The 72,089-nt window shown below is 43.6% G+C and overlaps 1 protein-coding gene across 1 annotated transcript; it reads left to right on the top strand.

Annotated features, from left to right (window-relative positions):
• Window positions 1-31,225: 31,225 nt before the first annotated feature.
• On the top strand, window positions 31,226-57,601 carry LOC311114395 (cryptic protein-like; the record flags this gene model as incomplete). The annotated part of the gene is made up of 2 exons (XM_084189652.1): window positions 31,226-31,529; window positions 56,906-57,601. 2 exons carry the CDS (start codon window positions 31,226-31,228, stop codon window positions 57,469-57,471), a joined length of 870 nt encoding a protein of 289 aa, XP_084045778.1. The 3' UTR covers window positions 57,472-57,601.
• Between the last annotated feature and the right edge of the window lie 14,488 nt (window positions 57,602-72,089).

Raw genomic sequence — 72,089 nt, 5'->3', positions numbered from 1 at the left:
CTATACAGACATCATGGGAACATTAAAAACGTTCCTTGGTAGTCCATGAAAGGTTCTGAATATCATGTTATTTTGGAGATATCTTAGGAACATTTCATAATGTTACATTTAGAGCTATGGTTTGTCTTCATATGACCGGATAATAGAAATACATTTTTAAACATCGTCTGTAAGTTTCACAATAACGTTATCATGGCTTATGTGGGGACTAAAATAACTTTGTAGTCACGTCCTGGAACGTAATTTTGTTAGCAGGGTAGTCACTTTAATAATGCCACTTTAACAATGTTTACATATCTTGCATCACTTAAATTGCAATCTCATATGTATATACTGTATTTGATACTATCTATTGCATCTTAGCCTATGCTGCTCTGACAATGACATTGCTTATCCATATATTTATATATTCCTATTCCATTCCTTTGCTTAGATTTGTGTGTATTAGATATTTGTTGTGGAACTGTTAGATATTACTTGTTAGATATTGCTGCACTGTCGGAACTAGAAGCACAAGCATTTCGCTACACCCGCAATAACATCTGCTAACCATGTGTATGTGACCAATACATTTGATTTGATTTGATACACCAGCCAGCCACACTCCAAAGCTACAATACACCAGCCAGCCACACTCCAAATCTACAATACACCAGCCAGCCACACTCCAGCCAGCCACACTCCAGCCAGCCACACTCCAGCCAGCCACACTCCAAAGCTACAACACACCAGCCAGCCACACTCCAAAGCTACAACACACCAGCCAGCCACACTCCAGCCAGCCACACTCCAGCCAGCCACACTCCAGCCAGCCACACTCCAAAGCTACAACACACCAGCCAGCCACACTCCAAAGCTACAACACACCAGCCAGCCACACTCCAGCCAGCCACACTCCAGCCAGCCACACTCCAGCCAGCCACACTCCAGCCAGCCACACTCCAGCCAGCCACACTCCAGCCAGCCACACTCCAAAGCTACAACACACCAGCCGGCCACAGAGGTTATATAGGACAACCCCTATCTGCTGTTGCATAGTGATGGGGGGAAAATGGATACAGTTACATATTGTGATATTAATAGTGGCATGCCTGATTACCAACAATGACTTGACAGCCTACAGGGAGGAGGTCATGCCACCCATCAAATCAAATCACATGTAATTGGTCACATACACATATTTAGCAGATGTTATTGCGGGTGTAGCGAAATGCTTATGATCCTAGCTCCAACAGTGCAGCAGTATCTAACAATTCACAACAATACACACAAATCTAATAGTAAAAGAATGGAATTAAGAAATATATAAATATTAGGACAAGTCCGGAGTTTTATTGGTACATACAGTATGCACGTATGTGTATGTATGTATGTACAGTACCAGTCAATAGTTTGGACACACCTACTCATTCCAGGGTTTTTCTTTATTTTTACTATTTTCTACATTGTAGAAAAATAGTGAAGACATCAAAAACTATGAAATAAAACATATGGAATCATGTAGTAACCAAAAAAAGTGTTATCTCAGGTGTTATCTTAAGCTTCTATCTCAAGGCCATCAGTTAAATAGCCATCACTAGCACATTAGAGGCTGCTGCCTATAGACATAGACTAGAAATCACTGGCCACTTTAAAGAAATGGAACACTAGACACTTTAATAATGTTTACACATCTTGCATTACACATCTCTCTCTTTGTCCATGCCGCTCTGACATCGCTCGTCCATATACACTACCAGTCAAATGTTTGGACACACCTACCAATTCAAAGGTTTTTCTTTATTTTTACTATTTTTTACATTGTAGAATAATAGCGAAGACATCAAAACTATGAAATAACACACAGTGAGGGAAAAAAGTATTTGATCCCCTGCTGATTTTGTACATTTGCCCACTGACAAAGAAATGATCAGTCTATAATTTTAATGGTAGGTTTATTTGAACAGTGAGAGACAGAACAACAACAAAAAAATCCAGAAAGACGCATTTCAAAAATGTTATAAATAGATTTGCATTTTAATGAGGGAAATAAGTATTTGACCCCCTCTCAATCAGAAAGGTTTTTGGCACCCAGTGTCACGGTTTCGGCCGAGGCTGCTCCTCCTCCTTGTTCGGGCAGGCTTCGGCGGTCGTCGTCTCCGGAGTACTAGCTGCCACCGTTCTATGTTTCGATGTTCGTTTGGTTTGGTCTGTTTGTACACCTGTTCTTTGTTAGTGTTGATTATGTGCCCTATAAGTTCTCTTAGGTTTTGTCATGTGTTGTGTGTAATTGTTTCGTGTCAGCTAGGCGTCAGTTTGTTCTCTCTCGTTCTGTTTTGTTTGGGTTACGCACTGTTCCCTGTGTGCGTAATTGTTTCGCTTGCCCTCCGGCTGGGATTTTGCTGTGAGTCTTTTGTATTTGTTTGATCCTCACTAAAGACTGTTGAAGAGCCTCTGTAGTCCTGCGCTTGATTTCTGCACCACATCTACGCTCAGCCCTTGACAGAATTACACACCATTATGGAATCAGCAGGAGCCGCCTCATCTGTCGAGGCAATCGAGGAGCGCCTTCGCGAACAGGATCAAAAGATCAGCTGGATTGGGAACTCTCTCGAGGGGGTGGTGGAGACCCTCCGTAGATGGGAGATTGGCGGGGCTCCCACGCTTCCACCATCACCATCAACCAGTCCGCCTGTTCAACTTCCGGAACCCAGTGGGATTCGGCTCTCGCTCCCGAGGGCGTATGATGGCACCGCTGCCGGGTGTCAGGGTTTCCTTCTACAAGTCGAACTTTACCTAGCCACTGTACACCCGGTGCCCTCGGGATACGAGAGCGTTTCCGCCCTCATCTCCTGTCTCACTGGCAAGGCATTGGAATGGGCCAGCGCCGAATGGAGGAGGATAGACGCCGCTACTATCACAAATGCGGAATTCTCCCGCCGCTTCCGGACTGTGTTCGACCATCCACCAGAGGGGAAAGCGGCGGGGGAGCGTCTGTTCTACCTCCGGCAGGGGATGAGGAGTGCCCAAGATTTTGCACTGGAGTTCCGGACTCTAGCGGCTGATGCAGTAGAGAGTTGGCCTGCAGGGACACCACTCTCACCTTTGACCAACTGGTGGACATGGCAATTCGCCTAGACACCCTGCTGGCCACCCGCGGACGCCCTGGGGGGGGTCGCCCATTCCACCCTCCAGCACCTCCGAGTCGAGTCCCATGGAGCTCGGGGGGGCTGGCGCTAGAGAACGGAGGAGAGGGAGTTCGAGGGGGGCTGTCCCCTGCACCAACTGTGGCCGTGGAGGACACACTGTGGCCAGGTGCTGGGGAGGGTCTCCTGAGGGACGAGACGGCAGGCCATGCGCTGGGGAGTCCTTCCTGGTGAGTAGACGCCCCACTTACCCAGAGCTCTCTGTCGTGCACATAACCATACCTGTTTGTTTTTTACAGGTTGCACCTCGTTCCCAGCATAAGGCGCTAGTAGATTCAGGCGCGGCTGGGAATTTTGTAGATCGTACGTTTTGTAAAGAGTTAGGGATTCCTCTTCTTCCTGTTAAAGATCCCTTCCCTGTACATGCCTTAGATAGCTGTCCGTTAGGATCGGGGTTGATTAGGGAGGTCACAGCGCCACTTAGGATGGAGACGCAGGGGGGTCAAGAGGAGACGATTCAGCTATATCTGATTGACTCTCCTGCGTATCCGGTGGTGCTGGGGCTTCCCTGGTTGATTACTCATGATCCCACTATTTCGTGGCGAGAGAGGGCTCTTAAGGGGTGGTCTGCCCAGTGTGGGGGGCGATGTCTGAGTGTTTCCGTGGGGGCGACCTCGGTGGAGAGTCCAAACCAAGTGCCCGCATTGCACATTCCCCCCGAGTATGAGGATCTGGCGGTCGTGTTTAGCAAGGCGAGGGCGGCGCGATTGCCACCTCATAGAAAGGGGGATTGTGCGATAGATCTCCAGGCAGGAGCTGCGCTCCCGCGGAGCCATGTGTATCCGTTGTCGCAAGAGGAGAAGAGAGCTATGGAGACATACATAGCTGAGTCTCTGAGACAGGGATACATACGGCCCTCCACTTCCCCTGCATTCTCAAGCTTCTTTTTTGTGAAGAAGAAAGATGGAGGTTTGCGCGCGTGTATTGATTACTGTGGTCTCAATCAGATTACTGTAAAATACAGTTATCCACTCCCTCTGATTGCGACTATGACGGAGTCATTACACGGGGCAAGGTTCTTCACAAAATTGGACCTCAGGAGCGCCTACAACTTGGTGCGCATTAGGGAGGGCGATGAATGGAAGACAGCATTTAGTACCACCTCGGGTCATTACGAGTATCTCGTCATGCCGTACGGTTTAATGAATGCTCCGTCAGTCTTCCAATCCTTTGTAGATGAGATTTTCCGGGACATGCAGGGACAGGGGGTGGTCGTGTAAATAGACGATATTCTGGTGTACAGTTCTACCCGAGCCGAGCATGTAGCCCTGGTGCGCAGAGTATTGAGGAGACTGTTGGAGCATGACCTATATGTCAAGGCAGAGAAATGTCTGTTTTTCCAGGAGTCGGTCTCCTTTTTGGGTTATCAGTTGTCTGCGTCAGGGGTGAAGATGTAGGTTGACCGTGTGTCAGCCGTGCGTAATTGGCAAACCCCAACCACAGTTAAAGAGGTGCAGCAGTTCTTGGGCTTTGCGAATTACTACCGGAGGTTTATCCGGGGTTTTGGACAGGTGGTAGCTCCCATCATGTCCCTTCTGAAGGGGGGTCCGGTGCGCTTGCGGTGGTCAGTTGAAGCGGACAGGGCTTTTGGGAGACTGAAGGACCTGTTTACTTCGGCGCCGGTGCTGGCGCACCCGGATCCCGCTTTACCATTCCAAGTGGAGGTGGACGCGTCAGAAGCCGGTATCGGAGCCGTTCTCTTGCAACGGTCCGGCACGCCACCTAAACTCCGCCCCTGTGCCTTTTACTCGAAAAAGCTCAGTCCGGCGGAGAGAAATTATGACGTAGGGGACAGGGAGCTGTTAGCCGTGGTACAGGCCCTAAAGATGTTGAGGCATTGGCTTGAGGGGGCTCAACACCCTTTTCTCATTTTGACTGACCACCGTAATCTGGAATACATTCGGGCAGCTAGGAGACTAAATCCTCGGCAGGCGCGGTGGACTATGTTTCTAGCCAGGTTCGTGTTTAAGATCACTTACATTCTTGGGTCCCAGAACGGAAAGGCAGACGCCCTGTCTCGGCGGTATGACACAGAGGAGAGGTCTGTTGAGCCCACTCCCATACTACCGAAGTCTTGTTTGGTGGCACCGGTGGTGTGGGAGGTCGATGCTGAAATCGAGCGGGCGTTACGTACCGACCCTAGTCCTCCCCAGTGTCCGCTGGGTCGGACGTACGTTCCGCTCGAGGTTCGGGATCGACTCATTTATTGGGCTCACACGTCACCCTCCTCTGGCCATCCAGGTATTGGTCGGACAGTACACTGCCTTAGCACGAAGTACTGGTGGCCAACGTTAGCCAGGGATGTGAGGGTTTATGTTTCCTCCTGCTCGGTGTGTGCCCAGTGTAAGGCGCCTAGACATTTGCCCAGGGGTAAGTTACAACCCCTGCCCGTTCCACAACGATCCTGGTCGCACCTCTCGGTGGATTTTGTTACAGACCTTCCCCCCTCACAGGGGAATACCACCATTCTGGTCGTTGTGGATTGGTTCTCGAAGGCCTGTCGTCTCCTCCCCATGCCGGGTCTCCCTACTGCCCTACAGACCGCTGAGGCACTATTCACCCACGTCTTCCGGCATTACGGGGTACCCAAGGATATAGTGTCTGATCGAGGCCCCCAATTTACCTCCAGAGTCTGGAGAGCTTTTATGGAGCGCTTGGGGGTTTCGGTTAGCCTAACCTCGGGGTACCACCCGGAGAGCAATGGGCAGGTCGAACGTGTGAACCAGGATGTGGGTAGGTTTCTGAGGTCATATTGCCAGTGCCGGCCGGAGGAGTGGGCGAGGTATGTTCCCTGGGCCGAGATGGCACAGAACTCTCTCCGCCACTCATCCACCAAACTAACTCCGTTCCAGTGTGTTTTAGGATACCAGCCGGCTCTGGCACCTTGGCATCAGAGCCAGATCGATGCCCCTGCGGTGGATGAGTGGATGCGGCGCTCGGAGGAGACGTGGAACGCTGCTCACATCCATCTGCAGCGGGCCATCCGTCAACAGAAGACGAGCGCCGATCTCCACCGCAGTGAGGGACCGGTGTACGCACCGGGAGATCGGGTCTGGCTCTCGACCAGAAACCTGCCCCTCCGCCTGCCCTGCCGGAAGCTGGGTCGGCGGTTTGTGGGGCCTTTTAAAGTCCTGAGGAGGTTGAACGAGGTGTGTTACAGGTTACAATTGCCTATTGATTACAAGAATATTAACCCCTCTTTCCATGTGTCTCTCCTCAGGCCGGTGGTAGCTGGTCCACTCCAGGACTTTGAGATAGAGGAGACTCCTCCGCCCCCGCTGGACATCGAGGGGGCTCCGGCGTACACTGTTCGGTCCATCCTGGGTTTCGAGACGCCGGATGGGGGGACTCCAATATCTCGTGGAGTGGGAGGGGTACGGCCCGGAGGAGTGGTGCTGGGTGCTGAGGAGGGACATCTTAGACCCGTCTCTTCTGACCGAGTTCCATCGTGGTCATCCTACGCGCCCTGCTCCGCGTCCGCCTGGTCGTCCTCGAGGCCGGGGTCGGCGCACGGCTGGAGCCGCGCGTCAAGTGGGGGGTACTGTCACGGTTTCGGCCGAGGCTGCTCCTCCTCCTTGTTCGGGCAGGCTTCGGCGGTCGTCGTCTCCGGAGTACTAGCTGCCACCGTTCTATGTTTCGATGTTTGTTTGGTTTGGTCTGTTTGTACACCTGTTCTTTGTTAGTGTTGATTATGTGCCCTATAAGTTCTCTTAGGTTTTGTCAGGTGTTGTGTGTAATTGTTTCATGTCAGCTAGGCGTCAGTTTGTTCTCTCTCGTTCTGTTTTTGTTTTGAGAGAGTGTCCGCACTGTGTGCGCAGTTTGGGTTACGCACTGTTCCCTGTGTGCGTAATTGTTTCGCGCTTGCCCTCCGGCTGGGATTTTGCCGTGAGTCTTTTATATTTGTTTGATCCTCACTAAAGACTGTTGAAGAGCCTCTGTAGTCCTGCGCTTGATTTCTGCACCACATCTACGCTCAGCCCTTGACACCCAGGTGTCTTTTATACAGGTAATGAGATGAGATTAGGAGCACACTCTTAGAGGGAGTGCTCCTAATCTCAGTTTTTTACCTGTATAAAAGACACCTGTCCACAGAAGCAATCAATCTATCAGATTCCAAACTCTCCACCATGGCCAAGACCAAAGAGCTCTCCAAGGATGTTAGGGACAAGATTGCAGACCTACACAGGGCTAGATTGGGCTACAAGACCATCGCCAAGCATCTTGGTGAGAAGGTGACAACAGTTGGTGCGATTATTCGCAAATGGAAAAAACATAAAAGAACTGTCAATCTCCCTCGGCCTGGGGCTCCATGCAAGATCTCACCTCGTGGAGTTGCAATGATCATGAGAACGGTGAGGAATCAGCCCAGAACTACACGGGAGGATCTTGTCAATGATCTCAAGGCAGCTGGGACCATAGTCACCAAGAAAACAATTGGTAACACACTACGCCGTGAAGGACTGAAATCCTGCAGCGCCAGCAAAGTCCCCCTGCTCAAGAAAGCACATATACACGGCCGTCTGAAGTTTGCCAACGAACATCTGCTCTTTGGCATCAACTCAACTCGCCGTGTTTGGAGGAGGAGGAATGCTGCCTATGACCCCAAGAACACCATCCCCACCGTCAAACATGGAGGTGGAAACATTATGCTTTGGGGGTGTTTTTCTGCTAAGGGGACAGGACAACTTCACCGCATCAAAGGGACGATGGACGGGGCCATGTACCGTCAAATCTTGGGTGAGAACCTCCTTCCCTCAACAAGGGCATTGAAAATGGGTCGTGGATGGGTATTCCAGCATGACAATGACCCAAAACACATGGCCAAGGCAACAAAGGAGTGGCTCAAGAAGAAGCACATTAAGGTCCTGGAGTGGCCTAGCCAGTCTCCAGACCTTAATCCCATAGAAAATCTGTGGAGGGAGCTGAAGGTTCGAGTTGCCAAACGTCAGCCTCGAAACCTTAATGACTTGGAGAAGATCTGCAAAGAGGAGTGGAACAAAATCCCTCCTGAGATGTGTGCAAACCTGGTAGCCAACTACAAGAAACGTCTGACCTCTGTGATTGCCAACAAGGGTTTTGCCACCAAGTACTAAGTCATGTTTTGCAGAGGGATCAAATACTTACTTCCCTCATTAAAATGCAAATCAATTTATAACATTTTTGACATGCGTTTTTCTGAAAATCTTTTGTTGTTATTCTGTCTCTCACTGTTCAAATAAACCTACCATTAAAATTATAGACTGATCCTGTCTTTGTCAGTGGGCAAACGTACAAAATCAGCAGGGGATCAAATACTTTTTTCCCTCACTGTATGTGGAATCATGTAGTAACCAAAACAGTGTTAAACACATTTATTTATTTTTTAAAAATTTATTTTATATTTGAGATTCTTCAAATAGCCACCCTTTGCCTTGATGACAGCTTTGCACACTCTTGGCATTCTCTCAACCATCTTCACCTGGAATGCTTTTCCAACAGTCTTGGAAAGCGGTTGACCAGTCTCATGGGCCCTGTGAGTAGGGGACAGCAGAACTCTGCCCTGTCTGTGAATGGATTACAGTGCTGCCACTGAGCTTGCATCAACATAATCCATCCCTCTGGCCTGTTACTTGTGATAAAGGATGTGAATGAGGCCGGTGTAGCTCAACAAGCTAACAGCAGCAGCAGTTGACAGTCAACCAGCAGCTAGAGGAATATTAGCATGGTTCTCACAATACATCATTTATAAACACAAATACAACCATTACATTAAACAGCATTACTGTAATGTATCTGAAATCTGCTTGTGTTGATTACAGTTAATCATTCTTAATCTGTCTGTGTTGATTACAGTTAATCTGTCACAGATTCTGCCGTTGCTGCTCCTCCTCCTTGCTCGGACAGGCTTCGGCGTTCGTCGTCCCCAGAGTACTAGCTGCTGCCGATCGATGTTTCGGTGTTTGTCTTGTTTAGTCTTGAGTGTTTACACCTATTCGCTATTATGTTTGATTGTAGTCCCTATATTTACCCCTGTCTCTCGTTTGGTAAATTGTGTGTTATTGTTTTGTTTCCCGTAAGGTCGGCATTGCTGTTTCGTATGCGTGTATTTGTTTCCTCCCTGTTAGGAGGTTTTGTTTTGTATGTTCTTTTACTGGTTAGTAAAGTACGTCTGCCAGTAGCTCTGTGTCCTGCGGTTGACTTCGCTCACCGCATACACGTCGCCCTGACAGAATAACACACCACACATGGAGTCAGCAGGATCGGCGGTGCCAACGGGATCACTGGAGGAGCGCGTTATCCAACAAGCGGCCATGATCCAGGATCTTGGCACCGCCATGGAAGGGGTGATGAACACCTTGAGGCGATGGGAAAGAGGAGGTTTGCCCACACCTCCTCCAACGATACCACCACCATCAGCCATACCCATCGTTTCACCTCCGGAGTCCAGTGGGATTCGGCTCTCGCTCCCGAGGGCTTATGATGGCACCGCGGCCGGGTGTCAGGATTTCCTGCTCCAAGTGGAACTCTACCTGTCAACCATCCACCCGGCGCCCTCGGGATACGAGAGCGTTTCCACCCTCATCTCCTGTCTGTCCGGCAAGGCACTGGAGTGGGCCAACGCCGAGTGGAGGGGAATAGACGCCGCTAGAGTCAGCTATGCAGAGTTCTCCCGCCGCTTCAGGGCGGTTTTCGATCATCCCCCAGAGGGGAAAGCGGCGGGTGAGCGTCTGTTCCACCTCATACAGGGGAAGAGGAGCGCGCAGGAGTTCGCACTGGACTTCCGGACTCTGGCTGCCAATGCGGGATGGAATGAGAAGGCCATCATCGACCACTACAGGTGCAGCCTAAGGGAGGACGTTCGCCGAGAGTTGGCCTGAAGGGACACCAACCTAAGTTTCGATCAGCTGGTGGACATGTCGATTCGCCTAGATACCCTGTTGACTACCCGCGGACGTCCGGAGTTGGGGCCGTCCATTCCATCCCCCAGCACCTCCGAGCCGAGCCCTATGGAGCTCGGGGGTGCTGGTGCTATAGAGAAGAGGAGAGAGACCAGGAGAGAGGACGTCCCCTGCACCAACTGTGGCCGCAGAGGACACACTGTGGTTCGGTGCTGGGGAGGGTCTCCTAGGGATCGAGGCAGTAGGCAGCGCACTGATGAGTCATTCCAGGTGAGAAGGCACCCAACTCACCCAGAGCTCTCTGTTGTACATATTTGTATTAAAGTTGTGTTTCCCAAGGTTTCTTCTCACTCCCAGCATAAGGCGCTAGTCAATTCAGGCGCAGCTGGGAATTTTATCGATCGCTGTTTCTCGTATAAGTTTGGGATTCCTCTTATACCAGTTGATGTGCCCTTCCCCATCCATGCCCTAGATAGCCACCCTTTGGGGTCGGGATTGGAAGTTACAACCCCTACCCATTCCACAACGGCCGTGGTCTCACCTATCGGTGGATATTGTCACGGACCTTCCCCACTCCCAGGGGAACACTACGATCTTGGTCGTTGTGGATTCGTTTTTCTAAGGCCTGCCGTCTCATTCCTATGCCAGGTCTCCCTACAGCCCTACAAACTGCCGACGCCCTGTTTACTCACGTCTTCTGGCACTACGGGGTGCCTGAGGATATTGTGTCTGATCGGGGTCCCCAGTTCACCTCTAGAGTCTGGAGGGCGTTTATGGAACGTTTGGGGGTCTCGATTAGCCTTACCTCGGGTTTTCACCCTGAGAGTAATGGGCAGGTGGAGAGAGTAGACAGCCGTCCTTTGGGGTCGGGATTGATTAGGGAGGTCACGGCGCCACTTAAGATGAAGACGCAGGGGGGTCATGAGGAGACTATACAGTTGTATTTGATTGACTCTCCTGCGTTTCCCGTGGTGTTGGGGCTTCCCTGGTTAACATCTCATGACCTCAACATTTCATGGCAACAGAGGGCTCTCAAGGAATGGTCTGATCAGTGTGTCGGGCGGTCTATAGGTGTTTCCGTAGGGGCAACGACGTTGGAAAGTCCGAACCAAATGCCCGCAATGCACATTCCTCCTGAGTATGCCGATTTGGCACTCGCCTTCTGTAAGAAGAAAGCGACTCAATTACCACCTCATCGACAGGGGGATTGTGCGATAGACCTCCAGGTAGGCGCTGCACTTCCTCGTAGTCATGTGTATCCTCTGTCTCAGGAGGAGACGGCAGCTATGGAGACATACGTCACCGAATCTCTGAGACAGGGATACATACGGCCGTCCACTTCCCCGGCGGCCTCGAGTTTCTTTTTTGTGAAGAAGAAGGATGGGGGTTTACACCCGTGTATTGATTACCGTTGTCTCAATCAGATTACTATTAAATACAGCTATCCTCTCCCTCTGATTGCTAGTATGACGGAGTCATTACACGGGGCGCGATTCTTCACAAAATTGGATCTCAGGAGCGCTTACAACCTGGTGCGCATTAGGGAAGGAGATGAATGGAAGACAGCATTCAGTACCACCTCGGGTCACTATGAGTATCTCGTCATGCCATACGGTTTAATGAATGCTCCTTCAGTCTTCCAATCATTTGTGGAAGAGATTTTCCGGGATTTGCATGGACAGGGTGTAGTGGTATATACAGTGGGGAAAAAAAGTATTTAGTCAGCCACCAATTGTGCAAGTTCTCCCACTTAAAAAGATGAGAGAGGCCTGTAATTTTCATCATAGGTACACGTCAACTATGACAGACAAATTGAGAATTTTTTTTCCAGAAAATCACATTGAAGGATTTGTTATGAATTTATTTGCAAATTATGGTGGAAAATAAGTATTTGGTCACCTACAAACAAGCAAGATTTCTGGCTCTCACAGACCTGTAACTTCTTCTTTAAGAGACTCCTCTGTCCTCCACTCGTTACCTGTATTAATGGCACCTGTTTGAACTTGTTATCAGTATAAAAGACACCTGTCCACAACCTCAAACAGTCACACTCCAAACTCCACTATGGCCAAGACCAAAGAGATGTCAAAGGACACCAGAAACAAAATTGTAGACCTGCACCAGGCTGGGAAGACTGAATCTGCAATAGGTAAGCAGCTTGGTTTGAAGAAATCAACTGTGGGAGCAATTATTAGGAAATGGAAGACATACAAGACCACTGATAATCTCCCTCGATCTGGGGCTCCACGCAAGATCTCACCCCGTGGGGTCAAAATGATCACAAGAACGGTGAGCAAAAATCCCAGAACCACACGGGGGGACCTAGTGAATGACCTGCAGAGAGCTGGGACCAAAGTAACAAAGCCTACCATCAGTAACACACTACGCCGCCAGGGACTCAAATCCTGTAGTGCCAGACGTGTCCCCCTGCTTAAGCCAGTACATGTCCAGGCCCGTCTGAAGTTTGCTAGAGTGCATTTGGATGATCCAGAAGAGGATTGGGAGAATGTCATATGGTCAGATGAAACCAAAATATAACTTTTTGGTAAAAACTCAACTCGTCGTGTTTGGAGGACAAAGAATGCTGAGTTGCATCCAAAGAACACCATACCTACTGTGAAGCATGGGGGTGGAAACATCATGCTATGGGGCTGTTTTTCTGCAAAGGGACCAGGACGACTGATCCGTGTAAAGGAAAGAATGAATGGGGCCATGTATCGTGAGATTTTGAGTGAAAACCTCCTTCCATCAGCAAGGGCATTGAAGATGAAACGTGGCTGGGTCTTTCAGCATGACAATGATCCCAAACACACCGCCCGGGCAACGAAGGAGTGGCTTCGTAAGAAGCATTTCAAGGTCCTGGAGTGGCCTAGCCAGTCTCCAGATCTCAACCCCATAGAAAATCTTTGGAGGGAGTTGAAAGTCCGTGTTGCCCAGCGACAGCCCCAAAACATCATTGCTCTAGAGGAGATCTGCATGGAGGAATGGGCCAAAATACCAGCAACAGTGTGTGAAAACCTTGTGAAGACTTACAGAAAACGTTTGACCTGTGTCATTGCCAACAAAGGGTATATAACAAAGTATTGAGAAACTTTTGTTATTGACCAAATACTTATTTTCCACCATAATTTGCAAATAAATTCATTAAAAATCCTACAATGTGATTTTCTGGATTTTCTTTCCTCAATTTGTCTGTCATAGTTGACGTGTATCTATGATGAAACTTACAGGCCTCTCTCATCTTTTTAAGTGGGAGAACTTGCACAATTGGTGGCTAACTAAATACTTTTTTCCCCCACTGTATTGATGACATTCTAATATACTCCGCTACACAAGCCGAGCATGTGTCCCTGGTGCGTTGAGTGCTTGGTAGACTGTTGGAGCATGACCTGTATGCAAAGGCGGAGAAATGTCTGTTCTTCCAGGAGTCCATCTCCTTCCTGGGACATCGGTTGTCCGCGTCAGGGGTGGAGATGGAGATTGACCGCGTTTCTGCAGTGCGTAATTGGCAGACTCCCACCACGGTGAAGGAGGTGCAGCGGTTTTTGGGTTTTGCCAATTACTACCGGAGGTTTATCCGGGGTTTTGGACAGGTAGCAGCTCCCATCACCTCCCTGCTAAAGGGGGGCCCGGTGCGTTTGCAGTGGTCAGCTGAGGCGGACAGGGCGTTTAGACATCTGAAGGACCTGTTCACCTCGGTTCCGGTGCTGGCACATCCGGACCCCTCCTCCTTGCTCGGGGAGGCTTCGGCGTTCGTCGTCCCCGGAGTACTAGCTGCTGCCGATCGATGTTTCGGTGTTTGTCTTGTTTAGTCTTGAGTGTTTACACCTGTTCGCTAATATGTTTGATTTTAGTCCCTATATTTACCCCTGTCTCTCGTTTGGTAAATTGTGTGTTATTGTTTTGTTTCCCGTAAGGTCGGCATTGCTGTTTGGTATGCGTGTATTTGTTTCCTCCCTGTTAGGAGGTTTTGTTTTGTATGTTCTTTTACTGGTGAGTAAAGTACGTCTGCCAGTAGCTCTGTGTCCTGCGCTTGACTTCGCTCACCGCATACACGTCGCCCTGACATAATCATTCTTAATCATGCAGGTATGGAACACTTCATTCTGTAACAACAGGGTTGCTCTGTGAATACCACAGGGTTGCTCTGTGAATACAACAGGGTTGCTCTGTGAATACAACAGGGTTGCTCTGTGAATACAACAGGGTTGCTCTGTGAATACAACAGGGTTGCTCTGTGAATACCACAGGGTTGCTCTGTGAATACCACAGGGTTGCTCTGTGAATACAACAGGGTTGCTCTGTGAATACCTAGTGTCTTAACTGTAATGTGGGAGAAAAGGTCTGTCATAAGAGTGAAATGTCACAGTCTGCAGTGAGGGGTTAAACTAAATACAACCCACCGGTTGTGTCCCAAACAGCACCCTATTCCCTATATAGTGCACTGCTTTTGACCAGGACCCGTAGTGCACCATAATGGGTATAGGGTGCATTTGGGAGCAGTAACCATATGGAGCAGTAACCGTGATATGGAGCAGTAACAGTGATATGGAGCAGTAACAGTGATATGGAGCAGTAACCGTGATACGGAGCAGTAACCGTGATATGGAGCAGTAACAGTGATATGGAGCAGTAACCGTGATATGGAGCAGTAACCGTGATATGGAGCAGTAACCGTGATATGGAGCAGTAACAGTGATATGGAGCAGTAACCGTGATATGGAGCAGTAACAGTGATATGGAGCAGTAACCGTGATATGGAGCAGTAACAGTGATATGGAGCAGTAACCGTGATATGGAGCAGTAACAGTGATATGGAGCAGTAACCGTGATATGGAGCAGTAACAGTGATATGGAGCAGTAACAGTGATATGGAGCAGTAACCGTGATATGGAGCAGTAACAGTGATATGGAGCAGTAACCGTGATATGGAGCAGTAACAGTGATATTGAGCAGTAACCGTGATATGGAGCAGTAACAGTGATATGGAGCAGTAACAGTGATATGGAGCAGTAACCGTGATATGGAGCAGTAACAGTGATATTGAGCAGTAACCGTGATATGGAGCAGTAACAGTGATATGGAGCAGTAACCGGGATATGGAGCAGTAACCGTGATATGGAGCAGTAACAGTGATATGGAGCAGTAACCGTGATATGGAGCAGTAACCGTGATATGGAGCAGTAACCGTGAAATGGAGCAGTAACCGTGATATGGAGCAGTAACCGTGATATGGAGCAGTAACAGTGATATGGAGCAGTAACCGTGATATGGAGCAGTAACAGTGATATGGAGCAGTAACCGTGATATGGAGCAGTAACAGTGATATGGAGCAGTAACCGGGATATGGAGCAGTAACCGTGATATGGAGCAGTAACAGTGATATGGAGCAGTAACCGTGATATGGAGCAGTAACAGTGATATGGACTCCCCTAAATAATGATGTTCTTTAAGATTCAGGGACATGTGACTTCCTGACTCCACTAATACCCATCCAGACAACCAACCCAGCACCACTGGCTGGACTACCCATCCAGACAACCAACCCAGCACCCCTTTTTTTTTTTTTTTTTTTTTTTTTTTTTATAACCTTTATTTAACCAGGTAAGCCAGTTGAGAACAGGTTCTCATTTACAACTGCGACCTGGCCAAGATAAAGCATAGTAGTGCAATAACAAACAAAAAAAACAACACAGAGTTACATATGGGGTAAAAAACATAAAGTCAGAAATACAACAGAAAGTATATATACAGTGTGTACAAATGTAGCAAGTTATGGAGGTAAGGCAGTAAATAGGCTATAGTGCAGAATAATTACAATAGTATTAACACTGGAATGCTAGATGTGCAAGAGATTATGTGCAAATAGAGATACTGGGGTGCAAAAGAGCAAAATAAATAACAATATAGGGATGAGGTAGTTGGGTGGGCTAATTTCAGATGGGCTGTGTACAGGTGCAGTGATCGGTAAGGTGCTCTGACAACTGATGCTTGAAGTTATTGAGGGAGATAAGAGTCTCCAGCTTCAGAGATTTTAGCAATTCGTTCCAGTCATTGGCAGCAGAGAACTGGAAGGAATGGCGGCCAAAGGAGGTGTTGGCTTTGGGAATGACCAGTGAGATATACCTGCTGGAGCACAGACTACGGGTGGGTGCTGCTATGGTGACCAATGAGCTAAGATAAGGCGGGGATTTGCCTAGCAGTGATTTATAGATGGCCTGGAGCCAGTGGGTTTGACGACGAACATGTAGTGAGGACCAGCCAACAAGAGCGTACAGGTCACAGTGGTGGGTAGTGTATGGGGCTTTGGAGACAAAACGGATGGCACTGTGATAGACTACATCCAATTTGCTGAGTAGAGTGTTGGAGGCTATTTTGTAAATGACATCGCCGAAGTCAAGGATCGGTAGGATAGTCAGTTTTACGAGGGCATGTTTGGCAGCATGAGTGAAGGAGGCTTTGTTGCGAAATAGGAAGCCGATTCTAGATTTAACTTTGGATTGGAGATTCTTTATGTAAGTCTGGAAGTTGAGTTTACAGTCTAACCAGACACCTAGGTATTTGTAGTTGTCCACATACTCTAGGCAGACCCGTCGAGAGTGGTGATTCTAGTCGGGTGGGCGGGTGCCAGCAGCGTTCGATTGAAAAGCATGCATTTAGTTTTACTAGTGTTTAAGAGCAGTTGGAGGCTACTGAAGGATTGTTGTATGGCATTGAAGCTCGTTTGGAGGTTTGTTAACACAGTGTCCAATGAAGGGCCAGATGTATACAAAATGGTGTCGTCTGCGTAGAGGTGGATCTGAGAGTCACCAGCAGCAAGAGCGACATCATTGATATACACGGAGAAAAGTGTCGGCCCAAGAATTGAACCCTGTGGCACCCCCATAGAGACTGCCATAGGTCCAGACAACAGGCCCTCCGATTTGACACACTGAACTCTATCTGAGAAGTAGTTGGTGAACCAGGCGAGGCAGTCATTTGAGAAACCAAGGCTATTTAGTCTGCCAATAAGAATGCGGTGGTTGACAGAGTCGAAAGCCTTGGCCAGGTCGATGAAGACGGCTGCACAGTACTGTCTATTATCAATCGCGGTTATAATATCGTTTAGGACCTTGAGCGTGGCTGAAGTGCACCCGTGACCAGCTCGGAAACCGGATTGCATAGCGGAGAAGGTACGGTGGGATTCGAAATGGTCGATTATCTGTTTGTTAACTTGGCTTTCGAATACTTTCGAAAGGCATGTCAGGATGGATATAGGTCTGTAGCAATTTGGATCTAGAGTGTCACCCCCTTTGAAGAGGAGGATGACCGCGGCAGCTTTCCAATCTCTGGGGATCTCAGACGTTATGAAAGAGAGGTTGAACAGACTAGTAATAGGGGTAGCAACAATTTCGGCGGCTAGTTTTAGAAAGAAAGGGTCCAGATTGTCTAGCCCAGCTGATTTGTAGGGGTCCAGATTTTTCAGCGCTTTCAAAACATCAGCTGTCTGAATTTGTGTGAAGGAGAAGCGGGGGGGGCATGGGCAAGTTGCAGCAGAGGGTGCAGAGTTGGTGGCCGGGTTAGTGGTAGCCAGATGGAAAGCATGGCCAGCTGTAGCAAAATGCTTGTTGAAATTCTCGATTATTGTAGATTTATCGGTGGTGATAGTGTTTCCTAGCCTCAGTGCAGTGGGCAGCTGGGAGGAAGTGCTCTTATTCTCCATGGACTTTACAGTGTCCCAAAACTTTTTGGAGTTAGTGCTACAGGATGCAAATTTCTGTTTGAAAAAGTTAGCCTTTGCTTTCCTGACTGCTTGTGTATATTGGTTCCTAACTTCCCTGAAAAGTTGCATATCGCGGGGGCTATTTGATGCTAATGCTGTACGCCACAGGATGTTTTTGTGCTGGTCAAGGGCAGTCAAGTCTGAGGAGAACCAGGGGCTATATCGGTTCTTAGTTCTGTATTTTTTGAATGGGGCATGTTTATTTAAGATTGAGAGGAAATTACTTTTAAGGAACAACCAGGCATCCTCTACTGACGGAATGAGATCTATATCCATCCAGGATACCTGGGCCAGGTCAATTAGGAAGGCCTCCTCGCTAAAGTGTTTTAGGGAGCGTTTGACAGTGATGAGGGGTGGTCGTTTGACCGCGGACCCGTTACGGACGCAGGCAATAAGGCAGTGATCGCTGAGATCCTGGTTGAAGACAGCTGAGGTGTATTTAGAGGGTATGTTAGTCAGGATGATATCTATGAGGGTACAGCCCCCACCCCTGGCTGGACTACCCATCTAGACAACCAACCCAGCATCCCTGGCTGGACTACCCATCCAGACAACCAACCCAGCATCCCTGGCTGGACTACCCATCCAGACAACCAACCCAGCCTCCCTGGCTGGACTACCCATCCAGACAACCAACCCAGCATCCCTGGCTGGACTACCCATCCAGCCAACCAACCAACCCAGCATCCCTGGCTGGACTACCCATCTAGACAACCAACCCAGCATCCCTGGCTGGACTACCCATCCAGACAACCAACCCAGCATCCCTGGCTGGACTACCCATCCAGACAACCAACCCAGCATCCCTGGCTGGACTACCCATCCAGACCACCAACCCAGCATCCCTGGCTGGACTACCCATCCAGACAACCAACCCAGCATCCCTGGCTGGACTACCCATCCAGACAACCAACCCAGCATCCCTGGCTGGACTACCCATCCAGACAACCAACCCAGCATCCCTGGCTGGACTACCCATCTAGACAACCAACCCAGCATCTCTGGCTGGACTACCCATCTAGACAACCAACCCAGCATCCCTGGCTGGACTACCCATCCAGACAACCAACCCAGCATCCCTGGCTGGACTACCCATCCAGACAACCAACCCAGCATCCCTGGCTGTGACAATGATAAGTGTTTCTTGGAAAGTATTTCGCCTTGTGGGAGCCTTGATGAGTACAATCTCTATATTCTACATAATCATTTAAAGAAATAGGGAATTCCTATTAATGTTAGTATTATGAAAAAAGTATGAATCCTATGAATATGTATAATTGGAACTGCAACATTTATGTAGAACTACAGGTGGCTATTAGTTGTCTGGTGGGAAAGAGGATAGAGGTGATTTGATTGGTGGGAAAGAGGAAATAGGTGATTTGATTGGTGGGAAAGAGGAAAGAGGTGATTTGATTGGTGGGAAAGAGGAAAGAGGTGATTTGATTGGTGGGAAAGAGGTGATTTGATTGGCGGGAAAGAGGAAAGGTGATTTGATTGCAGCAGCTATCATTCATGGGAACATCAACATGATGCATCTCAACAGCTTAATGGAGGAACGTGATACTGAAAAAACAGCCCTCTTTGGATTGACCGGAGAAACATGCAAGAATGCAATGAGGTAATATCACCATGTAGAAAAGAGTGTTTCAATCTGAATCAACACTATGTCTTCACAATGGAACTCTAGGTAGGAGGGTTGTTTATCGCATGGATGTATCCCAAATGCCACCCTATTCCCTATGTAGTGCACTACTTTAGACCAGGGCCCATACAAAAGTAGTGCACTAAATAGGGAATAGGGTGCCGTTTGGGACACAGACAAGGATATTGGGCCTAGTGTTTGTGTAGGAGACTGGCCTGTACTTTACAGCAGTTCATGTTACAAATATTATGTTTTCCAAACTAATTGACAATTCTAATGATGTGTTCAGAAGGTTTCTCTGTTCCTGGAATTATTCCACTCTGCTTCCTGTGAGACACAGAAAAACATACAACTCCATGCCTGCTCCCAAATGACACAGCTTGAATCTATGTATAACAGAGATCTTCTGTGTATAAAGTGATGCAGGAGGACAAAAAACCATCTAATGAAGCACTTAGCTGTTCTATGAGTGGTATGAGGCATTAGGTAAATAACAAGCTTTTGAGTGCAACTTTACTAACCATGATTTTTGGAAACAGCTCAGAGATTTAAAGATGCTCCTACAAAAGTTCTAACGATGAACATAGCCTTAAGATGCTTTTGGGAAACTGGGCCCTGGTGAGTTTACACTTTGAACAACGGCTTCCCTCCATCCAACCATTTCATCTCTGGACCAGAATGCTGGGGAAAAAACATAGTATCTAAGGAACTGGAAAACAGCTCATTCTTTATTGAAACTGAGTTATTGAGCGAGTTCAGTGCCAACAGAAATTGTATTTAATTTGTGTTAGGATATTGAATTTGAAATTAATATTTTTAAATTCGTAATGCACAAATTGAATAATTCAATTCTAAATTGAACTTGCATTCAGTTTTAAAATTATATTCAAATTAAATATGTATATATTCAGTTACAATACGGTAGATATTGCATTCCTTTTCTGTGTATCAAGTTTACAAACTATTATTTCAAGTTTACCAAAGTTTCATATATTTCATTTCTCAAATGGATTCAGATTCAGTTTTCAAATTCAGATTCAAAACTGCTCTCAACAACATCCTGGTACTTTGCCAGCCAGGATAAGTAGAAGAACAATGATAAATCTAACTCCGATCCAGCCAATCACAAAGTAAAACAGGCTACCAACTGACCTCATTAATGGCCGTTGCGTTAACTGTCTTTGCTGGCAGAAGAAGCAAGCGACAGTAGTGATCACTGAGCAGTCATGTTAACTAACTCTTCTAAGAAAAGAGTCGTCTTTGATATTACACCTGATCAAGTACAATGTGGCACGATGCCACTGTACCACCTCTGTTATGAGGGATTTATATGTTTTAATAATACTATTAATAATACGCTGTTATAATATGATAGATTAATATGTTTTAATAATACTTACTATGCTTCTATGTGTAACACGTTATTCATACAGTAATGATACAGTAATGATACAGTCAGTGAATACCCAGTATTCATACAGTAATGATACAGTAATGATACAGTCAGTGAATACCCAGTATTCATACAGTAATGATACAGTCAGTGAATACCCAGTATTCATACAGTAATGATACAGTCAGTGATGACTCCATACTGTATACAAAGTACCTCATCATAGAACTTTGGGTTCTGCTTGTGATGTAAGATGGCAGCGAAGGCCTGCTTGGTGAAAATGTCCATCTGGTCGCCCATAGATGGATTGCAACTAAGACAGGGTTAATATAGAGACACTGGAACAGAGACAGAGAGGAGACGGGGTTAATATAGAGACACTGGAACAGAGACAGAGAGGAGACGGGGTTAATATAGAGACACTGGAACAGAGACAGAGAGGAGACGGGGTTAATATAGAGACACTGGAACAGAGACAGAGAGGAGACGGGGTTAATATAGAGACACTGGAACAGAGACAGAGAGGAGACGGGGTTAATATAGAGACACTGGAACAGAGACAGAGAGGAGACGGGGTTAATATAGAGACACTGGAACAGAGACAGAGAGGAGACGGGGTTAATATAGAGACACTGGAACAGAGACAGAGAGGAGACGGGGTTAATATAGAGACACTGGAACAGAGACAGAGAGGAGACAGGGTTAATATAGAGACACTGGAACAGAGACAGAGAGGAGACAGGGTTAATATAGAGACACTGGAACAGAGACAGAGAGGAGTCAGGGTTAATATAGAGACACTGGAACAGAGACAGAGAGGAGACAGGGTTAGAGGGGGATTGTAGAGAGAGAGCAGCCACAGCCTCATCTGACCAGTCTCACCTGGGGCTTGTTCCACTGGGGTTGGTTCCCCTTCCCCTGGGGCTGGTTCCCCTGGGGCTGGTTCCCCTGGGGCTGGTTCCCCTTCCCCTGGGGCTGGTTCTCCTGGGGCTGGTTCCCATTCCCCTTGGGCTGGTTCCCCTGGGGCTTGTTCCCCTGGGGCTGGTTCCCCTTCCCCTGGGGTTGGTTCCCCTTCCCCTGGGGCTGGTTCCCCTGGGGCTGGTTCCCCTTCCCCTGGGGCTGGTTCTCCTGGGGCTGGTTCCCATTCCCCTTGGGCTGGTTCCCCTGGGGCTTGTTCCCCTGGGGCTGGTTCCCCTTCCCCTGGGGCTGGTTCCCCTGGGGCTGGTTCCCCTGGGGCTGGTTCTCCTGGGGCTGGTTCCCCTGGGGCTGGTTCCCATTCCCCTTGGGCTGGTTCTCCTGGGGCTGGTTCCCATTCCCCTTGGGCTGGTTCCCCTGGGGCTTGTTCCCCTGGGGCTGGTTCCCCTTCCCCTGGGGTTGGTTCCCCTTCCCCTGGGGCTTGTTCCCCTGGGGCTGGTTCCCCTTCACCTGGGGCTGGTTCCCCTTCCCCTGGGAATGGTTCCCCTGGGGCTGGTTCCCCTGGGGCTGGTTCCCCTTCCCCTGGGGCTGGTTCCCCTGGGGCTTGTTCCCCTGGGGCTTGTACCCCTGGTGCTGGTTCCCCCCTCATTTCATACTTCAAAACATTTTCTTCATAACAATGCCGTACCCAAGATAGTCTACAGTGCCTTTCAAAAGTATTCATCCCCCTTGGTGTTTTTCCTATTTTGTTGCATTACAACCTGTAATTTAAATTGATTTTTATTTGGATTTCATATAGTCCAAATTGGTGAAGTGGAATGAAAAAAAAAACTTGTTTCAACAAATTATACAAAATAAATAACGGAAAAGTGGTGCGTGCATATGCATTCTCCCCCTTTGCTATGAAGCCCTTAAATAAGATCTGTTGCAACCAATCACCTTCAGAAGTCACATAATTAGTTAAATAAAGTCCACCTGTGTGCAATCTAAGTGTCACATGATCTGTCACATGATCTCAGTATTAATACACCTGTTCTGAAAGGCCCCAGAGTCTGCAACACCACTAAGCAAGGGAAACCACCAAGCAAGCGGCACCATGAAGACCAAGGAGCTCTCCAAACAGGTCAGGGACAAAGTTGTGGAGAAGTACAGATCAGGGTTGGGTTATAAAAAAATATCAGAAACTTTGAACATCCCACGGAGCACCTTTAAATCAGTTATTAAAAAATGGAAAGAATATGGCACCACAACAAACCTGCCAAGAGAGGGCCACCCACCAAAGCTCACGGACCAGGCAAGGAGAGCATTAATCAGAGAGGCAACAAAGAGACCAAAGATAACCCTGAAGGAGCTGCAAAGCTCCACAGCGAAGATTGGAGTATCTGTCCATAGGACCACTTTAAGCCGTACACTCCACAGAGCTGGGCTTTATGGATTAGTGGCCAGAAAAAAGCCATTGCTTAAAGAAATAAATAAGCAAACACATTTGGTGTTCGCCAAAAGGCATCTGGGAGACTCCCCAAACATATGGAAGAAGGTACTCTGGTCAGATGAGACTAAAATGGACCTTTTTGGCCATCTAGGAAAATGTCTGGCGCAAACCCAACACCTCTCATCACCCCGAGAACACCATCCCCACAGTGAAGCATGGTGGTGGCAGCATCATGCTGTGGGGATGTTTTTCATTGGCAGGGACTGGGAAACTGATCAGAATTGAAGGACTGATGGATGGCGCTAAATACAGGGAAATTCTTGAGGGAAACCTGTTTCAGTCTTCCAGAAATTTGAGACTGGGACCGAGGTTCACCTTCCAGCAGGACAATGGTGTTCTTCGGCTTGCAAGCATCCCCCTTTTTCCTCCAAACATAACGAAAGTCATTAGGCCAAACAGTTCTATTTTTGTTTCATCAGACCAGAGGACATTTCTCCCAAAAGTACGATCTTTGTCCCATGTGCAATTGCAAACTGTAGTCTGTCTTTTTTATGGCGGTTTTGGAGCAGTGGCTTCTTCCTTGCTGACCGGCCTTTCAGGTTATGTCGATATAGGACTCATTTTACTGTGGATATAGATACTTTTGTACCTGTTTCCTCCAGCATCTTCACAAGGTCCTTTGCTGTTGTTCTGGGATTGATTTGCAATTTTCGCACCAAAGTACGTTCATCTCTAGGAGACAGAACGCGTCTCCTTCCTGCGTGGAATGACGGCTGCGTGGTCCCATGGAGTATATACTTGCGTACTACTGTTTGTACAGATGAACGAGGTACCTTCAGGCGTTTGGAAATTGCTCCCAAGGATGAACCAGACTTGTGGAGGTCTACAATTCTTTTTCTGAGGTCTTGGCTGATTTCTTTTGATTTTCCCATGATGTCATTTACATTTATGTCATTTAGCAGATGCTGTTATCAAGAGCGACTTACAGTTAGTGAGTGCATACGTTATTATTTGTATTTCTTTTTCATACTGGCCCCCCGTGGGAATCAAACCCAGAACCCTGAAAAGATTTTGCATGGGTGTCCAGATCCTCAAACAGTTCTACAGCTGCACCATCGAGAGCATCCTGACCGGTTGCATCACCACCTGGTATGGCAACTGCTCGGCATCCGACCATAAGGCGCTACAGAGGGTAGTACGTACGGCCCAGTACATCACTGGTGCCAAGCTTCCTGCTATCCAGGACCTCTATACCAGGCGGTGTCAGAGGAAGGCCCAAAAAATTGTCAAAGACTCTTGTCACCCAAGTCATAGACTGTTCTCTCTGCTACCGCATGACATGCGTTACCAGAGCGCCAAGTCTAGGACCAAAAGGCTCCTTAACAGCTTCTACGCCCAAAACATAAGAGTGCTGAACAGTTAATCCAATGGCCACCCAGACTATTTTCCCCTTTGTTTTTACACTGCTGCTACTCGCAGTTTATTATCTATGAATAGTCACTTTACAAATTACCTAATCACTTTACCCCTACGTACATGTACAAATTACCCAATCACTTTACCTAATCACAAATTACCTCGACTAACCTGTACCCCATACATTGACTCGGTACCGGTACCCCCTCTACATAGAGCCTCGTTATTGTTATTTTATTGTGTCACTTTTTTTACTTTACATCTTTTACTTTAGTTTATTTAGTAAATATTTTCTTAACTCAGAGCAGATAACTGTCCACCCACTATGCAGCCAATAGTACGTGTTGGAGACAAATTCTCATTTTCTTTCTTTATTGTTTTGTTCCATTTAGAAATGATTATTGAATAGAAGTACAAATATTTCATTATAAATTATGGAGTGTGGTTGAACTCATGTTTTTGGTTTTCTATTATGGTTATCATGGGTATTAAAAAGCATTGTGGAGCCTTTCCTAGACACACCCCTTTGTTCCCATGTTCCTCTTCCCTTTACCTACTAGGCCTCAGGCATGGTGGTACCTTACAGTTGTTTTACCACTATGCTATGCTAATACTTGGTACTAAGCAAGCTGCTACTAATCTATACCTTTTGTTTGCAGTTTAAATCTGATCGCTTTGACTTTGTTCATCGATGGAATATAGCCTATGAAATTATATTTTGATTGGAAAATAAATGTTCGTTTTTTTACACTGTTGGAGCTTTGGATTCTGTGGTTTCTTCGGAAGCGCGTCTGACCTCAAGGCAAGTTTGAAATTGGATTACGAATTGCCTTTATAGTATGAAAGAAAAAGCCATATCTCAGACTGCCCATCTTAATCTTTTATTTTTATTGGCCAGTCTGAGATATGTCTTTTTCTTTGCAACTCTGCCTAGAAGGTCAGCATCCCAGTGTTGCCTCTTCACTGTTGACGTTGAGACTGATGTTTTGGGGGTACTATTTAATGAAGCTGCCAGTTGAGGACCTGTGAGGCGTCTGTTTCTCAAACTAGACACTCTAATGTATTTATCCTCTTGCTCAGTTGTGCACCGGGGCCTCCCACTCCTCTTTCTATTGTGGTTAGAGCCAGTTTGCACTGTTCTGTGAAGGGAGTAGTACACAGCGTTGTATGAGATATTCAGTTTATTGGCAATTTCTCACATGAAATAGCCTTCATTTCTCAGAACAAGAATAGACTGACGAGTTTCAGAAGAAAGTTATTTGTTTCTGGCCATTTTGCATTTTGAGCCTGTAATCGATGCTCCAAATACTCAACTAGTCTCAAGAAGGCCAGTTTTATTGCTTCTTTAATCAGCACAACAGTTTTCAGCTGTGCTAACATAATTGCAAAATGATTTTCTAATGATCAATTAGGCTTTTAAAATGATAAACTTGGATTAGCAAACACAACGTGCTATTGGAACACAGGACTGATGGTTGCTGATAATGGGTCTCTGTACACCTATATAGATATTCTATTAAAAATCAGCCATTTCCAGCTACAATAGCCATTTACAACATTAACAATGTCTACACTATATTTCTGATTAATTTGAAATTATTTTAATGGACAAATAATTGCTTTTCTTTCGAAAACAAGGACATTTCTAAGTGACCCAAACTTTTGAACGGTAGTGTATACAGTGGGGGGAAAAAGTATTTAGTCAGCCACCAAATGTGCAAGTTCTCCCACTTAAAAAGATGAGAGAGGCCTGTAATTTTCATCATAGGTACATGTCAACTATGACAGACAAATTGAGAAAAAAAATCCAGAAAATCACATTGTAGGATTTTTTATTAATTTATTTGCAAATTATGGTGGAAAATAAGTATTTGGTCACCTACAAACAAGCAAGATTTCTGGCTCTCACAGACCTGTAACTTTTTCTTTAAGAGGCTCCTCTGTCCTCCACTCGTTACCTGTATTAATGGCACCTGTTTGAACTTGTTATCAGTATAAAAGACACCTGTCCACAACCTCAAACAGTCACACTCCAAACTCCACTATGGCCAAGACCAAAGAGCTGTCAAAGGACACCAGAAACAAAATTGTAGACCTGCACCAGGCTGGGAAGACTGAATCTGCAATAGGTAAGCAGCTTGGTTTGAAGAAATCAACTGTGGGAGCAATTATTAGGAAATGGAAGACATACAAGACCACTGATAATCTCCCTCGATCTGGGGCTCCACGCAAGATCTCACCCCATGGGGTCAAAATGATCACAAGAATGGTGAGCAAAAATCCCAGAACCACACGGGGGGACCTAGTGAATGACCTGCAGACAGCTGGGACCAAAGTAACAAAGCCTACCATCAGTAACACACTACGCCGCCAGGGACTCAAATCCTGCAGTGGCAGACGTGTCCCCCTGCTTAAGCCAGTACATGTCCAGGCCCATCTGAAGTTTGCTAAAATGCATTTGGATGATCCAGAAGAGGATTGGGAGAATGTCAGATGAAACCAAAATATAACTTTTTGGTAAAAACTCAACTCGTTGTGTTTGGAGGACAAAGAATGCTGAGTTGCATCCAAAGAACACCATACCTACTGTGAAGCATGAGGGTGGAAACATCATGCTTTGGAGCTGTTTTTCTGCAAAGGGACCAGGATGACTGATCCGTGTAAAGGAAAGAATGAATGGGGCCATGTATCATGAGATTTTGAGTGAAAACCTCCTTCCATCAGCAAGGGCATTGAAGATGAAACGTGGCTGGGTCTTTCAGCATGACAATGATCCCAAACACACCGCCCGGGCAACGAAGGAGTGGCTTCGTAAGAAGCATTTCAAGGTCCTGGAGTGGCCTAGCCAGTCTCCAGATCTCAACCCCATAGAAAATCTTTGGAGGGAGTTGAAAGTCTGTGTTGCCCAGCGACAGCCCCAAAACATCACTGCTCTAGAGGAGATCTGCATGGAGGAATGGGCCAAAATACCAGCAACAGTGTGTGAAAACCTTGTGAAGACTTAAAGAAAACGTTTGACCTGTGTCATTGCCAACAAAGTGTATATAACAAAGTATTGAGAAACGTTTGTTATTGACCAAATACTTATTTTCCACCATAAATTGCAAATAAATTCATTAAAAATCCTACAATGTGATTTTTCTGGATTTTTTTTCTCATTTTGTCTGTCATAGTTGACGTGTACCTATGATGAAAATTACAGGCCTCTCTCATCTTTTTAAGTGGGAGAACTTGCACAATTGGTGGCTGACTAAATACTTTTTTTCCCCACTGTATATATATCAATGTAATTGTCTGCATCAGTTCCAATCCCCCATATTTTATTTTTTTGCAAATACAGTGGGGAGAACAAGTATTTGATCCACTGCCGATTTTGCAGGTTTTACTACTTACAAAGCATGTAGAGGTCTGTAATTTTTATCATAGGTACACTTCAACTGTGAGAGACGGAATCTAAAACAAAAATCCAGAAAATCACATTGTATGATTTTTAAGTAATTAATTTGCATTTTATTGCATGACATAAGTATTTGATACATCAGAAAAGCAGAACTTAATATTTGGTACAGAAACCTTTGTTTGCAATTACAGAGATCATACGTTTCCTGTAGGTCTTGACCAGGTTTGCACACACTGCAGCAGGGACTTTGGCCCACTACTCCATATAGACCTTCTCCAGATCCTTTAGGTTTCGGGGGCTGTCGCTGGGCAATACGGACTTTCAGCTCCCTCCAAAGATTTTCTATTGGGTTCAGGTCTGGAGACTGGCTAGGCCACTCCAGGACCTTGAGATGCTTCTTACGGAGCCACTCCTTAGTTGCCCTGGCTGTGTGTTTCGGGTCGTTGTCATGCTGGAAGACCCAGCCACGACCCATCTTCAATGCCCTTACTGAGGGAAGGAGGTTGTAGGCTAAGATCTCGTGATACATGGCCCCATCCATCCTCCCCTCAATACGGTGCAGTCGTCCTGTCCCCTTTGCAGAAAAGCATCCCCAAAGAATGATGTTTCCACCTCCATGCTTCATGGTTGGGATGGTGTTCTTGGGGTTGTACTCATCCTTCTTCTTCCTCCAAACAAGGCAAGTGGAGTTTAGACCAAAAAGCTATATATTTGTCTCATCAGACCACATGACCATCTCCCATTCCTCCTCTGGATCATCCAGACGGTCATTGGAAAACTTCAGACGGGCCTGGACATGCGCTGGCTTGAGCAGGGGGACCTTGCGTGCGCTGCAGGATTTTAATCCATGACGGCATAGTGTGTTACTAATGGTTTTCTTTGAGACTGTGGTCCCAGCTCTCTTCAGGTCATTGACCAAGTCCTGCTGTGTAGTTCTGGGCTGATCCCTCACCTTCCTCATGATCATTGATGCCCCACGAGGTGAGATCTTGCATGGAGCCCCAGACCGAGGGTGATTGACCGTCATCTTGAACTTCTTCCATTTTCTAATAATTGCACCAACAGTTGTTGCCTTCTCACCAAGCTGCTTGCTTATTGTCCTGTAGCCCATCCCAGCCTTGTGCAGGTCTACAATTTTATCCCTGATGTCCTTACACAGCTCTCTGGTCTTGGCCATTGTGGAGAGGTTGGAGTTTGTTTGATTGCGTGTGTGGACAGGTGCAGTTAATACAGGTAATGAGTGGAGAACAGGAGGGCTTCTTAAAGAAAAACTAACAGGTCTGTGAGAGCCGGAATTCTTACTGGTTGGTAGGTGATCAAATACTTATGTCATGCAATAAATTGCAAATTAATTACTTAAAAATCATACAATGTGATTTTCTGGATTTTTGTTTTAGATTATGTCTCTCACAGTTGAAGTGTACCTATGATAAATATTACAGACCTCTACATGCTTTGTAAGTAGGAAATCCTGCAAAATCGGCAGTGTATCAAATACTTGTTCTCCCCACTGTATTTGCAAAAAAATAAAATATGGGGGATTGGAACTGATGCAGACAATTACATTGATGGAAGTTACAATCTTTCTGCAATATTAAAGCTGATCTACCCCCTAAAATGAAAAAATAAAAAAGAACACAAAAAAGGGAAAAAATGAAATAAAATAAAAAAATAAAAAGCTGTACCTGTTTTAGGGTCCTTAGATTCATCTGTGAATATATTCAAGAAAGCATAGCATTTTTTCTTAAATGTTCACTTACAACTGAATCTTTCCTCAACATCTCAAGCAACCCTGGCTGAGGGAGCAACCAAGGTGGAAGAGCAGGAAGAACCACAGAGGGGCTGAACTCCCTTCCAAATAACCCCATCGTTTTTTTATTTGTAATTTAGGAGATGCCCTTATCCAGTAGTGACTGCATACATTTTCGTACTGCTCCCCAGTGGGAATCGAACCCACAACCCTGGCGTTGCAAGCACAATGCTCTACCAACTGAGCCAGATGGGACCCATCTCTCTCGCCTGTTGGCTAGTACGGGCCGCCTATTGGCTAGTACGGGCCGCCTCCCAGCCTATTGGCTAGTACGGGCCGCCTCCCAGCCTATTGGCTAGTACGGGCCGCCTCCCAGCCTATTGGCTAGTACGGGCCGCCTCCCAGCCTATTGGCTAGTACGGGCCGCCTCCCAGCCTATTGGCTAGTATGGGCCGCCTCCCAGCCTATTGGCTAGTACGGGCCGCCTCCCAGACGGTCCTACTAGGTTCACTAACACGCAGGTAGTCTTTGCCTGTGGCTCTTCTCTTGACTACACAGGGTGGATCAACTCCCACCGCGCCATAGGCCTGGATTATCCCACGGTATGAGCCTCTTTCCCAGTGAAGGGGCCTCCCTGTCTTCATACCCTAGGGTTAGCAGTGAAGCCCAGGGCTCCACTTTATCAACCTGGGTCACCCCTCTTGGTCTATCTCTGCTAGCCACAGAGGTTAGCTCACTCCTTCCTCCTGTTAACACTTCAGGGGTAGTTTGTGACACGGTAAACTACGCGTCAGCGGGGGCCGGGGGCTAGTCCGCTCTGCTCTATTTTAACAACACCAGAATATAGTCCGCTCTGCTCTATTTTAACAAAACCAGAATAAAGTCCGCTCTGCTCTATTTTAACAAAACCAGAATATAGTCCGCTCTGCTCTATTTTAACAACACCAGAATATAGTCCGCCCTGCTCTATTTTAACAACACCAGAATATAGTCCGCTCTGCTCTATTTTAACAACACCAGAATATAGTCCGCTCTGCTCTATTTTAACAACACCAGAATATAGTCCGCTCTGCTCTATTTTAACATGGGCCAGCTCTTAATACGTGATATCTCCTCTTTCACACAGGATAAATTCAACCACAAGGTTATACTATTTTATAAGAACGCCACAGTCTCAGACATTCCTGCTGGCGGCTGGTCCTCCCTTTCTAGTTGACCGGACAACACCCTCAAGGGTGAGTCACACTCACTAAGACCTGGTTATAGGGTTTCAGCTAAGACACATTTCTTGAAATGAATTCCAAGCTGAAAGCAGGGGTTTGACACTTTGTCTGAGTGAGGACAAACTATAGATACTCAGTGGTGGCTGGTCCTCCCACACTCACTGTCTTTTACACAGTTACCCTGGAGCTCCCCTGTGGTTTCCTGCTAGAGCTCCCCTGTGGTTTCCTGATGGAGCTCCCCTGTGGTTTCCTGCTGGAGCTCCCCTGTGGTTTCCTGCTGGAGCTCCCCTGTGGTTTCCTGCTGGAGCTCCCCAGTGGTTTCCTGCTAGAGCTCCCCTGTGGTTTCCTGCTGGAGCTCCCCTGCGGTTTCCTGCTGGAGCTCCCCTGCGGTTTCCTGATGGAGCTCCCCTGTGGTTTCCTGTTGGAGCTCCCCTGTGGTTTCCTGCTGGAGCTCCCCTGTGGTTTCCTGCTGGAGCTCCCCTGTGGTTTCCTGCTGGAGCTCCCCTGTGGTTTCCTGCTGGAGCCCACAATAAGTAATTTAACTTGTTAATGAAAACCAGTAACACTTGTCTTTTGGTTCCACAGTTTCACAACTGATGGACTTCATTATTTTTGTATATAGCAATTATAATACAAAAGCTTCCAACAATAATAATCAAGTTCTGTTCTTACCTTACCCCAGAAGTCTTCTAACCTCTAATACACCAATCAGATCCTGTCTTCTAACCTCTAATACACCAATCAGATCCTGTCTTCTAACCTCTAATACACCAATCAGATCCTGATCTGTCTTCCAAAGAATCTCCTCTCTGCTCCTTTTCCTCTTTTATATTGGGTTTTCTACCCCTTCATTGTCTTAATTGCCGTTACACCTGACATTTAAGCAGTTTAATACACATTGACTCCTTTACACATAATGTCCACACAGAGTCAAATAACACATTGTTTCCTTCGTAGGTGACGACAATCGTGGTGTCATCTGCTTCATGGCCCACGTGCCATCAGGAAACTCTACCAACTCCATCCCAGGACCGAGATCCGACTCCATCCCAGGACCAAGATCCGACTCCATCCCAGGACCAAGATCCGACTCCATCCCAGGACCAAGATCCGACTCCATCCCAAGACCAAGATCCGACTCCATCCCAGGACCGAGATCCGACAGGGTTGTCGCAATATAAGATGAACCTCCACCATCAGCATACAGTCTACCTCCACCCTCCATCAGAGGAACATCAGCATACAGTCTACCTCCACCCTCCATCAGAGGAACATCAGCATACAGTCTACCTCCACCCTCCATCAGAGGAACATCAGCATACAGTCTACCTCCACCCTCCATCAGAGGAACATCAGCATACAGTCTACCTCCACCCTCCATCAAAGGAACATCAGCATACAGTCTACCTCCACCCTCCATCAGAGGAACATCAGCATACAGTCTACCTCCACCCTCCATCAGAGGAACATCAGAGGAACATCAGCATACAGCGGTTCTTCTTCTCCTTCTTCCGCTTGTTCTTGTCTTTTGTTGTTTCAGTTGTTTTGTTCCCAGAGTCTTGTCTGGGTACTGAGGGAGTCACCAGGTCATTTTGACTAGGCCCTTTCACAACACTGTCCACCCAAAACTACCTCCACCCTCCATCAGAGGAACATCAGCATACAGTCTACCTCCACCCTCCATCAGAGGAACATCAGCATACAGTCTACCTCCACCCTCCATCAGAGGAACATCAGCATACAGTCTACCTCCACCCTCCATCAAAGGAACATCAGCATACAGTCTACCTCCACCCTCCATCAGAGGAACATCAGCATACAGTCTACCTCCACCCTCCATCAGAGGAACATCAGCATACAGTCTACCTCCACCCTCCATCAGAGGAACATCAGCATACAGTCTACCTCCACCCTCCATCAGAGGAACATCAGAGGAACATCAGCATACAGCGGTTCTTCTTCTCCTTCTTCCGCTTGTTCTTGTCTTTTGTTGTTTCAGTTGTTTTGTTCCCAGAGTCTTGTCTGGGTACTGAGGGAGTCACCAGGTCATTTTGACTAGGCCCTTTCACAACACTGTCCACCCAAAACTTCTATTCAGATTTTGTTCATCTTCCTAGCACTGTAGGAGCACCTTTTTTGTAGGATATATAACCTTATATCCTTGTAGATTTACCCAATATGTCATGGTTAGCTGTTGTCTTCTTAAGTTTAAAGGCATCTCTCTCAACTCTACTTGCATCGCTGCCACCGGGGAGGTCCTGAGTGCTCCACAACATATTCTTAGGGCTTGGGCCTGGATTACATCTAGCTTTTATAAAGATGTTTGAGCTGCTGATCCATATGCTATCCTTCCATAATCCAGTGATGACTTTAACAGATCTATATATAGCATTTTCAATGCCATTCTATCTGCCCCCCCACTCCATTCCTGACAGGCAACACATCACATTCAATATTTTCTTTCCTTTGACAACTACTCTAAAAGGCTCCGCCCATGTCATTCGAGTGTCAAACCAGACCCCCAGGAACCTACACACTCCCACCTTCTACAGATTCCTTCCATACAACTTCAAGTATATTTCCTCCCCAACCTTCCTTCTAGAAGAAAACACAACTGAAAACTTGAAGGAACCTGAGGAAGCACTGCTCAACTTCACTGATTGTTTCTTGAACTCTCCTGGCTGTATGGGGAATATTTCTCCCTCTCTTCCATCTCTTCCACATTACCCGTCATCTGCAAACAATGACCTCCCAATATCAGGTCTCACCAGGGAGAATAATTCATCAGTCATAATGGAGAACAACAAAGGACTAATGACACTTCCCTGGGGGGGGTACCATTATCTACCTCATAGCTTTCTGACATAGAGATCTGGTGACTTAGTCCTCTACTCTCCAGAAAGTAAGTCAGTCTTTCCATTATCATCCTTTCCATTAGTTTCCATATGTGAGATGTCAACGCTATCGGCCTATAGCTTGAAGGACTAGCAGGGTCTTTCCCTGGTTTCCGTATCGGCACCACTACCGCCTACGTCCAACTTCCAGGCAGTTTCCCTTCCTGCCACACCTTATTGTAAAGGCCCAATACTTTCCCCATTGCAGTGTCACTGAGATGAGCCATCATGATGCAACACATCTCATCCTTCCCAGGAGATGTTACCCCAGCTTTAGCTAATGCTCTCTTCATCTCAGCCAACATAAATGGGGCATTCAATTCATCCCCCACCATCTTGATCTGATCCAGGACCCCCGGATGTTTTCCTCTGACCCTCTCTCTCCCATGATGCCCCTCTTCTCTCAGATTATTTTAGCTGCGCACCTTCACAAATGCCTGGGCTAACATCTCTGCCTTCTCCATATCTCTCACTGCAACAATCTCCCCAATTTTCAGCGAGGGAGATTCCAATCTCTTCTGACCCCACTCATCCTCTTAATCATCCCCCATACCTCTCCCACAGGAGTGGTCCTGTCCAATGTTCCCTCAAAAAAAGATTTGGCACTGAGCAAATTTCAGGTCTGCTGAGCACAAACTTGAATGTTGTGAAAATGATGATGACATAAAGGGCAACAGGTGTGTAACAACAGACAACAGGTGCAACATAGAAACAGAGAACATAGATCAGCAGCAGCTAGTACTCTGGGGACGACGAACGCCGAAGCCTGCCCGAGCGAGGAGGAGGGGCAGCCTCGGCAGAATCCGTGACATCCTGCCTATGTTTCCACAGAAACGGCACCAATACTCCCTCTTAGCTGTCCTAATGGTCCTCCTTACTACTGCTTGTGCTTGTTTATATTGAATCAGGTGCTGGTAATTATGGGACCTTTTCAACATTCTGAAAGCACTGTTGATACACTTCACTGCTTCTCTACACTCTTCAGTCCACAATGGAACTACGTTACTCCTTCTCCCCCCCTGTACCCATAGGAATCACCTGCCTTACTCCTTCCCCCCCCTGTCCCCATAGGAATCACCTGCCTTACTCCTCCCCCCCCCCCCCCCGTCCCCATAGGAATCACCTGCCTTACTCCTTCTCCCCCCCCTGTACCCATAGGAATCACCTGCCTTACTCCTTCTCTCCCCCTGTCCCCATAGGAATCACCTGCCTTACTCCTTCTCCCCCCCCTGTACCCATAGGAATCACCTGCCTTACTCTTCCTCTCCCCTGTACCCATAGGAATTACCTGCCTTCCTCCTTCTCCCCCCCCCCCCCTGTACCCATAGGAATCACCTACCTTCCTCCTCCTCCCCCCCTGTCCCCATAGGAATCACCTGCCTTACTCCTTCTCCCCCCCCTGTCCCCATAGGAATCACCTGCCTTCCTCCTTCTCCCCCCTGTACCCATAGGAATCACCTGCCTTCCTCCTTCTCCCCCCTGTCCCCATAGGAATCACCTGCCTTACTCCTTCTCTCCCCCCCCCCTGTACCCATAGGAATCACCTGCCTTACTCCTTCTCCCCCCCTGTACCCATAGGAATCACCTGCCTTCCTCCTTCTCCCCCCCTGTACCCATAGGAATCACCTGCCTTACTCCTTCTCTCCCCCTGTACCCATAGGAATCACCTGCCTTCCTCCTTCTCCCCCCCTGTACCCATAGGAATCACCTGCCTTACTCCTTCTCTCCCCCTGTCCCCATAGGAATCACCTGCCTTACTCCTTCTCCCCCTGTCCCCATAGGAATCACCTGCCTTACTCCTTCTACACAGTATTCATCTACACAGTATTGAGAGAGATTGACTGTTACACGTGACTTCCGTCTCGCTTCCGCATTGTCTCCGTGCTGCTCTGCTGTTTGTTGCTACTTGGCTACCTGCCAAACTATTCACGTTTTACTTTTAATAAACGTTTAATCAATCTCTGTGTTCAACAAATTTACCAACTTTTTAGTTTTGTCCTCACTCATCTTTTTTCGTTAAACTTTTTCACCCCGGACGTTTATCCCGAGACAGAAGAGTCATTTTCCTGTGCGTTTTAGCTGCCAACTTTACGTTATTTTCCTTTTTCCATCGCAACTTTTTTCCCTTATTCAACTTTTTCACTCCGGACGCTTTATCTGGACATGGTTCATCAACAACTTCAACAGCCGAAGCTAAGTAGTAACATTAACATGATGTCTTCTAATTGCAGTCGCTGTACTCATAATATACAGGAGAATTCTCGCCTTACGGCGAGAATAGCTGTGCTACAAGCCCAGCTTCAGACGCAATCGTTAGGCAAGGGTAATATCAGTGTAGGAAAGGAAGAAACAGCGTCTGTGCCACCAGTAAGTACAGACAGTAACGTTAGTATAAATCCCCCCGCACAGTCCCCGCAGCCGGACAACTTTCTCATGGCTTCTGGAGGGAAATACTGTTGGAATGCTCAACCGGTGTCGCTCATTCAGCCGACAGAAACCTTCAACCGGTTTTCCCCATTATGTAGCGAGTCGGAGTCTGAGTCTGAGTCTTCTCTAGTCTCTACTCCTCCCGTTACGGGGTCTGAGACTCCGAAGGCTCCCACCATTAGCTCTGACAAATTGAAAACCCTAGTCATTGGCGACTCCATTACCCGCAGTATTAGACTTAAAACGAATCACCCAGCGATCATACACTGTTTACCAGGGGGCAGGGCTACCGACGTTAAGGCTAATCTAAAGATGGTGCTGGCTAAAGCTAAAACTGGCGAGTGTAGAGAGTATAGAGATATTGTTATCCACGTCGGCACCAACGATGTTAGGATGAAACAGTCAGAGGTCACCAAGTGCAACATAGCTTCAGCGTGTAAATCAGCTAGAAAGATGTGTCGGCATCGAGTAATTGTCTCTGGCCCCCTCCCAGTTAGAGGAAGTGACGAGCTCTACAGCAGAGTCTCAGCACTTAATCGCTGGTTGAAAACTGTTTTCTGCCCCTCCCAAAAGATAACATTTGTGGATAATTGGCCCTCTTTCTGGGACTCACCCACAAACAGGACCAAGCCTGACCTGCTGAGGAGTGACGGACTCCATCCTAGCTGGAGGGGTGCTCTCCTCTTATCTACCAACATAGATAGGGCTCTAACTCCTCTAGCCCCACAGTGAAATAGGGTGCAGGCCAGGCAGCAGGCTGTTAGCCAACCTGCCAGCTTAGTGGAGTCTGCCAATAGCACAGTCAGTGTAGTCAGCTCAGCCATACCCATTGAGACTGTGTCTGTGCCTCGACCTAGGTTGGGCAAAACTAAACATGGCGGTGTTCACCCTAGCAATCTTATTAGGATAAAGACCTCCTCCATTCCTGCCATTATTGAAAGAGCGTGATACCTCACATCTCAAAATAGGGTTACTTAATGTTAGATCCCTCACTTCAAAGGCAGTCATAGTCAATGAACTAATCACTGATCATAATCTTGATGTGATTGGCCTGACTGAAACATGGCTTAAGCCTGATGAATTTGCTGTGTTAAATGAGGCCTCACCTCCTGGTTACACTAGTGACCATATTCCCCGTGCATCCCGCAAAGGCGGAGGTGTTGCTAACATTTACGATAGCAAATTTCAATTTACAAAAAAAAAAATGGCGTTTTCATCTTTTGAGCTTCTAGTCATGAAATCTATGCAGCCTACTCAATCACTTTTTATAGCTACTGTTTACAGGCCTCCTGGGCCATATACAGCGTTCCTCTCTGAGTTTCCTGAATTCCTATCAGACCTTGTAGTCATAGCAGATCATATTCTAATTTTTGGTGATTTTAATATTCACATGGAGAAGTCCACAGACCCACTCCAAAAGTATTTCGGAGCCATTATCGACTCAGTGGGTTTTGTCCAACATGTCTCTGGACCTACTCACTGCCACAGTCATACTCTGGACCTAGTTTTGTCCCATGGAATAAATGTTGTAGATCTTAATGTTTTTCCACAAAATCCTGGACTATCGGACCACCATTTTATTACGTTTGCAATCGCAACAAATAATCTGCTCAGACCCCAACCAAGGAGCATCAAAAGTCGTGCTATAAATTCTCAGACAACACAAAAATTCATTGATGCCCTTCCAGACTCCTTCTGCCTACCCAAGGACGTCAGAGGACAAAAATCAGTTAACCACTTAACTGAGGAACTCAATTTAACCTTGCGCAATACCCTAGATGCAGTTGCACCCCTAAAAACGAAAAACATTTGTCATAAGAAACTAGCTCCCTGGTATACAGAAAATACCCGAGCTTTGAAGCAAGCTTCCAGGAAATTGGAACGGAAATGGCGCCACACCAAACTGGAAGTCTTCCGACTAGCTTGGAAAGACAGTACCGTGCAGTACCGAATAGCCCTCACTGCTGCTCGATCATCCTACTTTTCCAACTTAATCGAGGAAAATAAGAACAATCCAAAATTTCTTTTTGATACTGTTGCAAAGCTAACTAAAAAGCAGCATTCCCCAAGAGAGGATGGCTTTCACTTCAGCAGTGATAAATTCATGAACTTCTTTGAGGAAAAGATCATGACCATTAGAAAGCAAATTACGGACTCCTCTTTGAATCTGCGTATTCCTCCAGGGCTTAGCTGTCCTGGATCTGCACAGCTCTGCGAGGGCCTGGGATCGGGAGAGACACTTAAGTGTTTTAGTACTATATCTCTTGACACAATGATGAAAATAATCATGGCCTCTAAACCTTCAAGCTGCATACTGGATCCTATTCCTACTAAACTGCTGAAGGAGATGCTTCCTGTGCTTGGCCCTCCTATGTTGAACATAATAAACAGCTCTCTATCCACCGGATGTGTACCAAACTCACTAAAAGTGGCAGTGATAAAGCCTCTCTTGAAAAAGCCAAACCTTGACCCGGAAAATATAAAAAACTATCGGCCTATATCGAATCTTCCATTCCTCTCAAAAATTTTAGAAAAAGCTGTTGCGCAGCAACTCACTGCCTTTCTGAAGACAAACAATGTATACGAAATGCTTCAGTCTGGTTTTAGACCCCATCATAGCACTGAGACTGCACTTGTGAAGGTGGTAAATGACCTTTTAATGGCGTCAGACCGAGGCTCTGCATCTGTCCTCGTGCTACTAGACCTTAGTGCTGCCTTTGACACCATCGATCACCACATTCTTTTGGAGAGACTGGAAACCCAAATTGGTCTACACGGACAAGTTCTGGCCTGGTTTAGATCCTACCTGTCGGAAAGATATCAGTTTGTCTCTGTGAATGGTCTGTCCTCCGACAAATCAACTGTACATTTCGGTGTTCCTCAAGGTTCCGTTTTAGGACCACTATTGTTTTCACTATATATTTTACCTCTTGGGGATGTTATTCGAAAACATAATGTTAACTTTCACTGCTATGCGGATGACACACAGCTGTACATTTCAATGAAGCATGGTGAAGCCCCAAAATTGCCCTCGCTAGAAGCCTGTGTTTCAGACATAAGGAAGTGGATGGCTGAAAACTTTTTACTTTTAAACTCGGACAAAACAGAGATGCTTGTTCTAGGTCCCAAGAAACAAAGAGATCTTCTGTTAAATCTGACAATTCATCTTGATGGTTGTAAAGTCGTCTCAAATAAAACTGTGAAGGACCTAGGCGTTACTCTTGACCCTGATCTCTCTTTTGACGAACATATCAAGACTGTTTCAAGGACAGCTTTTTTCCATCTACGTAACATTGCAAAAATCAGAAATTTTCTGTCCAAAAATGATGCAGAAAAATTAATCCATGCATTTGTTACTTCTAGGTTAGACTACTGCAATGCTCTATTTTCCGGCTACCCGGATAAAGCACTAAATAAACTTCAGTTAGTGCTAAATACGGCTGCTAGAATCCTGACTAGAACCAAGAAATTTGATCATATTACTCCAGTGCTAGCTTCCCTACACTGGCTTCCTGTTAAGGCAAGGGCTGATTTCAAGGTTTTACTGTTAACCTATAAAGCGTTACATGGGCTTGCTCCTACCTATCTTTCCGAGTTGGTCCTGCCGTACATACCAATACGTACGCTACGGTCACAAGACGCAGGCCTCCTAATTGTCCCTAGAATTTCTAAGCAAACAGCGGGAGGCAGGGCTTTCTCCTATAGATCTCCATTTTTATGGAACAGTCTGCCTACCCATGTGAGAGACGCAGACTCGGTCTCAACCTTTAAGTCTTTACTGAAGACTTATCTCTTCAGTAGGTCATATGATTGAGTGTAGTCTGGCCCAGGAGTGTGAAGGTGAACGGAAAGGCTGGAGCAACGAACAGCCCTTGCTGTCTCTGCCAGGCCGGTTCCCCTCTCCACTGGGGTTCTCTGCCTCTAACCCTGTTGCAGGGGCTGAGTCACTGGCTTGCTGGTGCTCTTTCATGCCGTCCCTGGGAGGGGTGCGTCACTTGAGTGGGTTGAGTTACTGACGTGATCTTCCTGTCTGGGTTGGCGCCCCCCCCTTGGTTTGTGCTGTGGTGGAGACCTCTGTGGGCTATACTCGGCCTTGTCTCAGGATTGTAAGTTGGTGGTTGGGGATATCCCTCTAGTGGTGCGGGGGCTGTGCTTTGGCGGAGTGGGTGGGGTTATATCCTTCCTGTTTGGCCCTGTCCGGGGGTTTCTTCGGATGGGGCCACAGTGTCTCCGGACCGCTCCTGTCTCAGCCTCCAGTATTTATGCTGCAGTAGTTTATGTGTCGGGGGGCTGGGGTTAGTTGGTTATACCTGGAGTACTTCTCCTGTCTTATCCAGTGTCCTGTGTGAATTTAAGTATGCTCTCTCTAATTCTCTCGTTCTCTCTTTCTCTCTGAGAACCTGAGCCCTAGGACCATACGTCAGGACTACCGGGCATGATGACACCTTGCTGTCCCCAGTCCGCCTGGCCTTGCTGCTATTCCAGTTTCAACTGTTCTGCCTGCGGCTACGAAACCCCTACCTGTCCCAGACCTGCTGTTTTCAACTCTTAATGATCGGCTTTGAAAAGCCAACTGAGAGACCTGAGCCCTAGGACCATACGTCGGGACTACCGGCCGTGGTGACTCCTTGCTGTCCCCAGTCCGCCTGGCCTTGCTGCTATTCCAGTTTAAACTGTTCTGCCTGCGGTTATGGAACCCCTACCTGTCCCAGACCTGCTGTTTTAAACTCTTAATGATCGGCTATGAAAAGCCAACTGAGATTTATTCCTGATTATTATTTGACCATGCTTGTCACTTATGAACATTTTTGAACATCTTGGCATGGTTCTGTTATAATCTCCACCCGGCACAGCCAGAAGAGGACTGGCCACCCCTCATAGCCTGGTTCCTCTCTAGGTTTCTTCCTAGGTTTTGCCTTTCTAGGGAGTTTTTCCTAGCCACCGTGCTTCTACACCTGCATTACTAGCTGTTTGGGGTTTTAGGCTGGGTTTCTGTACAGCACTTCGAGATATTAGCTGATGTAAGAAGGGCTATATAAAATAAAATTGATTGATTGATTGATTCTCCCCCCCTGTCCCCATAGGAATCACCTGCCTTACTCCTTCTCCCCCCCCTGTCCCCATAGGAATCACCTGCCTTACTCCTTCTCCCCCCCTGTACCCATAGGAATCACCTGCCTTCCTCCTTCTCCCCCCCCTGTCCCCATAGGAATCACCTGCCTTCCTCCTTCTCCCCCCCTGTACCCATAGGAATCACCTGCCTTACTCCTTCTCCCCCCCTGTACCCATAGGAATCACCTGCCTTACTCCTTCTCTCCCCCTGTACCCATAGGAATCACCTGCCTTACTCCTTCTCTCCCCCTGTCCCCATAGGAATCACCTGCCTTACTCCTTCTCCCCCCCTGTCCCCATAGGAATCCCCTGCCTTACTCCTTCTCTCCCCCTGTCCCCATAGGAATCCCCTGCCTTCCTCCTTCTCCCCCTGTACCCATAGGAATCACCTGCCTTACTCCTTCTCCCCCCCTGTCCCCATAGGAATCACCTGCCTTACTCCTTCTCCCCCCCTGTACCCATAGGAATCACCTGCCTTACTCCTTCTCACCCCCTGTACCCATAGGAATCACCTGCCTTACTCCTTCTCTCCCCCTGTCCCCATAGGAATCACCTGCCTTACTCCTTCTCCCCCCCTGTCCCCATAGGAATCCCCTGCCTTACTCCTTCTCTCCCCCCTGTCCCCATAGGAATCCCCTGCCTTCCTCCTTCTCCCCCTGTACCCATAGGAATCACCTGCCTTACTCCTTCTCCCCCCCTGTCCCCATAGGAATCACCTGCCTTACTCCTTCTCCCCCCCTGTCCCCATAGGAATCACCTGCCTTACTCCTTCTCTCCCCCTGTACCCATAGGAATCACCTGCCTTACTCCTTCTCCCCCCCTGTCCCCATAGGAATCACCTGCCTTTCTCCTTCTCTCCCCCTGTACCCATAGGAATCACCTGCCTAAGTGATATGGAAAGTTACGGAGTGATATGGATAATTACTGAGTGATATGGTAAGTTACGGAGTGATATGGATAATTACTGAGTGATATGGTAAGTTACGGAGTGATATGGATAATTACTGAGTGATATGGTAAGTTACGGAGTGATATGGATAATTACTGAGTGATATGGTAAGTTACGGAGTGATATGGATAATTACTGAGTGATATGGTAAGTTACGGAGTGAGAAAAGAGGAAGTGCAGAAAGTTCATATTCTGTTCAAATATTTTATTTTAGAATATGAATGTTCCTAAGGAGGGAGGCAAAGGGCAACAGTCTAGTTTCCGTTCTTGATAAGGCCAGTTGCTGCGGAACCAGAACCATGAGGGATGTGGAACTCAACTCAAGATAAGGTCAACAGTTGAAGAGAGAAGATTCTGCTGGAAGGGAGGCCACAGGGGCCCACATCGAAGAACATTTGATTACAGTCCTATCTCACACAACATACACATTTCCACGCCCATGAGGGTCGGAGAGTTAGGCAGGGCCATGACAATACCAGTAAGAGGAACCTACTGTGTTTCTGCCTAGCAACAGAGGAGGAGTGTCTATCTTAGACACGCAAAGAGATGACTCCGCCCAGTTGGAAGGTATCAAGATGTTCTTGTGTTTGCAGCTGAAGCACCCAGTGGGTTGAATAAACTTGGTTTGAGCTTTCTCTAGTTGTCAGTGAGTTTTTACTCTGTTTGTTCAGAAACTAACACTCCTGCACTTCACTGAACAACTCCCATCCGCCACACTGTGGGCACCCCCACAGTTACAGCACTTTAACTGCACTCCGTCTCCACATTTCCCATATGCATGTTCTTCCCCACACTTCACACATCTCCTTCTGCCTTTACCCACCGCCGCCACAAGCCCAAACCTTTGACAGTTATAGCAACACAATCGTTTCAGAACATAAGCTCGCACATACAGTAGTAACTCAATCCTAACTTTTCTTGGCAGGACCAGATCCTCAAAGTTTAGTAGCACTGACAAGCTATCCACCTTCTTCCCTTCTGGTGTCATCTGGAGGCGCTTTGCCTCAATAAGAGAGCCTCCCTTCAAATGGTCCTTTATTTCTTTCATCTTAACAATTTCTAGAACTCCTGTAATAACTCACTTCACGCACTGCCGTCCAGTTTGATCAGGCACGTTTATCTGCTTGAGTGCCTTCTCCTACTGTTTAGCATTGACACACACCACCACCAAACTTCCATCACGAAGAACCTCTCCTACTTTACTCTCCAAATCCCTAGTCAACGCGATCGGACTCACCACCGTAACTCCACCCTACTCCTTAAATTTCAAAAAACAATCGATTCATATGTTATTTTTAACACTATAATTTGTTTACAAGCATGATAGTTGTACTTTAGTTTATGGTTTTTCAAGAAGTTCAAAGCTCAGACTGGGAAAAAATAGTTTTGAACGGTCATCCAACTCGGAATTCTAAGTCAGAAACTCTGGATTTATGGTGCTTTCAAGACAACTGGGAACTCGTGACGTCAGTGATTTTCAGGTCGGAAAGTCAGAGCTCTAGGATGATTCCCGAGTTTCCGACTTGGAATTCCAAGTTGGATGACTGTTAAAAAAGATTTTCCCAGTCGGGGCTTGTTTTTTTGTTTTTTTGTTAGTTCCCAGTTGTCTTGAACGCAGCATCATCCTAGAGCTCTGACTTTGGAAAAGTCTGAACGGGAACCTAGGGACGTCCCAACTCTGAAGTCACCCTTGACTGAGGAGAGGAACGCGCCCCACGCTGCCAAACGTTAGCAGTGTGTGCTGGAGGAATATCGCTGGGAATATCGCTGGGTTGCATAAAGGCAGCGAGACTGATGATGAGTATTAGCTACCAAGCTGAGTCTTGCCAGCAAAGCCATTGTTGGACAAGCATCTTCCATATGCGAGTCACGAGCATCTACGGCCATCTTCACTGGCTAACGTCAGCTAGCTAGCTACAGTACAGTGAACTATGGCTAACTAATTCTTATTTTTTGTAGCTAGCAAGGTATTGAAAATATTGTCAGATAATGCACAGGCCTCATGTCTGGGCCTCATAGTATTGATGCAAACGTGTGGATTGCTTCTCCTGGAATGGGACCATCCAGGACCCAATTTCCCAAAAGCACCTTAAGGCTAAGTTCAACAGTATCCTATGGTTCTAACGATGAACTTAGCCAAACTTACCCTTAAGATGCTTTTGGGAAACCATGCCCTGTACAGTAGCTGTCAACTGAAGAATTCATCAGGCTAGCTAGCTAGATACCATTGGCTCATCTGATTATGTTGAAATGCAGCCTGTAAATATTTAGCTATCTTCAATCTAGCTAATGTTACCTATCTTATTTTCTGGCTATGATTTGATTTTTATTTTATTTTATTAGGATCTCTTTTAGTCCTCATTTGGACTAATCTTCCCAGAGTCCTTCAACATTAAAATACAATTTATAATACGATCACATTTTCACATATAACACACTGTTACAAACAGACATATACACTGACATATTGAACAGATAAATACTCAAACAGTCGGAAAATATAGATTGATTCCTTCATCTACCATAGTCCAATTTCCTTTATTTAAATGGTTCTAAAGTATTGTTTGAATTTATATATTGAAAGGTTTCTGGTTTGCTCTGATAAATTATTCAATTTCTATATTGCTCTAAATCAAAATGTTATTTTGTCTGTTTCTGTTTTCTGTCTGGATAACACATAGATGGAGGACAATCTATTCCCAGTATTTACTGAATGGATAACACATAGATGGTGGACAATCTATTCCCAGTATTTACTGAATGGATAACACATAGATGGTGGACAATCTATTCCCAGTAGTTACTGAATGGATAACACATAGATGGTGGACAATCTGTTCCCAGTATTTACTGAATGGATAACACATAGATGGTGGACAATCTATTCCCAGTATTTAACTGAATGGATAACACATAGATGGTGGACAATCTATTCCCAGTATTTACTGAATGGATAACACATAGATGGTGGACAATCTATTCCCAGTATTTAACTGAATGGATAACACATAGATGGTGGACAATCTATTCCCAGTATTTACTGAATGGATAACACATAGATGGAGGACAATCTATTCCCAGTATTTACTGAATGGATAACACATAGATGGTGGACAATCTATTCCCAGTATTTACTGGATAACACATAGATGGAGGACAATCTATTCCCAGTATATACTGGATAACACATAGATGGAGGACAATCTATTCCCAGTATTTAACTGAATGGATAACACATAGATGGTGGACAATCTAATCCCAGTAGTTACTGAATAGATAAGACATAGATGGTGGACAATCTATTCCCCGTATTTACTGAATGGATAACACATAGATGGTGGACAATCTATTCCCAGTATTTACTGAATGGATAACACATAGATGGTGGACAATCTATTCCCAGTAGTTACTGAATGGATAACACATAGATGGTGGACAATCTAATCCCAGTATTTACTGAATGGATAACACATAGATGGAGTACAATCTATTCCCAGTATTTACTGAATGGATAACACATAGATGGTGGACACTCTATTCCCAGTATTTACTGAATGGATAACACATAGATGGTGGACAATCTATTCCCAGTATTTACTGGATGGATAACACATAGATGGTGGACAATCTATTCCCAGTATTTACTGAATGGATAACACATAGATGGAGGACAATCTATTCCCAGTATTTACTGGATAACACATAGATGGTGGACAATCTATTCCCAGTATTTACTGAATGGATAACACATAGATGGAGGACAATCTATTCCCAGTATATACTGGATAACACATAGATGGAGGACAATCTATTCCCAGTATTTACTGAATGGATAACACATAGATGGTGGACAATCTATTCCCAGTATTTACTGAATGGATAACACATAGATGGAGGACAATCTGTTCCCAGTATTTAACTGAATGGATAACACATAGATGGTGGACAATCTAATCCCTGTATTTACTGAATGGATAACACATAGATGGTGGACAATCTATTCCCAGTATTTACTGAATGGATAACACATAGATGGTGGACAATCTATTCACAGTATTTACTGAATGGATAACACATAGATGGTGGACAATCTATTCCCTGTATTTACTGAATGGATAACACATAGATGGTGGACAATCTATTCCCAGTATTTACTGAATGGATAACACATAGATGGTGGACAATCTATTCCCAGTATTTACTGAATGGATAACACATAGATGCTGGACAATCTAATCCCAGTATTTACTGAATGGATAACACATAGATGGTGGACAATCTAATCCCAGTATTTACTGAATGGATAACACATAGATGGTGGACAATCTAATCCCAGTATTTACTGAATGGATAACACATAGATGGTGGACAATCTATTCCCAGTATTTAGTGAATGGATAACACATAGATGGAGGACAATCTATTCCCAGTATTTACTGAATGGATAACACATAGATGGTGGACAATCTATTCCCAGTATTTACTGAATGGATAACACATAGATTGAGGACAATCTGTTCCCAGTATTTAACTGAATGGATAACACATAGATGGTGGACAATCTAATCCCTGTATTTACTGAATGGATAACACATAGATGGTGGACAATCTATTCCCAGTATTTACTGAATGGATAACACATAGATGGTGGACAATCTATTCACAGTATTTACTGAATGGATAACACATAGATGGTGGACAATCTATTCCCTGTATTTACTGAATGGATAACACATAGATGGTGGACAATCTATTCCCTGTATTTACTGAATGGATAACACATAGATGGTGGACAATCTATTCCCTGTATTTACTGAATGGATAACACATAGATGGTGGACAATCTATTCCCAGTATTTACTGAATGGATAACACATAGATGGTGGACAATCTATTCCCAGTATTTACTGAATGGATAACACATAGATGGTGGACAATCTATTCCCAGTATTTACTGAATGGATAACACATAGATGGTGGACAATCTATTCCCAGTATTTACTGAATGGATAACACATAGATGGTGGACAATCTATTCCCAGTATTTACTGAATGGATAACACATAGATGGTGGACAATCTATTCCCAGTATTTACTGAATGGATAACACATAGATGGTGGACAATCTATTCCCTGTATTTACTGAATGGATAACACATAGATGGAGGACAATCTATTCCCAGTATTTACTGAATGGATAACACATAGATGGTGGACAATCTATTCCCAGTATTTACTGGATAACACATAGATGGAGGACAATCTGTTCCCAGTATTTACTGGATAACACATAGATGGAGGACAATCTATTCCCAGTAGTTACTGAATGGATAACACATAGATGGTGGACAATCTATTCCCAGTATTTACCGAATGGATAACACAAAGATGGTGGACAATCTATTCACAGTATTTACTGAATGGATAACACATAGATGGTGGACAATCTATTCCCAGTATTTACCGAATGGATAACACAAAGATGGTGGACAATCTATTCACAGTATTTACTGAATGGATAACACATAGATGGTGGACAATCTATTCCCAGTATTTACTGAATGGATAACACATAGATGGTGGACAATCTATTCCCAGTATTTACTGAATGGATAACACATAGATGGTGGACAATCTATTCCCAGTATTTACTGAATGGATAACACATAGATGGTGGACAATCTATTCCCAGTATTTACTGAATGGATAACACATAGATGGTGGACAATCTATTCCCTGTATTTACTGAATGGATAACACATAGATGGAGGACAATCTATTCCCAGTATTTACTGAATGGAAAACACATAGATGGTGGACAATCTATTCCCAGTATTTACTGGATAACACATAGATGGAGGACAATCTGTTCCCAGTATTTACTGGATAACACATAGATGGAGGACAATCTATTCCCAGTATTTAACTGAATGGATAACACATAGATGGTGGACAATCTAATCCCAGTAGTTACTGAATGGATAACACATAGATGGTGGACAATCTATTCCCAGTATTTACTGAATGGATAACACATAGATGGTGGACAATCTATTCCCAGTATTTACTGAATGAATAACACATAGATGGTGGACAATCTATTCCCAGTAGTTACTGAATGGATAACACATAGATGGTGGACAATCTAATCCCAGTATTTACTGAATGGATAACACATAGATGGAGGACAATCTATTCCCAGTATTTACTGAATGGATAACACATAGATGGTGGACACTCTATTCCCAGTATTTACTGAATGGATAACACATAGATGGTGGACAATCTATTCCCAGTATTTACTGGATGGATAACACATAGATGGTGGACAATCTATTCCCAGTATTTACTGAATGGATAACACATAGATGGAGGACAATCTATTCCCAGTATTTACTGGATAACACATAGATGGTGGACAATCTATTCCCAGTATTTACTGAATGGATAACACATAGATGGAGGACAATCTATTCCCAGTATATACTGGATAACACATAGATGGTGGACAATCTATTCCCAGTATTTACTGAATGGATAACACATAGATGGTGGACAATCTATTCCCAGTATTTACTGAATGGATAACACATAGATGGTGGACAATCTATTCCCAGTATTTACTGAATGGATAACACATAGATGGAGGACAATCTATTCCCAGTATTTACTGAATGGATAACACATAGATGGTGGACAATCTATTCCCAGTATTTACTGAATGGATAACACATAGATGGTGGACAATCTATTCCCAGTATTTACTGAATGGATAACACATAGATGGTGGACAATCTATTCCCAGTATTTACTGAATGGATAACACATAGATGGTGGACAATCTAATCCCAGTATTTACTGAATGGATAACACATAGATGGTGGACAATCTAATCCCAGTATTTACTGAATGGATAACACATAGATGGTGGACAATCTATTCCCAGTATTTACTGAATGGATAACACATAGATGGTGGACAATCTATTCCCTGTATTTACTGAATGGATAACACATAGATGGAGGACAATCTATTCCCAGTATTTACTGAATGGATAACACATAGATGGTGGACAATCTATTCCCTGTATTTACTGAATGGATAACACATAGATGGTGGACAATCTAATCCCAGTATTTACTGAATGGATAACACATAGATGGTGGACAATCTAATCCCAGTATTTACTGAATGGATAACACATAGATGGTGGACAATCTATTCCCAGTATTTAGTGAATGGATAACACATAGATGGAGGACAATCTATTCCCAGTATTTACTGAATGGATAACACATAGATGGTGGACAATCTATTCCCAGTATTTACTGAATGGATAACACATAGATGGAGGACAATCTGTTCCCAGTATTTAACTGAATGGATAACACATAGATGGTGGACAATCTAATTCCTGTATTTACTGAATGGATAACACATAGATGGTGGACAATCTATTCCCAGTATTTACTGAATGGATAACACATAGATGGTGGACAATCTATTCACAGTATTTACTGAATGGATAACACATAGATGGTGGACAATCTATTCCCTGTATTTACTGAATGGATAACAAATAGATGGTGGACAATCTATTCCCAGTATTTACTGAATGGATAACACATAGATGGTGGACAATCTATTCCCAGTATTTACTGAATGGATAACACATAGATGGTGGACAATCTAATCCCAGTATTTACTGAATGGATAACACATAGATGGTGGACAATCTAATCCCAGTATTTACTGAATGGATAACACATAGATGGTGGACAATCTATTCCCAGTATTTACTGAATGGATAACACATAGATGGTGGACAATCTATTCCCTGTATTTACTGAATGGATAACACATAGATGGAGGACAATCTATTCCCAGTATTTACTGAATGGATAACACATAGATGGTGGACAATCTATTCCCAGTATTTACTGAATGGATAACACATAGATGGTGGACAATCTATTCCCAGTATTTACTGAATGGATAACACATAGATGGTGGACAATCTAATCCCAGTATTTACTGAATGGATAACACATAGATGGTGGACAATCTAATCCCAGTATTTACTGAATGGATAACACATAGATGGTGGACAATCTATTCCCAGTATTTACTGAATGGATAACACATAGATGGTGGACAATCTATTCCCTGTATTTACTGAATGGATAACACATAGATGGAGGACAATCTATTCCCAGTATTTACTGAATGGATAACACATAGATGGTGGACAATCTATTCCCTGTATTTACTGAATGGATAACACATAGATGGTGGACAATCTAATCCCAGTATTTACTGAATGGATAACACATAGATGGTGGACAATCTAATCCCAGTATTTACTGAATGGATAACACATAGATGGTGGACAATCTATTCCCAGTATTTAGTGAATGGATAACACATAGATGGAGGACAATCTATTCCCAGTATTTACTGAATGGATAACACATAGATGGTGGACAATCTATTCCCAGTATTTACTGAATGGATAACACATAGATGGAGGACAATCTGTTCCCAGTATTTAACTGAATGGATAACACATAGATGGTGGACAATCTAATTCCTGTATTTACTGAATGGATAACACATAGATGGTGGACAATCTATTCCCAGTATTTACTGAATGGATAACACATAGATGGTGGACAATCTATTCACAGTATTTACTGAATGGATAACACATAGATGGTGGACAATCTATTCCCTGTATTTACTGAATGGATAACAAATAGATGGTGGACAATCTATTCCCAGTATTTACTGAATGGATAACACATAGATGGTGGACAATCTATTCCCAGTATTTACTGAATGGATAACACATAGATGGTGGACAATCTAATCCCAGTATTTACTGAATGGATAACACATAGATGGTGGACAATCTAATCCCAGTATTTACTGAATGGATAACACATAGATGGTGGACAATCTATTCCCAGTATTTACTGAATGGATAACACATAGATGGTGGACAATCTATTCCCTGTATTTACTGAATGGATAACACATAGATGGAGGACAATCTATTCCCAGTATTTACTGAATGGATAACACATAGATGGTGGACAATCTATTCCCTGTATTTACTGAATGGATAACACATAGATGGTGGACAATCTAATCCCAGTATTTACTGAATGGATAACACATAGATGGTGGACAATCTAATCCCAGTATTTACTGAATGGATAACACATAGATGGTGGACAATCTATTCCCAGTATTTAGTGAATGGATAACACATAGATGGAGGACAATCTATTCCCAGTATTTACTGAATGGATAACACATAGATGGTGGACAATCTATTCCCAGTATTTACTGAATGGATAACACATAGATGGAGGACAATCTGTTCCCAGTATTTAACTGAATGGATAACACATAGTTGGTGGACAATCTAATCCCTGTATTTACTGAATGGATAACACATAGATGGTGGACAATCTATTCCCAGTATTTACTGAATGGATAACACATAGATGGTGGACAATCTATTCACAGTATTTACTGAATGGATAACACATAGATGGTGGACAATCTATTCCCTGTATTTACTGAATGGATAACACATAGATGGAGGACAATCTATTCCCAGTATTTACTGAATGGATAACACATAGATGGTGGACAATCTAATCCCAGTATTTACTGATGGATAACACATAGATGGTGGACAATCTATTCCCAGTATTTACTGAATGGATAACACATAGATGGTGGACAATCTATTCCCTGTATTTACTGAATGGATAACACATAGATGGAGGACAATCTATTCCCAGTATTTACTGAATGGATAACACATAGATGGTGGACAATCTATTCCCAGTATTTACTGAATGGATAACACATAGATGGAGGACAATCTGTTCCCAGTATTTAACTGAATGGATAACACATAGATGGTGGACAATCTAATCCCTGTATTTACTGAATGGATAACACATAGATGGTGGACAATCTATTCCCAGTATTTACTGAATGGATAACACATAGATGGTGGACAATCTATTCACAGTATTTACTGAATGGATAACACATAGATGGTGGACAATCTATTCCCTGTATTTACTGAATGGATAACACATAGATGGAGGACAATCTATTCCCAGTATTTACTGAATGGATAACACATAGATGGTGGACAATCTAATCCCAGTATTTACTGAATGGATAACACATAGATGGTGGACAATCTATTCCCAGTATTTACTGAATGGATAACACATAGATGGTGGACAATCTATTCCCAGTATTTACTGAATGGATAACACATAGATGGTGGACAATCTATTCCCTGTATTTACTGAATGGATAACACATAGATGGTGGACAATCTATTCCCAGTATTTACTGAATGGATAACACATAGATGGTGGACAATCTATTCCCTGTATTTACTGAATGGATAACACATAGATGGTGGACAATCTAATCCCAGTATTTACTGAATGGATAACACATAGATGGTGGACAATCTATTCCCAGTATTTAGTGAATGGATAACACATAGATGGAGGACAATCTATTCCCAGTATTTACTGAATGGATAACACATAGATGGTGGACAATCTATTCCCAGTATTTACTGAATGGATAACACATAGATGGAGGACAATCTGTTCCCAGTATTTAACTGAATGGATAACACATAGATGGTGGACAATCTAATCCCTGTATTTACTGAATGGATAACACATAGATGGTGGACAATCTATTCCCAGTATTTACTGAATGGATAACTCATAGATGGTGGACAATCTATTCACAGTATTTACTGAATGGATAACACATAGATGGTGGACAATCTATTCCCTGTATTTACTGAATGGATAACACATAGATGGAGGACAATCTATTCCCAGTATTTACTGAATGGATAACACATAGATGGTGGACAATCTAATCCCAGTATTTACTGAATGGATAACACATAGATGGTGGACAATCTATTCCCAGTATTTACTGAATGGATAACACATAGATGGTGGACAATCTATTCCCTGTATTTACTGAATGGATAACACATAGATGGAGGACAATCTATTCCCAGTATTTACTGAATGGATAACACATAGATGGTGGACAATCTATTCCCAGTATTTACTGAATGGATAACACATAGATGGAGGACAATCTGTTCCCAGTATTTAACTGAATGGATAACACATAGATGGTGGACAATCTAATCCCTGTATTTACTGAATGGATAACACATAGATGGTGGACAATCTATTCCCAGTATTTACTGAATGGATAACACATAGATGGTGGACAATCTATTCACAGTATTTACTGAATGGATAACACATAGATGGTGGACAATCTATTCCCTGTATTTACTGAATGGATAACACATAGATGGAGGACAATCTATTCCCAGTATTTACTGAATGGATAACACATAGATGGTGGACAATCTAATCCCAGTATTTACTGAATGGATAACACATAGATGGTGGACAATCTATTCCCAGTATTTACTGAATGGATAACACATAGATGGTGGACAATCTATTCCCTGTATTTACTGAATGGATAACACATAGATGGAGGACAATCTATTCCCAGTATTTACTGAATGGATAACACATAGATGGTGGACAATCTATTCCCTGTATTTACTGAATGGATAACACATAGATGGTGGACAATCTAATCCCAGTATTTACTGAATGGATAATACATAGATGGTGGACAATCTAATCCCAGTATTTACTGAATGGATAACACATAGATGGTGGACAATCTATTCACAGTATTTACTGAATGGATAACACATAGATGGTGGACAATCTATTCCCTGTATTTACTGAATGGATAACACATAGATGGTGGACAATCTATTCCCAGTATTTACTGAATGGATAACACATAGATGGTGGACAATCTATTCCCAGTATTTACTGAATGGATAACACATAGATGGTGGACAATCTAATCCCAGTATTTACTGAATTGATAACACATAGATGGTGGACAATCTAATCCCAGTATTTACTGAATGGATAACACATAGATGGTGGACAATCTATTCCCAGTATTTACTGAATGGATAACACATAGATGGTGGACAATCTATTCCCTGTATTTACTGAATGGATAACACATAGATGGAGGACAATCTATTCCCTGTATTTACTGAATGGATAACACATAGATGGTGGACAATCTATTCCCTGTATTTACTGAATGGATAACACATAGATGGTGGACAATCTATTCCCAGTATTTACTGAATGGATAACACATAGATGGTGGACAATCTAATCCCAGTATTTACTGAATGGATAACACATAGATGGTGGACAATCTATTCCCAGTATTTAGTGAATGGATAACACATAGATGGAGGACAATCTATTCCCAGTATTTCCTGAATGGATAACACATATATGGTGGACAATCTATTCCCAGTATTTACTGAATGGATAACACATAGATGGAGGACAATCTGTTCCCAGTATTTAACTGAATGGATAACACATAGATGGTGGACAATCTAATCCCTGTATTTACTGAATGGATAACACATAGATGGTGGACAATCTATTCCCAGTATTTACTGAATGGATAACACATAGATGGTGGACAATCTATTCACAGTATTTACTGAATGGATAACACATAGATGGTGGACAATATATTCCCTGTATTTACTGAATGGATAACACCTAGATGGTGGACAATCTATTCCCAGTATTTACTGAATGGATAACACATAGATGGTGGACAATCTATTCCCAGTATTTACTGAATGGATAACACATAGATGGTGGACAATCTAATCCCAGTATTTACTGAATGGATAACACATAGATGGTGGACAATCTAATCCCAGTATTTACTGAATGGATAACACATAGATGGTGGACAATCTATTCCCAGTATTTACTGAATGGATAACACATAGATGGTGGACAATCTATTCCCTGTATTTACTGAATGGATAACACATAGATGGAGGACAATCTATTCCCAGTATTTACTGAATGGATAACACATAGATGGTGGACAATCTATTCCCTGTATTTACTGAATGGATAACACATAGATGGTGGACAATCTAATCCCAGTATTTACTGAATGTCACGGTCGCCAATGAAGTATGACCAAAGCGCAGCGTTGGGAGTGAACATGATGATTTTAATTTTGAAACACACGACAAAACAAAACACGATCCGTGACGTCCTCAGTTACACCGACTGAATAAAGAACAAAAACCCACAACCACAAGGTGAACACAGACATTTAAATATGGCTCCCAATCAGAGATAACGAGCCGACAGCTGACACTCGTTACCTCCGATTGGGAGTCACTGACCAAACATAGAACGCGAACACCTAGACACTACCCACAGTACACAACACACGGAAATCTACACACCCTGACTAAACACAAAAAGTCCTAGAACCAGAGTGTGACAGTACCCCCCCCCAAAGGCGCGGACTGCGACCGCGCCTAACTACAAGCAAACAGGGGAGGGCTGGGTGGGCATTCCTCCTCGGCGGCGGCTCCGGCTCCGGGCTTCCTCCCCACTTCCTCTCCAACCCCCCAAAGTACCCCCGGTCCTGCCCAGCCCCGCCGGCCGGAACCGGACTGACGACACGCGCCCCTGGCCTGGCGCGTGGATCCTGGCTGGACGGCTCTGGCGGATCCTGGCTGGAAGGCTCTGGCGGATCCCGGCTGGAAGGCTCTGGCGGATCCCGGCTGGACGGCTCTGGCGGATCCCGGCTGGACGGCTCTGGCGGATCCTGGCTGGACGGCTCTGGCGGATCCTGGCTGGACGGCTCATGGCTGGCTGACGGATCTGGCTGCTCATGGCTGGCTGACGGATCTGGCTGCTCATGGATGGCTGACGGATCTGGCTGCTCATGGCTGGCTGACGGATCTGGCTGCTCATGGCTGGCGGAAGGATCTGGCTGCTCATGGCTGGCGGAAGGCTCTGGCTGATCCTGTCTGGCGGAAGGCTCTGGCTGATCCTGTCTGGCGGACGGCTCTGGCTGGACAGGGCTGACGACGCACCCCGTAGGCTCGGTGCGTTGAGCAGGGACAGGCCGGGCTGGGCTGGCGAAACGCACCACAGACTTGGTGCGGGGCGCAGGAACAGGCCGAGCTGGGCTGGCGACGCACCCCGTAGGCTTGGTGCGTTGAGCAGGGACAGACAGAACCGCACTGGGGACACACACCCCTGGCCCTACACGGGGATCAGGAACGGGCCGGACCGGACTGGAAACACCCCCCAGTACCTCTCGCCGTGCCTCCACACTTTCCATCCCCTTCGTAACCAGTGGCCCCCTTAAACTGGCGGCCATATCTGCCAACCTCTTGCACTCCTCCGGGCCGTACACCTTCTGCCCCGACGTCGTGAGCCCCCCCCCTAAAATTTTTCTGGGGGTCTCCAGGCCTCCATAGTCCTCTCCCAACCTTCGCTCTTCTGGCTCCACCACTCGTTATCCAACTGCTGCTTGGTCTCGTTGTGGTGGGTTTTTCTGTCGGCAGCTGTTGCCTGCGAGGCCGTTACAATTGGATCAGGCTGTGAAGGATCTGAATGCACCAAAACCATAGAGGTATTGACCAAAACGGTCGACTATGGAAAGCCGACCCAGCACGCTGATTACCTGAACCATTTCAATGAGATGAACTCTCTTACTGGGGACCGAAAACATCGCGATGCGGCCTCTGTCCTACCGTTCATCGGCCTCACTGGAAGCGCAAAGCAGAGTCGAAACTGCTGTAAAAATGGTGGTACCTGCATCTTGGGAAGCTTTTGTGCATGCCCACCACATTTTACTGGCCGGAGCTGTGAATACGATGAACGAGTCAGGAGCTGTGGTACCATTCCCCATGGAGTGTGGGTTCAGAAAGGCTGCTCATACTGCAGGTGTGGATATGGGGTCATGCACTGTTTTCCTCAGGTGTTCCACGAGGACTGTGTTGAGGACCAGGAAGTCCGCTGGTTTCATTCGCCGGGTGTCCGAATGAAGCAGACCAAGTACTTCCTGTGTGTAGGACTACTGTTTTTGGTTTTGGTCGTTCGAGAAGCTACTGGTGAATGAGACACGATTGATTTCAGCCTCAAAGGCTTCGTGAAATGACTCCTGGTTTTTGGGCGGCGTACTGAAATGAAATTTCCTTCCAGTGGAAGTCGGAACTACAACGTGCTGTGTTAAAAGCAACTGTCTTGTAAATGTGAATGTCAGCTTGCCTCTACGTGTTTGGTTCTCTCGTATTTGTGTTTCGAGAGCTCGCACTGCGTGCGCTTTTCTTGTTGTTACCGCACTGTTGTTTTCGTGCGTAATTGTTCGCGCCACCCGGTTGGGTTGGCGACCTATTTTGTGTTTGGACTCTAGTAAAGATCTGTTGAAGTCCTCCTGGTTTCCTGCACCTGATTCCTACTATTCCACCCACCACACTCTGACACTGAATGGATAACACATAGATGGTGGACAATCTAATCCCAGTATTTACTGAATGGATAACACATAGATGGTGGACAATCTATTCCCAGTATTTAGTGAATGGATAACACATAGATGGAGGACAATCTATTCCCAGTATTTACTGAATGGATAACACATAGATGGTGGACAATCTATTCCCAGTATTTACTGAATGGATAACACATAGATGGAGGACAATCTGTTCCCAGTATTTAACTGAATGGATAACACATAGATGGTGGACAATCTAATCCCTGTATTTACTGAATGGATAACACATAGATGGTGGACAATCTATTCCCAGTATTTACTGAATGGATAACACATAGATGGTGGACAATCTATTCACAGTATTTACTGAATGGATAACACATAGATGGTGGACAATCTAATCCCAGTATTTACTGAATGGATAACACATAGATGGTGGACAATATAATCCCAGTATTTACTGAATGGATAACACATAGATGGTGGACAATCTATTCCCAGTATTTAGTGAATGGATAACACATAGATGGAGGACAATCTATTCCCAGTATTTACTGAATGGATAACACATAGATGGTGGACAATCTATTCCCAGTATTTACTGAATGGATAACACATAGATGGAGGACAATCTGTTCCCAGTATTTAACTGAATGGATAACACATAGATGGTGGACAATCTAATCCCTGTATTTACTGAATGGATAACACATAGATGGTGGACAATCTATTCCCAGTATTTACTGAATGGATTACACATAGATGGTGGACAATCTAATCCCAGTATTTACTGAATGGATAACACATAGATGGTGGACAATCTAATCCCAGTATTTACTGAATGGATAACACATAGATGGTGGACAATCTATTCCCAGTATTTACTGAATGGATAACACATAGATGGTGGACAATCTATTCCCTGTATTTACTGAATGGATAACACATAGATGGAGGACAATCTATTCCCAGTATTTACTGAATGGATAACACATAGATGGTGGACAATCTATTCCCTGTATTTACTGAATGGATAACACATAGATGGTGGACAATCTAATCCCAGTATTTACTGAATGGATAACACATAGATGGTGGACAATCTAATCCCAGTATTTACTGAATGGATAACACATAGATGGTGGACAATCTATTCCCAGTATTTAGTGAATGGATAACACATATATGGAGGACAATCTATTCCCAGTATTTACTGAATGGATAACACATAGATGGTGGACAATCTATTCCCAGTATTTACTGAATGGATAACACATAGATGGAGGACAATCTGTTCCCAGTATTTAACTGAATGGATAACACATAGATGGTGGACAATCTAATCCCTGTATTTACTGAATGGATAACACATAGATGGTGGACAATCTACTCCCAGTATTTACTGAATGGATAACACATAGATGGTGGACAATCTATTCACAGTATTTACTGAATGGATAACACATAGATGGTGGACAATCTATTCCCTGTATTTACTGAATGGATAACACATAGATGGTGGACAATCTATTCCCTGTATTTACTGAATGGATAACACATAGATGGTGGACAATCTATTCCCTGTATTTACTGAATGGATAACACATAGATGGTGGACAATCTGTTCCCAGTATTTACTGAATGGATAACACATAGATGGTGGACAATCTATTCCCAGTATTTACTGAATGGATAACACATAGATGGTGGACAATCTATTCCCAGTATTTACTGAATGGATAACACATAGATGGTGGACAATCTATTCACAGTATTTACTGAATGGATAACACATAGATGGTGGACAATCTATTCCCAGTATTTACTGAATGGATAACACATAGATGGAGGACAATCTGTTCCCAGTATTTAACTGAATGGATAACACATAGATGGTGGACAATCTAATCCCTGTATTTACTGAATGGATAACACATAGATGGTGGACAATCTATTCCCAGTATTTACTGAATGGATAACACATAGATGGTGGACAATCTATTCACAGTATTTACTGAATGGATAACACATAGATGGTGGACAATCTAATCCCAGTATTTACTGAATGGATAACACATAGATGGTGGACAATCTAATCCCAGTATTTACTGAATGGATAACACATAGATGGTGGAAAATCTATTCCCAGTATTTAGTGAATGGATAACACATAGATGGAGGACAATCTATTCCCAGTATTTACTGAATGGATAACACATAGATGGTGGACAATCTATTCCCAGTATTTACTGAATGCATAACACATAGATGGTGGACAATCTAATCCCTGTATTTACTGAATGGATAACACATAGATGGAGGACAATCTATTCCCTGTATTTACTGAATGGATAACACATAGATGGAGGACAATCTATTCCCAGTATTTACTGAATGGATAACACATAGATGGTGGACAATCTATTCCCTGTATTTACTGAATGGATAACACATAGATGGTGGACAATCTAATCCCAGTATTTACTGAATGGATAACACATAGATGGTGGACAATCTAATCCCAGTATTTACTGAATGGATAACACATAGATGGTGGACAATCTATTCCCAGTATTTAGTGAATGGATAACACATAGATGGAGGACAATCTATTCCCAGTATTTACTGAATGGATAACACATAGATGGTGGACAATCTATTCCCAGTATTTACTGAATGGATAACACATAGATGGAGGACAATCTGTTCCCAGTATTTAACTGAATGGATAACACATAGATGGTGGACAATCTAATCCCTGTATTTACTGAATGGATAACACATAGATGGTGGACAATCTACTCCCAGTATTTACTGAATGGATAACACATAGATGGTGGACAATCTATTCACAGTATTTACTGAATGGATAACACATAGATGGTGGACAATCTATTCCCTGTATTTACTGAATGGATAACACATAGATGGTGGACAATCTATTCCCTGTATTTACTGAATGGATAACACATAGATGGTGGACAATCTATTCCCTGTATTTACTGAATGGATAACACATAGATGGTGGACAATCTGTTCCCAGTATTTACTGAATGGATAACACATAGATGGTGGACAATCTATTCCCAGTATTTACTGAATGGATAACACATAGATGGTGGACAATCTATTCCCAGTATTTACTGAATGGATAACACATAGATGGTGGACAATCTATTCACAGTATTTACTGAATGGATAACACATAGATGGTGGACAATCTATTCCCAGTATTTACTGAATGGATAACACATAGATGGAGGACAATCTGTTCCCAGTATTTAACTGAATGGATAACACATAGATGGTGGACAATCTAATCCCTGTATTTACTGAATGGATAACACATAGATGGTGGACAATCTATTCCCAGTATTTACTGAATGGATAACACATAGATGGTGGACAATCTATTCACAGTATTTACTGAATGGATAACACATAGATGGTGGACAATCTAATCCCAGTATTTACTGAATGGATAACACATAGATGGTGGACAATGTAATCCCAGTATTTACTGAATGGATAACACATAGATGGTGGAAAATCTATTCCCAGTATTTAGTGAATGGATAACACATAGATGGAGGACAATCTATTCCCAGTATTTACTGAATGGATAACACATAGATGGTGGACAATCTATTCCCAGTATTTACTGAATGGATAACACATAGATGGTGGACAATCTAATCCCTGTATTTACTGAATGGATAACACATAGATGGTGGACAATCTATTCCCAGTATTTACTGAATGGATAACACATAGATGGTGGACAATCTATTCCCTGTATTTACTGAATGGATAACACATAGATGGTGGACAATCTATTCCCAGTATTTACTGAATGGATAACACATAGATGGTGGACAATCTATTCCCAGTATTTACTGAATGGATAACACATAGATAGTGGACAATCTAATCCCAGTATTTACTGAATGGATAACACATAGATGGTGGACAATCTAATCCCAGTATTTACTGAATGGATAACACATAGATGGTGGACAATCTATTCCCAGTATTTACTGAATGGATAACACATAGATGGTGGACAATCTATTCCCTGTATTTACTGAATGGATAACACATAGATGGAGGACAATCTATTCCCAGTATTTACTGAATGGATAACACATAGATGGTGGACAATCTATTCCCAGTATTTACTGAATGGATAACACATAGATGGTGGACAATCTATTCCCAGTATTTACTGAATGGATAACACATAGATGGTGGACAATCTATTCCCTGTATTTACTGAATGGATAACACATAGATGGTGGACAATCTATTCCCAGTATTTACTGAATGGATAACACATAGATGGTGGACAATCTATTCCCAGTATTTACTGAATGGATAACACATAGATGGTGGACAATCTAATCCCTGTATCTACTGAATGGATAACACATAGATGGTGGACAATCTATTCCCAGTATTTACTGAATGGATAACACATAGATGGTGGACAATCTATTCCCTGTATTTACTGAATGGATAACACATAGATGGTGGACAATCTATTCCCAGTATTTACTGAATGGATAACACATAGATGGTGGACAATCTATTCCCAGTATTTACTGAATGGATAACACATAGATAGTGGACAATCTAATCCCAGTATTTACTGAATGGATAACACATAGATGGTGGACAATCTAATCCCAGTATTTACTGAATGGATAACACATAGATGGTGGACAATCTATTCCCAGTATTTACTGAATGGATAACACATAGATGGTGGACAATCTATTCCCTGTATTTACTGAATGGATAACACATAGATGGTGGACAATCTATTCCCAGTATTTACTGAATGGATAACACATAGATGGTGGACAATCTATTCCCAGTATTTACTGAATGGATAACACATAGATAGTGGACAATCTAATCCCAGTATTTACTGAATGGATAACACATAGATGGTGGACAATCTAATCCCAGTATTTACTGAATGGATAACACATAGATGGTGGACAATCTATTCCCAGTATTTACTGAATGGATAACACATAGATGGTGGACAATCTATTCCCTGTATTTACTGAATGGATAACACATAGATGGAGGACAATCTATTCCCAGTATTTACTGAATGGATAACACATAGATGGTGGACAATCTATTCCCTGTATTTACTGAATGGATAACACATAGATGGTGGACAATCTAATCCCAGTATTTACTGAATGGATAACACATAGATGGTGGACAATCTAATCCCAGTATTTACTGAATGGATAACACATAGATGGTGGACAATCTATTCCCAGTATTTAGTGAATGGATAACACATAGATGGAGGACAATCTATTCCCAGTATTTACTGAATGGATAACACATAGATGGTGGACAATCTATTCCCAGTATTTACTGAATGGATAACACATAGATGGAGGACAATCTGTTCCCAGTATTTAACTGAATGGATAACACATAGATGGTGGACAATCTAATCCCTGTATTTACTGAATGGATAACACATAGATGGTGGACAATCTATTCCCAGTATTTACTGAATGGATAACACATAGATGGTGGACAATCTATTCACAGTATTTACTGAATGGATAACACATAGATGGTGGACAATCTATTCCCTGTATTTACTGAATGGATAACACATAGATGGTGGACAATCTATTCCCTGTATTTACTGAATGGATAACACATAGATGGTGGACAATCTATTCCCTGTATTTACTGAATGGATAACACATAGATGGTGGACAATCTGTTCCCAGTATTTACTGAATGGATAACACATAGATGGTGGACAATCTATTCCCTGTATTTACTGAATGGATAACACATAGATGGTGGACAATCTATTCCCAGTATTTAGTGAATGGATAACACATAGATGGAGGACAATCTATTCCCAGTATTTACTGAATGGATAACACATAGATGGTGGACAATCTATTCCCAGTATTTACTGAATGGATAACACATAGATGGAGGACAATCTGTTCCCAGTATTTAACTGAATGGATAACACATAGATGGTGGACAATCTAATCCCTGTATTTACTGAATGGATAACACATAGATGGTGGACAATCTATTCCCAGTATTTACTGAATGGATAACACATAGATGGTGGACAATCTAATCCCAGTATTTACTGAATGGATAACACATTGATGGTGGACAATCTAATCCCAGTATTTACTGAATGGATAACACATAGATGGTGGACAATCTATTCCCAGTATTTAGTGAATGGATAACACATAGATGGAGGACAATCTATTCCCAGTATTTACTGAATGGATAACACATAGATGGTGGACAATCTATTCCCAGTATTTACTGAATGGATAACACATAGATGGAGGACAATCTGTTCCCAGTATTTAACTGAATGGATAACACATAGATGGTGGACAATCTAATCCCTGTATTTACTGAATGGATAACACATAGATGGTGGACAATCTATTCCCAGTATTTACTGAATGGATAACACATAGATGGTGGACAATCTATTCACAGTATTTACTGAATGGATAACACATAGATGGTGGACAATCTATTCCCTGTATTTACTGAATGGATAACACATAGATGGTGGACAATCTATTCCCTGTATTTACTGAATGGATAACACATATATGGTGGACAATCTATTCCCTGTATTTACTGAATGGATAACACATAGATGGTGGACAATCTGTTCCCAGTATTTACTGAATGGATAACACATAGATGGTGGACAATCTATTCCCTGTATTTACTGAATGGATAACACATAGATGGTGGACAATCTATTCCCAGTATTTAGTGAATGGATAACACATAGATGGAGGACAATCTATTCCCAGTATTTACTGAATGGATAACACATAGATGGTGGACAATCTATTCCCAGTATTTACTGAATGGATAACACATAGATGGAGGACAATCTGTTCCCAGTATTTAACTGAATGGATAACACATAGATGGTGGACAATCTAATCCCTGTATTTACTGAATGGATAACACATAGATGGTGGACAATCTATTCCCAGTATTTACTGAATGGATAACACATAGATGGTGGACAATCTATTCACAGTATTTACTGAATGGATAACACATAGATGGTGGACAATCTATTCCCTGTATTTACTGAATGGATAACACATAGATGGTGGACAATCTATTCCCTGTATTTACTGAATGGATAACACATAGATGGTGGACAATCTATTCCCTGTATTTACTGAATGGATAACACATAGATGGTGGACAATCTGTTCCCAGTATTTACTGAATGGATAACACATAGATGGTGGACAATCTATTCCCAGTATTTACTGAATGGATAACACATAGATGGTGGACAATCTATTCCCAGTATTTACTGAATGGATAACACATAGATGGTGGACAATCTATTCCCAGTATTTACTGAATGGATAACACATAGATGGTGGACAATCTATTCCCTGTATTTACTGAATGGATAACACATAGATGGTGGACAATCTATTCCCAGTATTTAGTGAATGGATAACACATAGATGGAGGACAATCTATTCCCAGTATTTACTGAATGGATAACACATAGATGGTGGACAATCTATTCCCAGTATTTACTGAATGGATAACACATAGATGGAGGACAATCTGTTCCCAGTATTTAACTGAATGGATAACACATAGATGGTGGACAATCTAATCCCTGTATTTACTGAATGGATAACACATAGATGGTGGACAATCTACTCCCAGTATTTACTGAATGGATAACACATAGATGGTGGACAATCTATTCACAGTATTTACTGAATGGATAACACATAGATGGTGGACAATCTATTCCCTGTATTTACTGAATGGATAACACATAGATGGTGGACAATCTATTCCCTGTATTTACTGAATGGATAACACATAGATGGTGGACAATCTATTCCCTGTATTTACTGAATGGATAACACATAGATGGTGGACAATCTGTTCCCAGTATTTACTGAATGGATAACACATAGATGGTGGACAATCTATTCCCAGTATTTACTGAATGGATAACACATAGATGGTGGACAATCTATTCCCAGTATTTACTGAATGGATAACACATAGATGGTGGACAATCTATTCACAGTATTTACTGAATGGATAACACATAGATGGTGGACAATCTATTCCCAGTATTTACTGAATGGATAACACATAGATGGAGGACAATCTGTTCCCAGTATTTAACTGAATGGATAACACATAGATGGTGGACAATCTAATCCCTGTATTTACTGAATGGATAACACATAGATGGTGGACAATCTATTCCCAGTATTTACTGAATGGATAACACATAGATGGTGGACAATCTATTCCCTGTATTTACTGAATGGATAACACATAGATGGTGGACAATCTATTCCCAGTATTTACTGAATGGATAACACATAGATGGTGGACAATCTATTCCCAGTATTTACTGAATGGATAACACATAGATAGTGGACAATCTAATCCCAGTATTTACTGAATGGATAACACATAGATGGTGGACAATCTAATCCCAGTATTTACTGAATGGATAACACATAGATGGTGGACAATCTATTCCCAGTATTTACTGAATGGATAACACATAGATGGTGGACAATCTATTCCCTGTATTTACTGAATGGATAACACATAGATGGAGGACAATCTGTTCCCAGTATTTAACTGAATGGATAACACATAGATGGTGGACAATCTAATCCCTGTATTTACTGAATGGATAACACATAGATGGTGGACAATCTACTCCCAGTATTTACTGAATGGATAACACATAGATGGTGGACAATCTATTCACAGTATTTACTGAATGGATAACACATAGATGGTGGACAATCTATTCCCTGTATTTACTGAATGGATAACACATAGATGGTGGACAATCTATTCCCTGTATTTACTGAATGGATAACACATAGATGGTGGACAATCTATTCCCTGTATTTACTGAATGGATAACACATAGATGGTGGACAATCTGTTCCCAGTATTTACTGAATGGATAACACATAGATGGTGGACAATCTATTCCCAGTATTTACTGAATGGATAACACATAGATGGTGGACAATCTATTCCCAGTATTTACTGAATGGATAACACATAGATGGTGGACAATCTATTCACAGTATTTACTGAATGGATAACACATAGATGGTGGACAATCTATTCCCAGTATTTACTGAATGGATAACACATAGATGGAGGACAATCTGTTCCCAGTATTTAACTGAATGGATAACACATAGATGGTGGACAATCTAATCCCTGTATTTACTGAATGGATAACACATAGATGGTGGACAATCTATTCACAGTATTTACTGAATGGATAACACATAGATGGTGGACAATCTATTCCCTGTATTTACTGAATGGATAACACATAGATGGTGGACAATCTATTCCCTGTATTTACTGAATGGATAACACATAGATGGTGGACAATCTATTCCCTGTATTTACTGAATGGATAACACATAGATGGTGGACAATCTGTTCCCAGTATTTACTGAATGGATAACACATAGATGGTGGACAATCTATTCCCAGTATTTACTGAATGGATAACACATAGATGGTGGACAATCTATTCCCAGTATTTACTGAATGGATAACACATAGATGGTGGACAATCTATTCACAGTATTTACTGAATGGATAACACATAGATGGTGGACAATCTATTCCCAGTATTTACTGAATGGATAACACATAGATGGAGGACAATCTGTTCCCAGTATTTAACTGAATGGATAACACATAGATGGTGGACAATCTAATCCCTGTATTTACTGAATGGATAACACATAGATGGTGGACAATCTATTCCCAGTATTTACTGAATGGATAACACATAGATGGTGGACAATCTATTCCCAGTATTTACTGAATGGATAACACATAGATAGTGGACAATCTAATCCCAGTATTTACTGAATGGATAACACATAGATGGTGGACAATCTAATCCCAGTATTTACTGAATGGATAACACATAGATGGTGGACAATCTATTCCCAGTATTTACTGAATGGATAACACATAGATGGTGGACAATCTATTCCCTGTATTTACTGAATGGATAACACATAGATGGAGGACAATCTATTCCCAGTATTTACTGAATGGATAACACATAGATGGTGGACAATCTATTCCCTGTATTTACTGAATGGATAACACATAGATGGTGGACAATCTAATCCCAGTATTTACTGAATGGATAACACATAGATGGTGGACAATCTATTCCCAGTATTTACTGAATGGATAACACATAGATGGAGGACAATCTGTTCCCAGTATTTAACTGAATGGATAACACATAGATGGTGGACAATCTAATCCCTGTATTTACTGAATGGATAACACATAGATGGTGGACAATCTATTCCCAGTATTTACTGAATGGATAACACATAGATGGTGGACAATCTATTCCCAGTATTTACTGAATGGATAACACATAGATAGTGGACAATCTAATCCCAGTATTTACTGAATGGATAACACATAGATGGTGGACAATCTAATCCCAGTATTTACTGAATGGATAACACATAGATGGTGGACAATCTATTCCCAGTATTTACTGAATGGATAACACATAGATGGTGGACAATCTATTCCCTGTATTTACTGAATGGATAACACATAGATGGAGGACAATCTATTCCCAGTATTTACTGAATGGATAACACATAGATGGTGGACAATCTATTCCCTGTATTTACTGAATGGATAACACATAGATGGTGGACAATCTAATCCCAGTATTTACTGAATGGATAACACATAGATGGTGGACAATCTAATCCCAGTATTTACTGAATGGATAACACATAGATGGTGGACAATCTATTCCCAGTATTTAGTGAATGGATAACACATAGATGGAGGACAATCTATTCCCAGTATTTACTGAATGGATAACACATAGATGGTGGACAATCTATTCCCAGTATTTACTGAATGGATAACACATAGATGGAGGACAATCTGTTCCCAGTATTTAACTGAATGGATAACACATAGATGGTGGACAATCTATTCCCTGTATTTACTGAATGGATAACACATAGATGGTGGACAATCTGTTCCCAGTATTTACTGAATGGATAACACATAGATGGTGGACAATCTATTCCCAGTATTTACTGAATGGATAACACATAGATGGTGGACAATCTATTCCCAGTATTTACTGAATGGATAACACATAGATGGTGGACAATCTATTCCCAGTATTTACTGAATGGATAACACATAGATGGTGGACAATCTATTCCCTGTATTTACTGAATGGATAACACATAGATGGTGGACAATCTATTCCCAGTATTTACTGAATGGATAACACATAGATGGTGGACAATCTAATCCCTGTATTTACTGAATGGATAACACATAGATGGTGGACAATCTATTCCTAGTATTTACTGAATGGATAACACATAGATGGTGGACAATCTATTCCCTGTATTTACTGAATGGATAACACATAGATGGTGGACAATCTATTCCCAGTATTTACTGAATGGATAACACATAGATGGTGGACAATCTATTCCCAGTATTTACTGAATGGATAACACATAGATAGTGGACAATCTAATCCCAGTATTTACTGAATGGATAACACATAGATGGTGGACAATCTATTCCCAGTATTTACTGAATGGATAACACATAGATGGTGGACAATCTATTCCCTGTATTTACTGAATGGATAACACATAGATGGTGGACAATCTAATCCCAGTATTTACTGAATGGATAACACATAGATGGTGGACAATCTAATCCCAGTATTTACTGAATGGATAACACATAGATGGTGGACAATCTATTCCCAGTATTTAGTGAATGGATAACACATAGATGGAGGACAATCTATTCCCAGTATTTACTGAATGGATAACACATAGATGGTGGACAATCTATTCCCAGTATTTACTGAATGGATAACACATAGATGGAGGACAATCTGTTCCCAGTATTTAACTGAATGGATAACACATAGATGGTGGACAATCTATTCCCTGTATTTACTGAATGGATAACACATAGATGGTGGACAATCTATTCCCAGTATTTACTGAATGGATAACACATAGATGGTGGACAATCTATTCCCTGTATTTACTGAATGGATAACACATAGATGGAGGACAATCTATTCCCAGTATTTACTGAATGGATAACACATAGATGGTGGACAATCTATTCCCAGTATTTACTGAATGGATAACACATAGATGGTGGACAATCTAATCCCTGTATTTACTGAATGGATAACACATAGATGGTGGACAATCTATTCCCAGTATTTACTGAATGGATAACACATAGATGGTGGACAATCTATTCCCTGTATTTACTGAATGGATAACACATAGATGGTGGACAATCTATTCCCAGTATTTACTGAATGGATAACAAATAGATGGTGGACAATCTATTCCCAGTATTTACTGAATGGATAACACATAGATAGTGGACAATCTAATCCCAGTATTTACTGAATGGATAACACATAGATGGTGGACATTCTATTCCCAGTATTTACTGAATGGATAACACATAGATGGTGGACAATCTATTCCCTGTATTTACTGAATGGATAACACATAGATGGAGGACAATCTATTCCCAGTATTTACTGAATGGATAACACATAGATGGTGGACAATCTATTCCCTGTATTTACTGAATGGATAACACATAGATGGTGGACAATCTAATCCCAGTATTTACTGAATGGATAACACATAGATGGTGGACAATCTAATCCCAGTATTTACTGAATGGATAACACATAGATGGTGGACAATCTATTCCCAGTATTTAGTGAATGGATAACACATAGATGGTGGACAATCTATTCCCAGTATTTACTGAATGGATAACACATAGATGGTGGACAATCTATTCCCAGTATTTACTGAATGGATAACACATAGATGGTGGACAATCTAATCCCTGTATTAACTGAATGGATAACACATAGATGGTGGACAATCTATTCCCAGTATTTACTGAATGGATAACACATAGATGGTGGACAATCTATTCCCTGTATTTACTGAATGGATAACACATAGATGGTGGACAATCTATTCCCAGTATTTACTGAATGGATAACACATAGATGGTGGACAATCTATTCCCAGTATTTACTGAATGGATAACACATAGATAGTGGACAATCTAATCCCAGTATTTACTGAATGGATAACACATAGATGGTGGACAATCTATTCCCAGTATTTACTGAATGGATAACACATAGATGGTGGACAATCTACAGTGGGGAAAAAAAGTATTTAGTCAGCCACCAATTGTGCAAGTTCTCCCACTTAAAAAGATGAGAGAGGCCTGTAAGTTTCATCATAGGTACACGTCAACTATGACAGACAAAATGAGGAAAAAAAATCCAGAAAATCACATTGTAGGATTTTTAATGAATTTATTTGCAAATTATGGTGGAAAATAAGTATTTGGTCAATAACAAAAGTTTCTCAATACTTTGTTATATACCCTTTGTTGGCAATGACACAGGTCAAATGTTTTCTGTAAGTCTTCACAAGGTTTTCACACACTGTTGCTGGTATTTTGGCCCATTCCTCCATGCAGATCTCCTCTAGAGCAGTGATGTTTTGGGGCTGTTGCTGGGCAACACGGACTTTCAACTCCCTCCAAAGATTTTCTATGGGGTTGAGATCTGGAGACTGGCTAGGCCACTCCAGGACCTTGAAATGCTTCTTACGAAGCCACTCCTTCGTTGCCCGGGTGATGTGTTTGGGATCATTGTCATGCTGAAAGACCCAGCCACGTTTCATCTTCAATGCCCTTGCTGATGGAAGGAGGTTTTCACTCAAAATCTCACGATACATGGCCCCATTCATTCTTTCCTTTACACGGATCAGTCGTCCTGGTCCCTTTGCAGAAAAACAGCCCCAAAGCATGATGTTTCCACCCCCATGCTTCACAGTAGGTATGGTGTTCTTTGGATGCAACTCAGCATTCTTTGTCCTCCAAACACGACGAGTTGAGTTTTTACCAAAAAGTTCTATTTTGGTTTTATCTGACCATATGACATTCTCCCAATCCTCTTCTGGATCATCCAAATGCACTCTAGCAAACTTCAGACGGGCCTGGACCTGTACTGGCTTAAGCAGGGGGACACGTCTAGCACTGCAGGATTT

The sequence above is a fragment of the Coregonus lavaretus genome (assembly GCF_964263955.1).
Source record: "Coregonus lavaretus genome assembly, contig: HAP1_SCAFFOLD_485, whole genome shotgun sequence".
Lineage (NCBI taxonomy): Eukaryota > Metazoa > Chordata > Actinopteri > Salmoniformes > Salmonidae > Coregonus > Coregonus lavaretus.
Note: the sequence above shows the minus strand (reverse complement) of the source record. Positions and strands in the feature narration are given on the sequence as shown.